Source organism: Gorilla gorilla, chromosome 19 (assembly GCF_029281585.2).
Source record: "Gorilla gorilla gorilla isolate KB3781 chromosome 19, NHGRI_mGorGor1-v2.1_pri, whole genome shotgun sequence".
Taxonomy (NCBI): Eukaryota; Metazoa; Chordata; class Mammalia; order Primates; family Hominidae; genus Gorilla; species Gorilla gorilla.
In genome coordinates, this window is record NC_073243.2 from 114587715 (window position 1) to 114659803 (window position 72089).

Below are 72089 nucleotides of genomic sequence, written 5' to 3' on the forward strand. Positions count from 1 at the left end.
AGTGTAGTTATTTCCATGTTTATAGAGATAGCATTGTAGACATTTGCATTGATATACAGATAGCTGTGTAGATATTTGCATCTTCATACACATAGCGGTGTAGATATTTCCAAGTTCATACAGATAGCGGTGTAGATATTTCCATGTTCATACAGATAGCAGTGTAGATATTTCCATGTTGATACAGAAAGCGGTGTAGATATTTCCATGTTCATACAGATAGCGGTGTAGATATTTCCATGTTCATACAGTTAGCGGTGTAGATATTTCCATGATCATACAGATGGCGGTATAGATATTTACATGTTCATACAGATGGCGGTGAAGATATTTCCATGTTCATACAGATGGCGGTATAGATATTTACATGTTCATACAGATGGCGGTATAGATATTTCCATGTTTGTACAGATGGCGGTGTAGATATTTCCATGTTCATAGAGATATCGGTGTAGATATTTTCATGTTTACACAGATGGCGGTGTAGATATTTCCATGTTTACACAGATAGCGGTTTGAACATTTCCATGTTTACACAGATAGCGGTGTGGATATTTCCATGTTTATGCAGATAGCGGTGTAGATATTTCCATGTTTGTACAGATAGCGGTGCAGTTATTTCCATGTTTATACAGATAGCGGTGTAGATATTTCCATCTTAATACAGATGGCGGTGTAGATATTTCCATGTTCATACAGATGGCGGTGTAGACATTTCGAAGTTCATAGAGATAGCGCTGTAGTTATTTCCATATTTATAGAGAAATCTTTGTAAATATTTCCATGTATTTGCAGATAGCTGTGTAGATATTTCCATGTTCATGAAGAAAGCGGTGTAGATATTTCCATGTTCATCCAGATGCCGTTGCACATATACCCATGTTCATACAGATGGTGGTGAAGACATTTCCATGTTCATACAGATGGCCGTGTAGTTATTTCCATGTTCATACAAATGGAGTTGTAGATATTCCATGTTCATAGAGATGGCGGTGTAGATATTTCCATGTTCATACAAATGGCAGTGTAGAAATTTCCATGTTCATAGAGATGGCGGTGTAGATATTTCCATGTTCATATAGTTAGCGGTGTAGATATTTCCATGTTCATACAGATGGCGGTGTAGATGTTTACATGTTCATGCAGATGGCGGTGTGGATATTTCCATGTTCATTTAGATGGTGGTGTAGATATATCCATGTTCATACAGATAGCGGTGTAGATATTTCCATGCTCATTCAGTTAGCGGTGTAGATATTTCCATGTTCATACAGATGGCGGTGTAGATATTTCCATGTTTATAGGGATGGCGGTGTAGATATTTTCATGTTTACAGAGATGGCGGTGTATTTATTTCCATGTCTACACAGATAGCGGTGTAGACATTTACATGTTTACACAGATAGCGGTGTGGATATTTCCATGTTTATGCAGATAGCCGTGTAGATATTTCCATGTTTATACAGATAGCGGTGCGGATATTTCCATGTTCATACAGATAGTTGGGCAGATATTTCCATGTTTATACAGATAGCGGTGTAGATATTTCCATCTTAATGCAGATGGCGGTGTAGATATGTCCATGTTTGTACAGATGGCAGTGTAGATATTTCCATCTTCATACAGATGGCGGTGTAGATATTTCGAAGTTTATAGGGATAGCGCTGTAATTATTTCCATATTTATAGAGAAATCTGTGTAGATATTTCCATGTATATGCAGATAGCTGTGTAGATATTTCCATGTTCATGCAGATAGCGGTGAAGATATTTCCATGTTCATCCAGATGCCGGTGCACATATACCCATGTTCATACAGATGGTGGTGAAGATATTTCCATGTTCATACAGATGGCGGTGTAGATATTTCCATGTTCATACCAATGGCGTTGTAGATATTTCCATGTTCACAGAGATGGCGGTGTAAATATTTGCATGTTCATACAAATGGCGGTGTAGATATTTCCATGTTCATAGAGATGGCGGAGTAGATATTTCCATGTTTATACAGATAGCAGTGTAGTTATTTCCATGTTTATAGAGATAGCAGTGTAGTTATTTCCATGTTTATAGAGATAGCAGTTTAGATATTTCCATTGATATACAGATAGCTCTGTAGATATTTGCATGTTCATACAGATAGCGGTGTAGATATTTCCATGTTCATACACATAGCAGTGTAGATATTTCCATGTTCATACAGATAGCGGTGTAGATATTTCCATGTTCATACAGATAGAGGTGTAGATATTTCCATGTTCATACAGATAGCGGTGTAGATATTTCCATGTTCATACAGTTAGCGGTGTAGATATTTCCATGTTCATACAGATGGCGGTGTAGATATTTACATGTTCATACATATGGCGGTGTAGATATTAACATGTTCATACAGATGGCGGTGTAGATATTTCCATGTTCATACAGATGGCGGTGTAGATATTTCCATGTTCATACAGATGGCGGTGTAGATATTTCCATGTTCATACAGATGGCGGTGTAGATATTTCCATGTTCATACACATAGCGGTGTAGATATTTCCATGTTCATACCAATAGCGGTGTAGATATTTCCATGTTCATACAGTTAGCGGTGTAGATATTTCCATGTTCATACAGATGGCGGTGTAGATATTTACATGTTCATAGAGATGGCAGTGTAGATATTTCCATGTTTGTATGGATGGCAGTGCAGATATTTCCATGTTTATACAGGTGGCGGTGTAGATATTTCCCTGTTTATACAGATAGAAGTGTAGTTATTTCCATGTTTATAGAGAGAGCAGTGTAGGTATTTCCATTGATATACAGATAGCTGTGTAGATATTTCCATGTTCATACAGATAGCGGTGTACATATTTCCATGTTCGTACAGATAGCGGTGTAGATATTTCCATGTTCGTACAGATAGCGGTGTAGATATTTCCATGTTCATACAGATAACGGTGTAGATATTTCCATGTTCATACAGATAGCGGTGTAGATATTTCCATGTTCATACAGTTAGCGGTGTAGATATTTCCATGTTCATACAGATGGCGGTGTAGATATTTACATGTTCATACAGATGGCGGTATAGATATTTCCATGTTCGTACAGATGGCGGTGTAGATATTTCCATGTTCATAAAGATATCGGTGTAGATATTTTCATGTTTACACAGATGGCGGTGTAGATATTTCCATGTTTACACAGATAGCGGTTTGAACATTTCCATGTTTACACAGATAGTGGTGTAGATATTTCCATGTTTATACAGATAGCGGTGCGGTTATTTCCATGTTTATACAGATAGCGGTGTAGATATTTCCATCTTAATACAGATGGCAGTGTAGATATTTCCATGTTCATACAGATGGCGGTGTAGACATTTCGAAGTTTATAGAGATAGCGCTGTAGTTATTTCCATATTTATAGAGAAATCTGCGTAGATATTTCCATGTATATGCAGATAGCTGTGTAGATATTTCCATGTTCATGCAGAAAGCGGTGTAGATATTTCCATGTTCATCCAGATGCCGGTGTAGTTATATCCATGGTCATACAGATAGCCGTGAAGATATTTCCATGTTCATACAGATGGCGATGTAGATATTTCCATGTTCTTACAAACGGCGTTGTAGATATTTCCATGTTCATAGAGATGGCGGTGTAGATATTTCCATGTTCATACAAATGGCGGTGTAGATATTTCCATGTTCATAGAGATGGCGGTGTAGATATTTCCATGTTTATACAGATAGCAGTGTAGTTATTTCCATGTTTATAGAGATAGCATTGTAGACATTTGCATTGATATACAGATAGCTGTGTAGATATTTGCATGTTCATACACATAGCGGTGTAGATATTTCCATGTTCATACAGATAGCGGTGTAGATATTTCCATGTTCATACAGATAGCAGTGTAGATATTTCCATGTTCATACAGAAAGCGGTGTAGATATTTCCATGTTCATACCAATAGCGGTGTAGATATTTCCATGTTCATACAGTTAGCGGTGTAGATATTTCCATGTTCATACAGATGGCGGCAAAGATATTTCCATGTTCATACAGATGGCGGTGTAGATATTTACATGTTCATACAGATGGCGGTATAAATATTTCCATGTTCGTACAGATGGCGGTGTAGGTATTTCCATGTTCATAGACATATCGGTGTAGATATTTTCATGTTTACACAGATAGCGATGTAGATATTTCGAAGTTTATAGGGATAGCGCTGTAGTTATTTCCATATTTATGGAGAAATCTGTGTAGATATTTCCATGTATATGTAGATAGCTGTGTAGATATTTCCATGTTCATGCAGATAGCGGTGAAGATATTTCCAAGTTCATCCAGATGCCGGTGCACATATATCCATGTTCATACAGATGGTGGTGAAGATATTTCCATGTTCATACAGATGGCGGTGTAGATATTTCCATATTCATACAAATGGCGTTGCAGATATTTCCATGTTCACAGAGATGGAGGTGTAGATATTTGCATGTTCATACAAATGGCGGTGTAGATATTTCCATGTTCATAGAGATGGCGGAGTAGACTTTTCCATGTTTATACTGAGAGCAGAGTAGTTATTTCCATGTTTATAGAGATAGCAGTGTAGTTATTTCCATGTTTATAGAGATAGCAGTTTAGATATTTCCATTGATATACAGATAGCTCTGTAGATATTTGCATGTTCATACAGATAGCGGTGTAGATATTTCCATGTTCATACAGATAGCGGTGTAGATATTTCCATGTTCATACACATAACGGTGTATATATTTCCATGTTCATACAGTTAGCTGTGTAGATATTTCCATGTTCATACAGATGGCGGTGTAGATATTTACATGTTCATACAGATGGTGGTATAGATATTTCCATGTTCATACAGATGGCGGTGTAGATATTTCCATGTTCATAGCGATATCGGTGTAGATATTTTCATGTTTACACAGATGGCGGTGTAGATATTTCCATGTTTACACAGAGAGCGGTTTGAACATTTCCATGTTTACACAGATAGCGGTGTGGATATTTCCATGTTTATGCAGATAGCGGTGGAGATATTTCCATGTTTATACAGATAGCTGTGCGGTTATTTCCATGTTTATACAGATAGCGGTGTAGATATTTCCATCTTAATACAGATGGCGGTGTAGATATTTCCATGTTCATACAGATGGCGGTGTAGACATTTCGAAGTTTATAGAGAGAGAGCTGTAGTTATTTCCATATTTATAGAGAAATCTGTGTAGGTATTTCCATGTATATGCAGATAGCTGTGTAGATATTTCCATGTTCATGCAGAAAGCGGTGTAGATATTTCCATGTTCATCCAGATGCCGGTGTAGATATATCCATGTTCATACAGATGGCCGTGAAGATATTTCCATGTTCATACAAACGGCGGTGTAGATATTTCCATGTTCATACAAATGGCGGTGTAGATAATTCCATGTTCATAGAGATGGCGGTGTAGATATTTCCATGTTCATACAAATGGCGGTGTAGATATTTCCATGTTCATAGAGATGGCAGTGTAGATATTTCCATGTTTATACAGATAGCAGTGTAGTTATTTAAATGTTTATAGAGATAGCAGTGTAGATATTTCCATTGATATACAGACAGCTGTGTAGATATTTGCATATTCATACAGATAGCGGTGTAGATATTTCTATGTTCATACAGATAGCGGTGTAGATATTTCCATGTTCATACAGATAGCGGTGTAGATACTAACATGTTCATACAGATAGCGGTGTAGATATTTCCATGTTCATACAGATAGCGGTGTAGATATTTCCATGTTCGTAGAATTAGCGGTGTAGATATTTCCATGTTCATACAGATGGCGGTGTAGATATTTACATGTTCATACAGTTGGCGGTGTAGATATTTCCATGTTCATACAGTTAGCAGTGTAGATATTTCCATGTTCATACAGATGGCGGTGTAGATAATTACATGTTCATACAGATGGTGTTGTAGATATTTCCATGTTCATACAGATGGCGGTGTAGATATTTCCATGTTCATAGAGATGGCGGTGTAGATATTTCCATGTTCATACAGTTAGCGGTGTAGATATTTCAATGTTCATACAGATGGAGGTGCAGATATTTACATGTTCATACTGATGGCAGTGTAGATATTTCCTTGTTCATACAGGTGGCGGTGTGGATATTTCCATGTTTATACAGATAGCAGTGTAGTTATTTCCGTGTTTATAGAGATAACAGTGTAGATAATTCCATTGATATACAGATAGCTGTGTAGATATTTGCATGTTCCTACAGATAGCGGTGTAGAATTTTCCTTGTTCGTACAGGTAGCGGTGTAGATATTTCCATGTTCATACAGATAGCAGTGTAGATATTTCCATGTTCATACAGATAACTGTGTAGATATTTCCATGTTCATACAGATAGCGGTGTAGATATTTCCATGTTCATACAGTTAGCGGTGTAGATATTTCCATGTTCATACAGATGGCGGTGTAGATATTTACATGTTCATACAGATGGCGGTATAGATGTATCCATGTTCGTACGGATGGCAGTGCAGATATTTCCATGTTCATACAGGTGGCGGTGTAGATATTTCCCTGTTTATACAGATAGCAGTGTAGTTATTTCCATGTTTATAGAGAGAGCAGTGTAGGTATTTCCATTGATATACAAACAGGTGTGTAGATATTTACATGTTCATACAGATAGCGGTGTACATATTTCCATGTTCGTACAGATAGCGGTGTAGATATTTCCATGTTCATACAGATAGCGGTGTAGATATTTCCATGTTCATACACATGGCGGTGTAGATATTTCCATGTTCATAGAGATGGCAGTGTAGATATTTCCAAGTTCATACAAATGGCGGTGTAGATATTTCCATGTTCATAGAGATGGTGGTGTAGATATTTCCATGTTTATACAGATAGCAGTGTAGTTATTTCCATGTTTATAGAGATAGAATTGTAGACATTTTCAATGATATACAGATAGCTGCGTAGATATTTGCATGTTCATACACATAGCGGTGTAGATATTTCCATGTTCATACAGATAGCGGTGTAGATATTTCCATGTTCATACAGATAGCAGTGTAGATATTTCCATGTTCATACAGATAGCGGTGCAGATATTTCCATGTTCATACCAATGGTGGTGTAGATATTTCCATGTTCATACAGTTAGCGGTGTAGATATTTCCATATTCATACAGATGGCGGTGTAGATATTTACATGTTCATACAGATGGCGGAGTAGATATTTCCATGTTCATACAGACAGCGGTGTAGATATTTCCATGTTCATTCAGTTAGCGGTGTAGATATTTCCATGTTCATACAGATGGCGGTGTAGATATTTCCATATTTATGCAGATATCGTTATAGATATTTCCATGTTCATACAGATGGTGATCTAGATATTTCCATGTTTATAGAGATGGCGGTCTAGATATTTCCTTGTTTATAGGGATGGCGGTGTAGATATTTTCATGTTTACAGACATGGCGGTGTAGATATTTCCATGTTTACACAGATGGCGGTGTGGATATTTCCATGTTTATGCAGATAGTGGTGGAGATATTTCCATGTTTATACAGAGAGCTGTGCGGTTATTTCCATGTTTATACAGATAGCGGTGTAGATATTAACATGTTCATTCAGATAGCGGTGTAGATATTTCCATGTTCATACAGATAGCGGTGTAGATATTTCCATGTTCGTAGAATTAGCGGTGTAGATATTTCCATGTTCATACAGATGGCGGTGTATATATTTCCATGTTCATAGAGATGGTGGTGTAGATATTTCCGTGTTCATACAAATGGCGGTGTAGATATTTCAATGTTCATAGAGATGGCGGTGTTGTTATATCCATGTTTATGCAGATAGCAGTATAGATATTTCCATGTTTATACAGATGGTGGTGTAGACATTTCCATGTTTATAGAGATGTCGGTCTAGATATTTCCATTGTTTATAGAGATAGTGGTGTAGTTATTTCAAAGTTTATAGAGACAGCATTGTAGATATTTCCATGTTTATACAGATAGCGGTGAAGTTATTTCCATGTTTATACAGATAGCGGTGTAGATATTTCCATGTTTATACAGATAGCGGTGTAGATATTTCCATTTTTATAGAGATAGTTGTGTAGATAATTCCAATTTTATACAGATAGCAGTGTAGATATTTCCAAGTTCATACAGATAGCAGTGTAGATATTTCCATGTTCGTACAGATAGCGGTGTAGATATTTCCATGTTCATACAGATAGCGGTGTAGATATTTCCATGTTCATACAGATAACGGTGTAGATATTTCCTTGTTCATACAGATAGCGGTGTAGATATTTCCATGTTCATACAGTTAGCGGTGTAGATATTTCCATGTTCCTACAGATGGTGGTGTATTTACATGTTCATACAGATGGCAGTATAGATATTTCCATGTTCGTACAGATGGTGGTGTAGATATTTCCATGTTCATACAGATGGCGGTGTTGATATTTCCATATTTATGCAGATATCGTTATAGATATTTCCATGTTCATACAGATGGTGATGTAGATATTTCCATGTTTATAGAGATGGCGGTCTAGATATTTCCTTGTTTATAGGGATGGAGGTGTAGATATTTTCATGTTTACAGAGATGGCGGTGTAGATATTTCCCTGTTTACACAGATAGCGGTGTGGAAATTTCCATGTTTATGCAGATAGCAGTGTAGATATTTCCATGTTTATACAGATAGCGGTGCGGATATTTCCATGTTTATACAGATAGTTGGGCAGATATTTCCATGTTTATACAGATAGCGGTGTAGATATTTCCATCTTAATACAGATGGCGGTGTAGATATGTCCATGTTGGTACAGATGGCCGTGTAGATATTTCCATGTTCATACAGATGGAGGTGTAGATATTTCGAAGTTTATAGAGATAGCGCTGTAGTTATTTCCATATTTATAGAGAAATCTGTGTGGATATTTCCATGTATATGCAGATAGCTGTGTAGATATTTCCATGTTCATGCAGAAAGCGGTGTAGATATTTCCATGTTCATCCAGATGCCGGTGTAGATATATCCATGTTCATACAGATGGCCGTGAAGATATTTCCAAGTTCATACAGATGGCGCTGTAGATATTTCCATGTTCATACAAATGGCGTTGAAGATATTTCCATGATCACAGAGATGGCGGTGTAGATATTTGCATGTTCATACAAATGGCGGTGTAGATATTTCCATGTTCATTGAGGTGGCGGTGTAGATATTTCCATGTTTATACAGATAGCAGTGTAGTTATTTCCATGTTAATAGAGATAGCAGTGTAGATATTTCCACGTTTATAGAGATAGCAGTTTAGATATTTCCATTGATATACAGATAGCTCTGTAGATATTTTCATGTTCATACACATAGCGGTGTAGATATTTCCATGTTCATACAAATAGCAGTGTAGATATTTCCATGTTCATGCAGATAGCAGTGTAGTTTTTCCATGTTCATACAGATAGCGGTGTAGATATTTCCATGTTCATACCAATAGCGGTGTAGATATTTCCATGTTCATACAGTTAGCGGTGTAGTTATTTCCATATTCATACAGATGGCGGTGTAGATATTTACATGTTCATACAGATGGCGGTGTAGATATTTCCATGTTCATACAGATGGCGGTGTAGATATTTCCATGTTCATACAGGTGGCGGTGAAGATATTTCCATGTTCAATCAGTTAGCGGTGTAGATATTTCCATGTTCATACAGCTGGCGTTGCAGATATTTACATGTTCATACAGATGGCGGTGTAGATATTTCAATGTTCGTACGGATGGCAGTATAGTTATTTCCATGTTTATACAGGTGGCGGTGTAGATATTTCCATGTTTATACAGATAGCAGTGTAGTTATTTCCATGTATATAGAGATAGCAGTGTAGATATTTCCGTGTTCATACAGATAGCTGTGTAGATATTTCCATGTTCATGCAGATGGCGGTGTAGATATTTCCATGCTCATCCAGATGCCGGTGTACATGTATCCATGTTCATACAGATGGCGGTGAAGATATTTCCCTGTTCATACAGATGGCGGTGTAGATATTTCCATGTTCATACACATGGCGGTGTAGATATTTCCATGTTCATAGAGATGGCGGTGTAGATGTTTCCATGTTCATTCAAATGGCGGTGTAGATATTTCAATGTTCATCGAGATGGCGGTGTAGATATTTCCATGTTTATACAGATAGCAGTGTAGTTATTTCCATGTTTATAGAGATAGCAGTGTAGATATTTACATTGATATACAGACAGATGTGTAGATATTTGCATATTCATACAGATAGCGGTGTAGATATTTCCATGTTCATACAGATAGCGGTGTAGATATTTCCATGTTCATACAGATAGCGGTGTAGATATTTCCATGTTCATACAGATAGCGGTGTAGATATTTCCATGTTCATACAGATAGCGGTGTAGATATTTCCATGTTCATACAGTTAGCGGTGTAGATATTTCCATGTTCCTACAGATGGCGGTGTAGATATTTCCATGTTCATACAGATGGCGTTGTAGATATTTCCATGTTCATACAGATGGCGGTGTAGATATTTCCATGTTCATACAGATGGCGGTGTAGATATTTCCATGTTCATACAGATGGCGGTGTAGATATTTCCATGTTCATACAGTTAGCGGTGTAGATATTTCAATGTTCATAGAGATGGCGGTGCAGATATTTACATGTTCATACAGATGGCGGTGTAGATATTTCCATGTTCGTACGGATGGCAGTGTAGATATTTCCATGTTCATACAGGTGGCGGTGTGGATATTTCCATGTTTATACAGATAGCAGTGCAGTTATTTCCATGTTTATAGAGATAGCAGTGTAGATATTTCCATTGATATACAGATAGCTGTGTAGATATTTGCATGTTCATACAGATAGCGGTGTAGAATTTTCCTTGTTCGTACAGATAGCGGTGTAGATATTTCCATGTTCATACAGATAGCAGTGTAGATATTTCCATGTTCATACAGATAACGGTGTAGATATTTCCATGTTCATACAGATAGCGGTGTAGATATTTCCATGTTCATACAGATGGCAGTGTAGATATTTACATGTTCATACAGATGGCGGTATAGATATATCCATGTTCGTACGGATGGCAGTGTAGATATTTCCATGTTCATACCGGTGGCGGTGTAGATATTTCCCTGTTTATACAGATAGCAGTGTAGTTATTTCCATGTTTATAGAGAGAGCAGTGTAGGTATTTCCATTGATATACAGATAGCGGTGTAGATATTTCCATGGTCATGCAGATAACGGTGTAGATGTTTCCATCTTCATACAGATAGCGGTGTAGATATTTCCATGTTCATACAGTTAGCGGTGTAGATATTTCCATGTTCATACAGATGGCGGTGTAGATATTTACATGTTCATACAGATGGCGGTATAGATATTTCCATGTTCGTACAGATTGCGGTGTAGATATTTCCATGTTCGTAGAGATATCGGTGTAGATATTTTCATGTTTACACAGATGGCGTGGATATTTCCATGTTTATGCAGATAGCGGTGTAGATATTTCCATGTTTATACAGATAGCGGTGCGGTTATTTCCATGTTTATACAGATAGCGGTGTAGATATTTCCATCTTAATACAGATGGCGGTGTAGATATTTCCATGTTCATACAGATGGTGGTGTAGACATTTCGAAGTTTATAGAGATAGTGTTGTAGCTTTTTCCATATTTATAGAGAAATCTGTGTAGATATTTCCATGTATATGCAGATAGCTGTGTAGATATTTCCATGTTCCTGCAGAAAGCGGTGTAGATATTTCCATGTTCATCCAGATGCCGGTGTAGATATATCCATGTTCATGCAGATGGCCGTGAAGCTATTTCCATGTTCATACAGATTGCGGGGTAGATATTTCCATGTTCATAGAAATGGCGGTGTAGATATTTCCATGTTCATAGAGATGGCGGTGTAGATATTTCCATGTTTATACAGATAGCAGTGTAGTTATTTCCATGTTTATAGAGATAGCACTGTAGTCATTTTCAATGATATACAGATAGCTGTGTAGATATTTGCATGTTCATACACATAGCGGTGTAGATATTTCCATGTTCATACAGAGAGCGGTGAAGATATTTCCATGTTCATGCAGATGGCGGTGTAGATATTTCCATGTTCATACAAATGGCGGTGTAGATATTTCAATGTTCATCGAGATGGCGGTGTAGATCTTTCCATGTTTATACAGATAGCAGTGTAGTTATTTCCATGTTTATAGAGATAGCAGTGTAGATATTTACATTGATATACAGACAGATGTGTAGATATTTGCATATTCATACAGATAGCGGTGTAGATATTTCCATGTTCATACAGATAGCGGTGTAGATATTTCCATGTTCATACAGATAGCGGTGTAGATATTTCCATGTTCATACAGATAGCGGTGTAGATATTTCCATGTTCGTACAGTTAGCGGTGTAGATATTTCCATGTTCCTACAGATGGCGGTGTAGATATTTCCATGTTCTTACAGATGGCGGTGTAGATATTTCCATGTTCGTACAGTTAGCGGTGTAGATATTTCCATGTTCATACAGATGGCGGTGTAGATATTTACATGTTCATACAGATGGCGTTGTAGATATTTCCATGTTCATACAGATGGCGGTGTAGATATTTCCATGTTCATACAGATGGCGGTGTAGATATTTCCATGTTCATACAGATGGCGGTGTAGATATTTCCATGTTCATACAGTTAGCGGTGTAGATATTTCAATGTTCATAGAGATGGCGGTGCAGATATTTACATGTTCATACAGATGGCGGTGTAGATATTTCCATGTTCGTACGGATGGCAGTGTAGATATTTCCATGTTCATACAGGTGGCGGTGTGGATATTTCCATGTTTATACAGATAGCAGTGCAGTTATTTCCATGTTTATAGAGATAGCATTGTAGATATTTCCATTGATATACAGATAGCTGTGTAGATATTTGCATGTTCATACAGATAGCGGTGTAGAATTTTCCTTGTTCGTACAGATAGCGGTGTAGATATTTCCATGTTCATACAGGTAGCAGTGTAGATATTTCCATGTTCATACAGATGGCGGTGTAGATATTTACATGTTCATACAGATGGCGGTATAGGTATATCCATGTTCGTACGGATGGCAGTGTAGATATTTCCATGTTCATACCGGTGGCGGTGTAGATATTTCCCTGTTTATACAGATAGCAGTGTAGTTATTTCCATGTTTATAGAGAGAGCAGTGTAGGTATTTCCATTGATATACAGATAGCTGTGTAGATATTTACATGTTCATACAGATAGCGGTGTACATATTTCCATGTTCGTACAGATAGCGGTGTAGATATTTCCATGTTCATACAGATAGCGGTGCAGATATTTCCATGGTCATACAGATAACGGTGTAGATGTTTCCATCTTCATACAGATAGCGGTGTAGATATTTCCATGTTCATACAGTTAGCGGTGTAGATATTTCCATGTTCATACAGATGGCGGTGTAGATATTTACATGTTCATACAGATGGCGGTATAGGTATTTCCATGTTCGTACAGATGGAGGTGTAGATATTTCCATGTTCGTAGAGATATCGGTGTAGATATTTTCATGTTTACACAGATGGCGGTGTAGATATTTCCATGTTTACACAGATAGCGTTGTAGACATTTCCATGTTTACACAGATAGCGTTGTGGATATTTCCATGTTTATGCAGATAGCGGTGTAGATATTTCCATGTTTATACAGATAGCGGTGCGGTTATTTCCATGCTTATACAGATAGCGGTGTAGATATTTCCATCTTAATACAGATGGCGGTGTAGATATTTCCATGTTCATTCAGATGGCGGTGTAGACATTTCGAAGTTTATAGAGATAGCGCTGTAGCTTTTTCCATATTTATAGAGAAATCTGTGTAGATATTTCCATGTATATGCAGATAGCTGTGTAGATATTTCCATGTTCCTGCAGAAAGCGGTGTAGATATTTCCATGTTCATCCAGATGCCGCTGTAGATATATCCATGTTCATGCAGATGGCCGTGAAGTTATTTCCATGTTCATACAGATGGCGGGGTAGATATTTCCATGTTCATACAAATGGCGGTGTAGATATTTCCATGTTCATAGAGATGGCGGTGTAGATATTTCCATGTTTATACAGATAGCAGTGTAGTTATTTCCATGTTTATAGAGATAGCACTGTAGACATTTTCAATGATATACAGATAGCTGTGTAGACATTTGCATGTTCATACACATAGCGGTGTAGATATTTCCATGTTCATACAGATAGCGGTGTAGATATTTCCATGTTCATACAGATAGCAGTGTAGATATTTCCATGTTCATACAGATAGCGGTGCAGATATTTCCATGTTCATACAAATAGTGGTGTACATATTTCCATGTTCATACAGATGGCGGTGTAGATATTTACATGTTCATACAGATGGCGGTGTAGATATTTCCATGTTCATACAGATAGCAGTGTAGATATTTCCATGTTCATACAGATAGCGGTGCAGATATTTCCATGTTCATACCAATAGTGGTGTAGATAGTTCCATGTTCATACAGATGGCGGTGTAGATATTTACATGTTCATACAGATGGCGGTGTAGATATTTCCATGTTCATACAGGTGGCGGTGTAGATATTTCCATGTTTATACAGATAGCAGAGTAGTTATTTCCATAATTATAGAGATAGCAGTGTAGATATTTCCACTGATATACAGATAGCTGTGTAGATATTTGCATGTTCATAGAGATAGCGGTGTAGATATTTCCATGTTCGTACAGATAGCGGTGTAGATATTTCCATGTTCATTCAGTTAGCGGTGTAGATATTTCCATGTTCATACAGATGGCCTTGCAGATATTTACATGTTCATACAGATGGCAGTGTAGATATTTCCATGTTGGTACGGATGGCAGTGTAGATATTTCCATGTTAATACAGGTGGCAGTGTAGATATTTCCATGTTTATACAGATAGCAGTGTAGTTATTTCCATGTTTATAGAGATAGCAGTGTAGATATTTCCATTGATATACAGATAGCTGTGTAGATATTTCCATGTTCGTACAGATAGCGGTGTAGATATTTCCATGTTCATACAGATAGCGGTGTAGATATTTCCATGTTCAGATAACGGTGTAGATATTTCCATGCTCATACAGATAGCGGTGTAGATATTTCCATGTTTTACAGTTAGCGGTGTAGATATTTCCATGTTCATACAGATGGCGGTGTAGATATTTACATGTTCATATAGATGGCGGTATAGATATTTCCATGTTCGTACAGATGGCGGTGTAGATATTTCCATGTTCATAGACATATTGGTGAAGGTATTTTCATGTTTACACCGATGGCGGTGTAGATATTTCCATGTTTACACAGATAGCGTTGTAGACATTTCCATGTTTACACAGATAGCGGTGTGGATATTTCCATGTTTATGCAGATAGCGGTGTAGATATTTCCATGTTCATACAGATAGCAGTGTAGATATTTCCATGTTCATACAGATAACGGTGTAGATATTTCCAAGTTCATACAGATAGCGGTGTAGATATTTCCATGTTCATACAGTTAGCGGTGTAGATATTTCCATGTTCATACAGATGGCGGTGTAGATATTTACACGTTCATACAGACGGCGGTATAGATATATCCATGTTCGTACGGATGGCAGTGTAGATATTTCCATGTTCATACCGGTGGCGGTGTAGATATTTCCCTGTTTATACAGATAGCAGTGTAGTTATTTCTATGTTTATAGAGAGAGCAGTGTAGGTATTTCCATTGATATACAGATAGCTGTGTAGATATTTACATGTTCATACAGATAGCGGTGTAGTTATTTGCATGTTCATACAGATAGCGGTGCAGATATTTCCATGTTCATACAGATGGCGGTGTAGATATTTCCCTGTTTATACAGATAGCAGTGTAGTTATTTCCATGTTTATAGAGAGAGCAGTGTAGGTATTTCCATTGATATACTGATAGTTGTGTAGATATTTACATGTTCATACAGATAGCGGTGTACATATTTCCATGTTCGTACAGATAGCGGTGTAGATATTTCCATGTTCATACAGATAGCGGTGTAGATATTTCCATGGTCATACAGATAACGGTGTAGATGTTTCCATCTTCATACAGATAGCGGTGTAGATATTTCCATGTTCATACAGTTAGCGGTATAGATATTTCCATGTTCGTACAGATGGCGGTGTAGATATTTCCATGTTCGTAGAGATATCGGTGTAGATATTTTCATGTTTACACAGATGGCGGTGTAGATATTTCCATGTTTACACAGATAGCGTTGTAGACATTTCCATGTTTACACAGATAGCGTTGTGGATATTTCCATGTTTATGCAGATAGCGGTGTAGATATTTCCATGTTTATACAGATAGCGGTGAGGTTATTTCCATGTTTATACAGATAGCGGTGTAGATATTTTCCATCTTAATACAGATGGCGGTGTAGATATTTCCATGTCCCTATAGATGGCGGTGTAGACATTTCGAAGTTTATAGAGATAGCGCTGTAGCGTTTTCCATATTTATAGAGAAATCTGTGTAGATATTTCCATGCTCCTCCAGATGCCGGTGTACATGTATCCATGTTCATACAGATGGCGGTGAAGATATTTCCATGTTCATACAGATGGCGGTGTAGATATTTCCATGTTCATACACATGGCTGTGTAGATATTTCCATGTTCATAGAGATGGCGGTGTAGATATTTCCATGTTCATACAAATGGCGGTGTAGATATTTCCATGTTCACAGAGATGGCGGTGTAGATATTTGCATGTTCATACAAATGGCGGTGTAGATATTTCCATGTTCATTGAGATTGCGGTGTAGATATTTCCATGTTTATTCAGATAGCAGTGTAGTTATTTCCATGTTTATAGTGATAGCAGTGTAGATATTTCCACGTTTATAGAGATAGCAGTTTAGATATTTCCATTGATATACAGATAGCTCTGTAGATATTTGCATGTTCATACACATAGCAGTGTAGATATTTCCATGTTCATACAAATAGCAGTGTAGATATTTCCATGTTCATGCAGATAGCAGTGTAGTTTTTCCATGTTCATACAGATAGCGGTGTAGATATTTCCATGTTCATACCAATAGCGGTGTAGATATTTCCATGTTCATACAGTTAGCGGTGTAGTTATTTCCATATTCATACAGATGGCGGTGTGGATATTTACATGTTCATACAGGTGGCGGTGAAGATATTTCCATGTTCAATCAGTTAGCGGTGTAGATATTTCCATGTTCATACAGCTGGCGTTGCAGATATTTACATGTTCATACAGATGGCGGTGTAGATATTTCCATGTTCGTACGGATGGCAGTATAGTTATTTCCATGTTTATACAGGTGGCGGTGTAGATATTTCCATGTTTATACAGATAGCAGTGTAGTTATTTCCATGTATATAGAGATAGCAGTGTAGATATTTCCATGTTCATACAGATAGCTGTGTAGATATTTCCATGTTCATGCAGATAGCGGTGTAGATATTTCCATGCTCCTCCAGATGCCGGTGTACATGTATCCATGTTCATACAGATGGCGGTGAAGATATTTCCATGTTCATACAGATGGCGGTGTAGATATTTCCATGTTCATACACATGGCTGTGTAGATATTTCCATGTTCATAGAGATGGCGGTGTAGATATTTCCATGTTCATACAAATGGCGGTGTAGATATTTCAATGTTCATCGAGATGGCGGTGTAGATATTTCCATGTTTATACAGATAACAGTGTAGTTATTTCCATGTTTATAGAGATAGTGTAGATATTTACATTGATATACAGACAGCTGTGTAGATATTTGCATATTCATACAGATAGCGGTGTAGATATTTCCATGTTCATACAGATAGCGGTGTAGATATTTCCGTGTTCATACAGATAGCGCTGTAGATATTTCCTTGTTCATACAGATAGCGGTGTAGATATTTCCATGTTCATACAGATAGCGGTGTAGATATTTCCATGTTCGTACCGTTAGCGGTGTAGATATTTCCATGTTCATACAGATGGCGATGTAGATATTTACATGTTCATACAGATGGCGGTGTAGATATTTCCATGTTCGTACAGTTAGCCGTGTAGATATTTCCATGTTCATACAGATGGCGGTGTAGATATTTACATGTTCATACAGATGGCGTTGTAGATATTTCCATGTTCATACAGATGGCGGTGTAGATATTTCCATGTTCATACAGATGGCGGTGTAGATATTTCCATGTTCATACAGATGGCGGTGTAGATATTTCCATGTCCATACAGTTAGCAGTGTAGATATTTCAATGTTCATACAGATGGCGGTGCAGATATTTACATGTTCATACAGATGGCGGTGTAGATATTTCCATGTTCGTACGGATGGCAGTGTAGATATTTCCATGTTCATACAGGTGGCGGTGTGGATATTTCCATGTTTATACAGATAGCAGTGTAGTTATTTCCATGTTTATAGAGATAGCAGTGTAGATATTTCCATTGATATACAGATAGCTGTGTAGATATTTGCATGTTCATACAGATAGCGGTGTAGAATTTTCCTTGTTCGTACAGATAGCGGTGTAGATATTTCCATGTTCATACAGATAGTAGTGTAGATATTTCTATGTTCATACAGATAACGGTGTTGATATTTCCATGTTCATACAGATAGCGGTGTAGATATTTCCATGTTCATACAGTTAGCGGTGTAGATATTTCCATGTTCATACAGATGGCGGTGTAGATATTTACATGTTCATACAGATGGCGGTATAGATATATCCATGTTCGTACGGATGGCAGTGTAGATATTTCCATGTTCATACCGGTGGCGGTGTAGATATTTCCCTGTTTATACAGATAGCAGTGTAGTTATTTCCATGTTTATAGAGAGAGCAGTGTAGGTATTTCCATTGATATACAGATAGCTGTGTATATATTTACATGTTCATACAGATAGCGGTGTACATATTTCCATGTTCGTACAGATAGCGGTGTAGATATTTCCATGTTCATACAGATAGCGGTGTAGATATTTCCATGGTCATACAGATAACGGTGTAGATGTTTCCATCTTCATACAGATAGCGGTGTAGATATTTCCATGTTCAAACAGTTAGCGGTGTAGATATTTCCATGTTCATACAGATGGCGGTGTAGATATTTACATGTTCATACAGATGGCGGTATAGATATTTCCATGTTCGTACAGATGGCGGTGTAGATATTTCCATGTTCGTAGAGATATCGGTGTAGATATTTTCATTTTTACACAGATGGCGGTGTAGATATTTCCATGTTTACACAGATAGCGTTGTAGACATTTCCATGTTTACACAGATAGCGTTGTGGATATTTCCATGTTTATGCAGATAGCGGTGCAGATATTTCCATGTTTATACAGATAGCGGTGTAGATATTTCCATGTTTATACAGATAGCGGTGTAGATATTTCCATCTTAATACAGATGGCGGTGTAGATATTCCCATGTTCATGCAGATGGCGGTGTAGACATTTCGAAGTTTATAGAGATAGCGCTGTAGCTTTTTCCATATTTATAGAGAAATCTGTGTAGATATTTCCATGTATATGCAGATAGCTGTGTAGATATTTCCATGTTCCTGCAGAAAGCGGTGTAGATATTTCCATGTTCATCCAGATGCCGGTGTAGATATATCCATGTTCATGCAGATGGCCGTGAAGCTATTTCCATGTTCATACAGATTGCGGGGTAGATATTTCCATGTTCATACAAATGGCGGTGTAGGTATTTCCATGTTCATAGAGATGGCGGTGTAGATATTTCCATGTTTATACAGATAGCAGTGTAGTTATTTCCATGTTTATAGAGATAGCACTGTAGACATTTTCAATGATATACAGATAGCTGTGTAGATATTTGCATGTTCATACACATAGCGGTGTAGATATTTCCATGTTCATAGAGATGGCGGTGTAGATATTTCCATGTTTATGCAGATAGCGGTATAGATATTTCCATGTTCATACAGATGGTGGTGTAGATATTTCCATGTTTATAGAGATGGCGGTCTAGATATTTCCATGTTTACAGAGATAGTGGTGTAGTTATTTCCAAGTTTATAGAGACAGCGTTGTATATATTTCCATGTTTATACAGAGTGGTGAAGATATTTCCATGTTTATACAGATAGTGGTGTAGATATTTCCATGTTTATACAGATAGCAGTGTAGATATTTCCACGTTTATAGAGATGGCGGTGTAGATATTTCCATGTTCATACAGATAGCGGTGTGGGTATTTCCATGTTTATACAGATAGTTGGGCAGATATTTCCATGTTTATACAGATAGCGGTGTAGATATTTCCATCTTAATACAGATGGCAGTGTAGATATGTCCATGTTTGTACAGATGGCAGTGTAGATATTTCCATCTTCATACAGATGGCGGTGTAGATATTTCGATGTTTATAGAGATAGCGCTGTAGTTATTTCCATATTTATAGAGAAATCTGTGTAGATATTTCCATGTATATTCAGATAGCTGTGTAGATATTTCCATGTTCATGCAGAAAGCCGTGTAGGTATTTCCATGTTCATCCAGATGCCGGTGCACATATATCCATGTTCATACAGATGGTGGTGAAGATATTTCCATGTTCATAAAGATGGCGGTGTAGATATTTCCATGTTCATACAAATGGCGTTGAAGATATTTCCATGTTCACAGAGATGGCGGTGTAGATATTTGCATATTCATACAAATGGCGGTGTAGATATTTCCATGTTCATAGAGATGGCGGTGTAGATATTTCCATGTTTATACAGATAGTAGTGTAGTTATTTCCATGTTTATAGAGATAGCAGTGTAGATATTTCCACGTTTATAGAGATAGCAGTTTAGATATTTCCATTGATATACAGATAGCTCTGTAGATATTTGCATGTTCATACAGATAGCGGTGTAGATATTTCCATGTTCATACAGATAGCGGTGTAGATATTTCCATGTTCATGCAGATAGCAGTGTAGTTTTTCCATGTTCATACAGATATCGGTGTAGATATTTCCATGTTCATACCAATAGCGGTGTAGATATTTCCATGTTCATACAGTTAGCGGTGTAGTTATTTCCATATTCATACAGATGGCGGTGTAGATATTTACATGTTCATACAGATGGCGGTGTAGATATTTCCATGTTCATACAGATGGCGCTGTAGATATTTCCATGTTCATACAGGTGGCGGTGAAGATATTTCCATGTTCAATCAGTTAGCGGTGTAGATATTTCCATGTTCATACAGCTGGCGTTGCAGATATTTACATGTTCATACAGATGGCGGTGTAGATATTTCCATGTTCGTACGGATGGCAGTATAGTTATTTCCATGTTTATACAGGTGGCGGTGTAGATATTTCCATGTTTATACAGATACCAGTGTAGTTATTTCCATGTATATAGAGATAGCAGTGTAGATATTTCCATGTTCATACAGATAGCTGTGTAGATATTTCCATGTTCATGCAGATAGCGGTGTAGATATTTCCATGCTCCTCCAGATGCCGGTGTACATGTATCCATGTTCATACAGATGGCGGTGAAGATATTTCCATGTTCATACAGATGGCGGTGTAGATATTTCCATGTTCATACACATGGCTGTGTAGATATTTCCATGTTCATAGAGATGGCGGTGTAGATATTTCCATGTTCATACAAATGGCGGTGTAGATATTTCAATGTTCATCGAGATGGCGGTGTAGATATTTCCATGTTTATACAGATAACAGTGTAGTTATTTCCATGTTTATAGAGATAGTGTAGATATTTACATTGATATACAGACAGCTGTGTAGATATTTGCATATTCATACAGATAGCGGTGTAGATATTTCCATGTTCATACAGATAGCGGTGTAGATATTTCCGTGTTCATACAGATAGCGCTGTAGATATTTCCTTGTTCATACAGATAGCGGTGTAGATATTTCCATGTTCATACAGATAGCGGTGTAGATATTTCCATGTTCGTACCGTTAGCGGTGTAGATATTTCCATGTTCATACAGATGGCGATGTAGATATTTACATGTTCATACAGATGGCGGTGTAGATATTTCCATGTTCGTACAGTTAGCCGTGTAGATATTTCCATGTTCATACAGATGGCGGTGTAGATATTTACATGTTCATACAGATGGCGTTGTAGATATTTCCATGTTCATACAGATGGCGGTGTAGATATTTCCATGTTCATACAGATGGCGGTGTAGATATTTCCATGTTCATACAGATGGCGGTGTAGATATTTCCATGTCCATACAGTTAGCAGTGTAGATATTTCAATGTTCATACAGATGGCGGTGCAGATATTTACATGTTCATACAGATGGCGGTGTAGATATTTCCATGTTCGTACGGATGGCAGTGTAGATATTTCCATGTTCATACAGGTGGCGGTGTGGATATTTCCATGTTTATACAGATAGCAGTGTAGTTATTTCCATGTTTATAGAGATAGCAGTGTAGATATTTCCATTGATATACAGATAGCTGTGTAGATATTTGCATGTTCATACAGATAGCGGTGTAGAATTTTCCTTGTTCGTACAGATAGCGGTGTAGATATTTCCATGTTCATACAGATAGTAGTGTAGATATTTCTATGTTCATACAGATAACGGTGTTGATATTTCCATGTTCATACAGATAGCGGTGTAGATATTTCCATGTTCATACAGTTAGCGGTGTAGATATTTCCATGTTCATACAGATGGCGGTGTAGATATTTACATGTTCATACAGATGGCGGTATAGATATATCCATGTTCGTACGGATGGCAGTGTAGATATTTCCATGTTCATACCGGTGGCGGTGTAGATATTTCCCTGTTTATACAGATAGCAGTGTAGTTATTTCCATGTTTATAGAGAGAGCAGTGTAGGTATTTCCATTGATATACAGATAGCTGTGTATATATTTACATGTTCATACAGATAGCGGTGTACATATTTCCATGTTCGTACAGATAGCGGTGTAGATATTTCCATGTTCATACAGATAGCGGTGTAGATATTTCCATGGTCATACAGATAACGGTGTAGATGTTTCCATCTTCATACAGATAGCGGTGTAGATATTTCCATGTTCAAACAGTTAGCGGTGTAGATATTTCCATGTTCATACAGATGGCGGTGTAGATATTTACATGTTCATACAGATGGCGGTATAGATATTTCCATGTTCGTACAGATGGCGGTGTAGATATTTCCATGTTCGTAGAGATATCGGTGTAGATATTTTCATTTTTACACAGATGGCGGTGTAGATATTTCCATGTTTACACAGATAGCGTTGTAGACATTTCCATGTTTACACAGATAGCGTTGTGGATATTTCCATGTTTATGCAGATAGCGGTGCAGATATTTCCATGTTTATACAGATAGCGGTGTAGATATTTCCATGTTTATACAGATAGCGGTGTAGATATTTCCATCTTAATACAGATGGCGGTGTAGATATTCCCATGTTCATACAGATGGCGGTGTAGACATTTCGAAGTTTATAGAGATAGCGCTGTAGCTTTTTCCATATTTATAGAGAAATCTGTGTAGATATTTACATGTATATGCAGATAGCTGTGTAGATATTTCCATGTTCCTGCAGAAAGCGGTGTAGATATTTCCATGTTCATCCAGATGCCGGTGTAGATATATCCATGTTCATGCAGATGGCCGTGAAGCTATTTCCATGTTCATACAGATTGCGGGGTAGATATTTCCATGTTCATACAAATGGCGGTGTAGGTATTTCCATGTTCATAGAGATGGCGGTGTAGATATTTCCATGTTTATACAGATAGCAGTGTAGTTATTTCCATGTTTATAGAGATAGCACTGTAGACATTTTCAATGATATACAGATAGCTGTGTAGATATTTGCATGTTCATACACATAGCGGTGTAGATATTTCCATGTTCATAGAGATGGCGGTGTAGATATTTCCATGTTTATGCAGATAGCGGTATAGATATTTCCATGTTCATACAGATGGTGGTGTAGATATTTCCATGTTTATAGAGATGGCGGTCTAGATATTTCCATGTTTACAGAGATAGTGGTGTAGTTATTTCCAAGTTTATAGAGACAGCGCTGTATATATTTCCATGTTTATACAGAGTGGTGAAGATATTTCCATGTTTATACAGATAGTGGTGTAGATATTTCCATGTTTATACAGATAGCAGTGTAGATATTTCCACGTTTATAGAGATGGCGGTGTAGATATTTCCATGTTCATACAGATAGCGGTGTGGGTATTTCCATGTTTATACAGATAGTTGGGCAGATATTTCCATGTTTATACAGATAGCGGTGTAGATATTTCCATCTTAATACAGATGGCAGTGTAGATATGTCCATGTTTGTACAGATGGCAGTGTAGATATTTCCATCTTCATACAGATGGCGGTGTAGATATTTCGATGTTTATAGAGATAGCGCTGTAGTTATTTCCATATTTATAGAGAAATCTGTGTAGATATTTCCATGTATATTCAGATAGCTGTGTAGATATTTCCATGTTCATGCAGAAAGCCGTGTAGGTATTTCCATGTTCATCCAGATGCCGGTGCACATATATCCATGTTCATACAGATGGTGGTGAAGATATTTCCATGTTCATAAAGATGGCGGTGTAGATATTTCCATGTTCATACAAATGGCGTTGAAGGTATTTCCATGTTCACAGAGATGGCGGTGTAGATATTTGCATATTCATACAAATGGCGGTGTAGATATTTCCATGTTCATAGAGATGGCGGTGTAGATATTTCCATGTTTATACAGATAGTAGTGTAGTTATTTCCATGTTTATAGAGATAGCAGTGTAGATATTTCCACGTTTATAGAGATAGCAGTTTAGATATTTCCATTGATATACAGATAGCTCTGTAGATATTTGCATGTTCATACAGATAGCGGTGTAGATATTTCCATGTTCATACAGATAGCGGTGTAGATATTTCCATGTTCATGCAGATAGCAGTGTAGTTTTTCCATGTTCATACAGATATCGGTGTAGATATTTCCATGTTCATACCAATAGCGGTGTAGATATTTCCATGTTCATACAGTTAGCGGTGTAGTTATTTCCATATTCATACAGATGGCGGTGTAGATATTTACATGTTCATACAGATGGCGGTGTAGATATTTCCATGTTCATACAGATGGCGCTGTAGATATTTCCATGTTCATACAGGTGGCGGTGAAGATATTTCCATGTTCAATCAGTTAGCGGTGTAGATATTTCCATGTTCATACAGCTGGCGTTGCAGATATTTACATGTTCATCCAGATGGCGGTGTAGATATTTCCATGTTCGTACGGATGGCAGTATAGTTATTTCCATGTTTATACAGGTGGCGGTGTAGATATTTCCATGTTTATACAGATAGCAGTGTAGTTATTTCCATTTATATAGAGATAGCAGTGTAGATATTTCCATGTTCGTGCAGATAGCGGTGTAGATATTTCCATGCTCATCCAGATGCCGGTGTACATGTATCCATGTTCATACAGATGGCGGTGAAGATATTTCCATGTTCATACAGATGGCGGTGTAGATATTTCCATGTTCATACACATGGCGGTGTAGATATTTCCATGTTCATAGAGATGGCGGTGTAGATATTTCCATGTTCATACAATTGGCGGTGTAGATATTTCAATGTTCATCGAGATGGCGGCATAGATATTTCCATGTTTATACAGATAGCAGTGTAGTTATTTCCATCTTTATAGAGATAGCAGTGTAGATATTTACATTGATATACAGACAGCTGTGTAGATATTTGCATATTCATACAGATAGCGGTGTAGATATTTCCATGTTCATACAGATAGCGGTGTAGATATTTCCATGTTCATACAGATAGCGGTGTAGATATTTCCATGTTCATACAGATAGCGGTGTAGATATTTCCATGTTCATACAGATAGCGGTGTAGATATTTCCATGTTCGTACAGTTAGCTGTGTAGATATTTCCATGTTCATACAGATGGCGGTGTAGATATTTACATGTTCATACAGATGGCGTTGTAGATATTTCCATGTTCATACAGATGGCGGTGTAGATATTTCCGTGTTCATACACATGGCGGTGTAGATATTTCCATGTTCATACAGATGGCGGTGTAGATATTTCCATGTTCATACAGTTGGCGGTGTAGATATTTCAATGTTGATAGAGATGGCGGTGCAGATATTTACATGTTCATACAGATGGCGGTGTAGATATTTCCATGTTCGTACGGATGGCAGTGTAGATATTTCCATGTTCATACAGGTGGCGGTGTGGATATTTCCATGTTTATACAGATAGCAGTGTAGTTATTTCCATGTTTATAGAGATAGCAGTGTAGATACTTCCATTGATATACAGATAGCTGTGTAGATATTTGCATGTTCATACAGATAGCGGTGTAGAATTTTCCTTGTTCGTACAGATAGCGGTGTAGATATTTCCATGTTCATACAGATAGCAGTGTAGATATTTCCATGTTCATACAGATAACGGTGTAGATATTTCCATGTTCATACAGATAGCGGTGTAGATATTTCCATGTTCATACAGTTAGCGGTGTAGATATTTCCATGTTCATACAGATGGCGGTGTAGATATTTACATGTTCATACAGATGGCGGTATAGATATATCCATGTTCGTACGGATGGCAGTGTATATATTTCCATGTTCATACCGGTGGCGGTGTAGATATTTCCCTGTTTATACAGATAGCAGTGTAGTTATTTCCATGTTTATAGAGAGAGCAGTGTAGGTATTTCCATTGATATACAGATAGCTGTGTAGACATTTACATGTTCATACAGATAGCGGTGTACATATTTCCATGTTTGTACAGATAGCGGTGTAGATATTTCCATGTTCATACAGATAGCGGTGTAGATATTTCCATGGTCATACAGATAACGGTGTAGATGTTTCCATCTTCATTCAGATAGCGGTGTAGATATTTCCATGTTCATACAGTTAGCGGTGTAGATATTTCCATGTTCATACAGATGGCGGTGTAGATATTTACATGTTCATACAGATGGCGGTATAGATATTTCCATGTTCATACAGATGGCGGTGTAGATATTTCCATGTTCGTAGAGATATCGGTGTAGATATTTTCATGTTTACACAGATGGCGGTGTAGATATTTCCATGTTTACACAGATAGCGTTGTAGACATTTCCATGTTTACACAGATAGCGTTGTGGATATTTCCATGTTTATGCAGATAGCGGTGTAGATATTTCCATGTTTATACAGATAGCGGTGCGGTTATTTCCATGTTTATACAGATAGCGGTGTAGATATTTCCATCTTAATACAGATGGCGGTGTAGATATTTCCATGTTCATACAGATAGCAGTGCAGATATTTCCATGTTCATACAGATAACGGTGTAGATATTTCCATGTTCATACAGATAGCGGTGTAGATATTTCCATGTTCATACAGTTAGCGGTGTAGATATTTCCATGTTCATACAGATGGCGGTGTAGATATTTACATGTTCATACAGATGGCGGTATAGATATATCCATGTTCGTACGGATGGCAGTGTAGGTATTTCCATGTTCATACAGATGGCGGTGTAGACATTTCGAAGTTTATAGAGATAGCACTGTAGTTATTTCCATATTTACAGAGAAATCTGTGAAAACATTTTCATGTATATTCAGATAGCTGTGTAGATATATCCATGTTCATGCAGATAGCGATGTAGATATTTCCATGTTCATCCAGATGCCGGTGTACATATATCCATGTTCATACAGATGGCGGTGAAGATATTTCCATGTTCATACAAATGGCGGTGTAGATATTTCCATGTTCATAGAGATGGCGGTGTAGATATTTCCATGTTCATACAAATGGCGGTGTAGATATTTCCATGTTCATAGAGATGGCGGTGTAGATATTTCCAGGTTTATACAGATAGCAGTGTAGTTATTTCCATGTTTTTAGAGATAGCAGTGTAGATATTTACATTGATATACAGACAGCTGTGTAGATATTTGCATGTTCATGCAGATAGCGGTGTAGATATTTCCATGTTCCTACAGATAGCGGTGTAGATATTTCCATGTTCATACAGATAGCGGTGTAGATATTTCCGTGTTCATACAGATAGTAGTGTAGATATTTCCATGTTCATACAGTTAACGGTGTAGATATTTCCATGTTCATACAGATGGCGGTGTTGATATTTACATGTTCGTACAGATGGCGGTGTAGATATTTCCATGTTTACACAGATAGCGTTGTAGACATTTCCATTTTTACACAGATAGCGGTGTGGATATTTCCATGTTTATGCAGATAACGGTGTAGATACTTCCATGTTTATACAGATAGCGGTGCGGTTATTTCCATGTTTATACTGATATCGGTGTTGATATTTCCATCTTAATACAGATGGCAGTGTAGATATTTCCATGTTCATACAGATGGCGGTGTAGACATTACGAAGTTTATAGAGATGGCGCTGTAGTTATTTCCATATTTATAGAGAAATCTGTGTAGATATTACCATGTATATGCAGATAGCTGTGTAGATATTTCCATGTTCATGCAGAAAGCGGTGTAGACATTTCCATGTTCATCCAGATGCCGGTGTAGATATTTCAATGTTCATACAAATGGCAGTGTGGATATTTCCATGTTCATAGAGATGGCGGTGTAGATATTTCCATGTTCATACAAATGGCGGTGTAGATATTTCCATGTTCATAGAGATGGCGGTGTAGATATTTCCATGTTTATACAGACAGCATTGTAGTTATTTCCATGTTTATAGAGATAGCATTCTAGACATTTTCATTGATATACAGATAGCTGTGTAGATATTTGCATGTTCATACACATAGCGGTGTAGATATTTCCATGTTCATACCAATATCGGTGTAGATATTTCCATGTTCATACAGCTAGCGGTGTAGATATTTCCATGTTCATACAGATGGCGGTGTAGATATTTACATGTTCATACAGATGGCGGTGTAGATATTTCCATGTTCATACAGATGGCATTGCAGATATATACATGTTCATACAGATGGCGGTGTAGATATTTACATGTTCATTCAGTTAGCGGTGTAGATATTTCCATGTTCATACAGATGGCATTGCAGATATTTACATGTTCATACAGATGGCGGTGTAGATATTTCCATGTTCGTATGGATGGCAGTGTAGATATTTCCATGTTCATACAGGTGGTGGTGTAGATATTTCCATGTTTATACAGAGAGCAGTGTAGTTATTTCCATGTTTATGGAGATAGCAGTGTAGATATATCCATTGATATACAGATAGCTTTGTAGATATTTGCATGTTCATACAGATAGCGGTGTAGATATTTCCATGTTCGTACAGATAGCGGTGTAGATATTTCCATGTTCATAGAGATAACTGTGTAGATATTTCCAAGTTCATACAGTTAGCGGTGTAGATATTTCCATGTTCATACAGATGTCGGTGTAGATATTTACATGTTCATACACATGGCGGTATAGATATTTCCACGTTCGTATAGATGGCGGTGTAGATATTTCCATGTTCATAGAGATGGCGGTGTAGATATTTCCATATTTATGCAGATATCGGTATAGATATTTCCATGTTCATACAGATGATGGTGTAGATATTTCCATGTTTAAAGAGATGGCGGTGTAGATATTTCCATGTTTATAGGGATGTCGGTGTAGATATTTTCATGTTTACACAGATGGTGGTGTAGATATTTCCATGTTTACACAGATAGCGGTGTGGATATTTCCATGTTTATGCAGATAGCATTGTAGATATTTCCATGTTTACACAGATAACGGTGCGGGTATTTCCATGTTTATACAGATAGTTGGGCAGATATTTCCATGTTTATACAGATAGCGGTGTAGATATTTCCATGTTCATACAGATGGCATTGCAGATATATACATGTTCATACAGATGGCGATGTAGATATTTACATGTTCATACAGATGGCGGTATAGATATTTCCATGTTCGTACAGATGGCGGTGTAGATATTTCCATGTTCATACAGATGGCGGTGTAGATATTTCCATGTTTATACAGATAGCGGTGTGGATATTTCCATGTTCATCCATAGGGCTGTGTATATATATCCATGTTCATACAGATAGCGGTGTAGATATTTCCATGTTCATACAGATAGCGGTGTAGATATTTCCATGTTCATACCAATAGCGGTGTAGATATTTCCATGCTCATACAGTTAGCGGTGTAGATATTTCCATGTTCATACAGATGGCGGTGTAGATATTTACATGTTTATACAGATGGCGGTGTACATATTTCCATGTTCGTACGGATGGCAGTGTAGATATTTCCATGTTCATACAGGTGGCGGTGTAGATATTTCCATGTTTATACAGATACCAGTGTAGTTATTTCCATGTTAATAGAGATAGCAGTGTGGATATTTCCATTGATATATAGATAGCTGTGTAGATAATTGCATGCTCCTACAGATAGTGGTACAGATATTTCCATGTTCGTACAGATAGCGGTGTAGATATTTCCATGTTCCTACAGATAGCGGTGTAGATATTTCCACGTTTATAGAGATGGCGGTGTAGATATTTCCATGTTCATACAGATGGCGGTGTAGATATTTCCATGTTCATAGAGATGGCGGTGTAGATATTTCTGTGTTCATACAAATGGCGGTGTAGATATTTCCATGTTCATCGAGATGGCGGTGTAGATATTTCCATGTTCATAGTGATTGCGGTGTAGATATTTCCATGTTTATACAGATAGCAGTGTAGATGTTTCCAATGATATACAGACAGATTTGTAGATATTTGCATGTTCATACAGATAGCGGTGTAGATATTTCCATGTTCATACAGAGAGCGGTGTAGATATTTCCATGTTCATACAGATAGCGGTGTAGATATTTCCATGTTCATACAGATGGCGCTGTAGATATCTCCACGTTCATACAGATAGCGGTGTAGATATTTCCATGTTCATACAGTTAGCGGTGTAGATATTTCCATGTTCATACAGATGGCGGTGTAGATATTTCCATGTTCATACAGATGGCGGTGTAGATATTTCCATGTTCATAGAGATTGTGGTGTAGATATTTCCATGTTTATGCAGATAGCGGTATAGATATTTCCATGTTTATACAGATGGTGGTGTAGATAATTCCATGTTTATAGATATGGGGGACTAGATATTTCTATGTTTATAGGGATTGTAGTGTAGTTATTTCCAAGATTATACAGACAGCGTTGTAGATATTTCCATGTTTATACAGATAGTGGTGTAGATATTTCCATGTTGATAGAGATAGTGGTGTAGATAATTCCAATTTTTAACAGAGAGCAGTGTAGATATTTGCAACTTCATACAGATAGCGGTGTAGATATTTCCAGTTTTATAGAGATGGCGGTATAGATATTTCCATGTTCATACAGATGGCGGTGTAGATATTTCCATGTTTATAGAGATGGCAGTGTAGATATTTTCATGTTTACACAGATGGCGGTGTAGATATTTCCATGTTCATATAGATGGCGGTGTAGATATTTCGAAGTTTATAGAGATAGCGCTGTAGATATTTCCATATTTACAGAGAAATCTGTGAAAATATTTCCATGTATATTCAGATAGCTGTGTAGATATTTCCATGTTTATACAGATAGCAGTGTAGTTATTTCCATGTATATAGAGATAGCAGTGTAGATATTTCCGTGTTCATACAGATAGCTTTGTAGATATTTCCATGTTCATGCAGATAGCGGTGTAGATATTTCCATGATCATCCAGATGCCGGTGTACATATATCCATGTTCATACAGATGGTGGTGAAGATATTTCCATGTTCATACAGATGGCGGTGTAGATATTTCCATGTTCATACACATGGCGGTGTAGATATTTCCATGTTCATAGAGATGGCGGTGTAGATATTTCCATGTTCATACAAATGGCGGTGTAGATATTTCAATGTTCATTGAGATGGCGGTGTAGATATTTCCATGTTTATACAGATAGCAGTGTAGTTATTTCCATGTTTATAGAGATAGCAGTGTAGATATTTCCATTGATATACAGACAGCTGTGTAGATATTTGCATATTCATACAGATAGCGGTGTAGATATTTCCATGTTCATACAGATAGCGGTGTAGATATTTCCATGTTCATACAGATAGCGATGCAGATATTTCCATGTTCATACAGATAGCGGTGTAGATATTTCCATGTTCATACAGATGGCGGTGTAGATATTTCCATGTTTGTACAGTTAGCGGTGTAGATATTTCCATGTTCATACAGATGGCGGTGTAGATATTTACATGTTCATACAGATGGCGGTGTAGATATTTCCATGTTCATACAGATGTCGGTGTAGATATTTCCATGTTCATACAGTTAGCGGTGTAGATATTTCAATGTTCATACAGATGGCGGTGCAGATATTTACATGTTCATACAGATGGCGGTGTAGATATTTCCATGTTCGTACGGATGGCAGTGTAGATATTTCCATGTTCATACAGGTGGCGGTGTGGATATTTCCATGTTTATACAGATAGCAGTGTAGTTATTTCCATGTTTATAGAGATAGCAGTTTAGATATTTTCATTGATATACAGATAGCTGTGTAGATATTTGCATGTTCATACAGATAGCGGTGTAGAATTTTCCTTGTTCGTACAGATAGCGGTGTAGATATTTCCATGTTCATACAGATAGCAGTGCAGATATTTCCATGTTCATACAGATAACGGTGTAGATATTTCCATGTTCATACAGATAGCGGTGTAGATATTTCCATGTTCATACAGTTAGCGGTGTAGATATTTACATGTTCATACAGATGGCGGTATAGATATATCCATGTTCGTACGGATGGCAGTGTAGGTATTTCCATGTTCATACAGGTGGCGGTGTAGATATTTCCGTGTTTATACAGATAGCAGTGTAGTTATTTCCATGTTTATAGAGAGAGCAGTGTAGGTATTTCCATTGATATACAGATAGCTGTGTAGATATTTACATGTTCATACAGATAGCGGTGTACATATTTCCATGTTCGTACAGATAGCGGTGTAGATATTTCCATGTTCATTCAGATAGCGGTGTAGATATTTCCATGGTCATACAGATAACGGTGTAGATGTTTCCATCTTCATACAGAGAGCGGTGTAGATATTTCCATTTTCATACAGTTAGCGGTGTAGATATTTCCATGTTCATACAGATGGCGGTGTAGATATTTACATGTTCATACAGATGGTGGTATAGATATTTCCATGTTCGTACAGATGGCGGTGTAGATATTTCCATGTTCGTAGAGATATCGGTGTAGATATTTTCATGTTTACACAGATGGCGGTGTAGATATTTCCATGTTTACACAGATAGCGTTGTAGACATTTCCATGTTTACACAGATAGCGTTGTGGATACTTCCATGTTTATGCAGATAGCGGTGTAGATATTTCCATGTTTATACAGATAGCGGTGCGGTTATTTCCATGTTTATACAGATAGCGGTGTAGATATTTCCATCTTAATACAGATGGCGGTGTAGATATTTCCATGTTCATGCAGATGGCGGTGTAGACATTTCGAAGTTTATAGAGATAGCGCTGCAGTTATTTCCATATTTATAGAGAAATCTGTGTAGATATTACCATGTATATGCAGATAGCTGTGTAGATATTTCATGTTCATGCAGAAAGCGGTGTAGATATTTCCATGTTCATCCAGATGCCGGTGTAGATATGTCCATGTTCATGCAGATGGCCGTGAAGATATTTCCATGTTCATACAGATGGCGGGGTAGATATTTCCATGTTTATACAAATGGCGGTGTAGATATTTCCATGTTCATAGAGATGGCGGTGTAGATATTTCCATGTTTATACAGATAGCAGTGTAGTTATTTCCATGTTTATAGAGATAGCACTGTAGACATTTTCAATGATATACTGAAAGCTGTGTAGATATTTGCATGTTTATACACATACCGGTGTAGTTATTTCCATGTTCTTACAGATAGCGGTGTAGATATTTCCATGTTCATACAGATAGTAGTGTAGATATTTCCATGTTCATACAGATAGCGGTGCAGATATTTCCATGTTCATACCAATAGTGGTGTAGATATTTCCATGTTCATACAGTTAGCGGTGTAGATATTTCCATGCTCATACAGATAGCGGTGTAGATATTTACATGTTCATACAGATGGCGGTGTTGATATTTCCATGTTCATACAGATAGCGGTGTAGATATTTCCATGTTCATTCAGTTAGCGGTGTAGATATTTCCATGTTCATACAGATGGCGTTGCAGATATTTACATGTTCATACCGATGGCAGTGTAGATATTTCCATGTTCGTACGGATAGCAGTGTAGATATTTCCATGTTCATACAGGTGGCGGTGTAGATATTTCCATGTTTATACAGATAGCAGTGTAGTTATTTCCATGTTTATAGAGATAGCAGTGTAGATATTTCCACTGATATACAGATAGCTGTGTAGATATTTGCATGTTCATACAGATAGCGGTGTAGATATTTCCATGTTCGTACAGATAGCGGTGTAGATATTTCCATGTTCATACAGATAGCGGTGTAGATATTTCCATGTTCATACAGATAACGGTGTAGATATTTCCATGTTCATACAGATAGCGGTGTACATATTTCCATGTTCATACAGTTAGCGGTGTAGATATTTCCATGTTCATCCAGATGCCGGTGTAGATATATCCATGTTCATACAGATGGCCGTCAAGATATTTCCATGTTCATACAGATGGCGGTGAAGATATTTCCATGTTCATACAAATGGCGGTGTAGATATTTCCATGTTCATAGAGATGGCGGTGTAGATATTTCCATGTTCATACAAATGGCGGTGTAGATATTTCCATGTTCATAGAGATGGCGGTGTAGATATTTCCAGGTTTATACAGATAGCAGTGTAGTTATTTCCATGTTTTTAGAGATAGCAGTGTAGATATTTACATTGATATACAGACAGCTGTGTAGATATTTGCATGTTCATGCAGATAGCGGTGTAGATATTTCCATGTTCCTACAGATAGCGGTGTAGATATTTCCATGTTCATACAGATAGCGGTGTAGATATTTCCGTGTTCATACAGATAGTAGTGTAGATATTTCCAGGTTCATACAGTTAACGGTGTAGATATTTCCATGTTCATACAGATGGCGGTGTTGATATTTACATGTTCGTACAGATGGCGGTGTAGATATTTCCATGTTTACACAGATAGCGTTGTAGACATTTCCATTTTTACACAGATAGCGGTGTGGATATTTCCATGTTTATGCAGATAACGGTGTAGATACTTCCATGTTTATACAGATAGCGGTGCGGTTATTTCCATGTTTATACTGATATCGGTGTTGATATTTCCATCTTAATACAGATGGCAGTGTATATATTTCCATGTTCATACAGATGGCGGTGTAGACATTACGAAGTTTATAGAGATAGCGCTGTCGTTATTTCCATATTTATAGAGAAATCTGTGTAGATATTACCATGTATATGCAGATAGCTGTGTAGATATTTCCATGTTCATGCAGAAAGCGGTGTAGACATTTCCATGTTCATCCAGATGCCGGTGTAGATATTTCAATGTTCATACAAATGGCAGTGTGGATATTTCCATGTTCATAGAGATGGCGGTGTAGATATTTCCATGTTCATACAAATGGCGGTGTAGATATTTCCATGTTCATAGAGATGGCGGTGTAGATATTTCCATGTTTATACAGACAGCATTGTAGTTATTTCCATGTTTATAGAGATAGCATTCTAGACATTTTCATTGATATACAGATAGCTGTGTAGATATTTGCATGTTCATACACATAGCGGTGTAGATATTTCCATGTTCATACCAATATCGGTGTAGATATTTCCATGTTCATACAGCTAGCGGTGTAGATATTTCCATGTTCATACAGATGGCGGTGTAGATATTTACATGTTCATACAGATGGCGGTGTAGATATTTCCATGTTCATACAGATGGCATTGCAGATATATACATGTTCATACAGATGGCGGTGTAGATATTTACATGTTCATTCAGTTAGCGGTGTAGATATTTCCATGTTCATACAGATGGCATTGCAGATATTTACATGTTCATACAGATGGCGGTGTAGATATTTCCATGTTCGTATGGATGGCAGTGTAGATATTTCCATGTTCATACAGGTGGTGGTGTAGATATTTCCATGTTTATACAGAGAGCAGTGTAGTTATTTCCATGTTTATGGAGATAGCAGTGTAGATATATCCATTGATATACAGATAGCTTTGTAGATATTTGCATGTTCATACAGATAGCGGTGTAGATATTTCCATGTTCGTACAGATAGCGGTGTAGATATTTCCATGTTCATAGAGATAACTGTGTAGATATTTCCAAGTTCATACAGTTAGCGGTGTAGATATTTCCATGTTCATACAGATGTCGGTGTAGATATTTACATGTTCATACACATGGCGGTATAGATATTTCCACGTTCGTATAGATGGCGGTGTAGATATTTCCATGTTCATAGAGATGGCGGTGTAGATATTTCCATATTTATGCAGATATCGGTATAGATATTTCCATGTTCATACAGATGATGGTGTAGATATTTCCATGTTTAAAGAGATGGCGGTCTAGATATTTCCATGTTTATAGGGATGTCGGTGTAGATATTTTCATGTTTACACAGATGGTGGTGTAGATATTTCCATGTTTACACAGATAGCGGTGTGGATATTTCCATGTTTATGCAGATAGCATTGTAGATATTTCCATGTTTACACAGATAACGGTGCGGGTATTTCCATGTTTATACAGATAGTTGGGCAGATATTTCCATGTTTATACAGATAGCGGTGTAGATATTTCCATGTTCATACAGATGGCATTGCAGATATATACATGTTCATACAGATGGCGATGTAGATATTTACATGTTCATACAGATGGCGGTATAGATATTTCCATGTTCGTACAGATGGCGGTGTAGATATTTCCATGTTCATACAGATGGCGGTGTAGATATTTCCATGTTTATACAGATAGCGGTGTGGATATTTCCATGTTCATCCATAGGGCTGTGTATATATATCCATGTTCATACAGATAGCGGTGTAGATATTTCCATGTTCATACAGATAGCGGTGTAGATATTTCCATGTTCATACCAATAGCGGTGTAGATATTTCCATGCTCATACAGTTAGCGGTGTAGATATTTCCATGTTCATACAGATGGCGGTGTAGATATTTACATGTTTATACAGATGGCGGTGTACATATTTCCATGTTCGTACGGATGGCAGTGTAGATATTTCCATGTTCATACAGGTGGCGGTGTAGATATTTCCATGTTTATACAGATACCAGTGTAGTTATTTCCATGTTAATAGAGATAGCAGTGTGGATATTTCCATTGATATATAGATAGCTGTGTAGATAATTGCATGCTCCTACAGATAGTGGTACAGATATTTCCATGTTCGTACAGATAGCGGTGTAGATATTTCCATGTTCCTACAGATAGCGGTGTAGATATTTCCACGTTTATAGAGATGGCGGTGTAGATATTTCCATGTTCATACAGATGGCGGTGTAGATATTTCCATGTTCATAGAGATGGCGGTGTAGATATTTCTGTGTTCATACAAATGGCGGTGTAGATATTTCCATGTTCATCGAGATGGCGGTGTAGATATTTCCATGTTCATAGTGATTGCGGTGTAGATATTTCCATGTTTATACAGATAGCAGTGTAGATGTTTCCAATGATATACAGACAGATTTGTAGATATTTGCATGTTCATACAGATAGCGGTGTAGATATTTCCATGTTCATACAGAGAGCGGTGTAGATATTTCCATGTTCATACAGATAGCGGTGTAGATATTTCCATGTTCATACAGATGGCGCTGTAGATATCTCCACGTTCATACAGATAGCGGTGTAGATATTTCCATGTTCATACAGTTAGCGGTGTAGATATTTCCATGTTCATACAGATGGCGGTGTAGATATTTCCATGTTCATACAGATGGCGGTGTAGATATTTCCATGTTCATAGAGATTGTGGTGTAGATATTTCCATGTTTATGCAGATAGCGGTATAGATATTTCCATGTTTATACAGATGGTGGTGTAGATAATTCCATGTTTATAGATATGGGGGACTAGATATTTCTATGTTTATAGGGATTGTAGTGTAGTTATTTCCAAGATTATACAGACAGCGTTGTAGATATTTCCATGTTTATACAGATAGTGGTGTAGATATTTCCATGTTGATAGAGATAGTGGTGTAGATAATTCCAATTTTTAACAGAGAGCAGTGTAGATATTTGCAACTTCATACAGATAGCGGTGTAGATATTTCCAGTTTTATAGAGATGGCGGTATAGATATTTCCATGTTCATACAGATGGCGGTGTAGATATTTCCATGTTTATAGAGATGGCAGTGTAGATATTTTCATGTTTACACAGATGGCGGTGTAGATATTTCCATGTTCATATAGATGGCGGTGTAGATATTTCGAAGTTTATAGAGATAGCGCTGTAGATATTTCCATATTTACAGAGAAATCTGTGAAAATATTTCCATGTATATTCAGATAGCTGTGTAGATATTTCCATGTTTATACAGATAGCAGTGTAGTTATTTCCATGTATATAGAGATAGCAGTGTAGATATTTCCGTGTTCATACAGATAGCTTTGTAGATATTTCCATGTTCATGCAGATAGCGGTGTAGATATTTCCATGATCATCCAGATGCCGGTGTACATATATCCATGTTCATACAGATGGTGGTGAAGATATTTCCATGTTCATACAGATGGCGGTGTAGATATTTCCATGTTCATACACATGGCGGTGTAGATATTTCCATGTTCATAGAGATGGCGGTGTAGATATTTCCATGTTCATACAAATGGCGGTGTAGATATTTCAATGTTCATTGAGATGGCGGTGTAGATATTTCCATGTTTATACAGATAGCAGTGTAGTTATTTCCATGTTTATAGAGATAGCAGTGTAGATATTTCCATTGATATACAGACAGCTGTGTAGATATTTGCATATTCATACAGATAGCGGTGTAGATATTTCCATGTTCATACAGATAGCGGTGTAGATATTTCCATGTTCATACAGATAGCGATGCAGATATTTCCATGTTCATACAGATAGCGGTGTAGATATTTCCATGTTCATACAGATGGCGGTGTAGATATTTCCATGTTTGTACAGTTAGCGGTGTAGATATTTCCATGTTCATACAGATGGCGGTGTAGATATTTACATGTTCATACAGATGGCGGTGTAGATATTTCCATGTTCATACAGATGTCGGTGTAGATATTTCCATGTTCATACAGTTAGCGGTGTAGATATTTCAATGTTCATACAGATGGCGGTGCAGATATTTACATGTTCATACAGATGGCGGTGTAGATATTTCCATGTTCGTACGGATGGCAGTGTAGATATTTCCATGTTCATACAGGTGGCGGTGTGGATATTTCCATGTTTATACAGATAGCAGTGTAGTTATTTCCATGTTTATAGAGATAGCAGTTTAGATATTTTCATTGATATACAGATAGCTGTGTAGATATTTGCATGTTCATACAGATAGCGGTGTAGAATTTTCCTTGTTCGTACAGATAGCGGTGTAGATATTTCCATGTTCATACAGATAGCAGTGCAGATATTTCCATGTTCATACAGATAACGGTGTAGATATTTCCATGTTCATACAGATAGCGGTGTAGATATTTCCATGTTCATACAGTTAGCGGTGTAGATATTTACATGTTCATACAGATGGCGGTATAGATATATCCATGTTCGTACGGATGGCAGTGTAGGTATTTCCATGTTCATACAGGTGGCGGTGTAGATATTTCCGTGTTTATACAGATAGCAGTGTAGTTATTTCCATGTTTATAGAGAGAGCAGTGTAGGTATTTCCATTGATATACAGATAGCTGTGTAGATATTTACATGTTCATACAGATAGCGGTGTACATATTTCCATGTTCGTACAGATAGCGGTGTAGATATTTCCATGTTCATTCAGATAGCGGTGTAGATATTTCCATGGTCATACAGATAACGGTGTAGATGTTTCCATCTTCATACAGAGAGCGGTGTAGATATTTCCATTTTCATACAGTTAGCGGTGTAGATATTTCCATGTTCATACAGATGGCGGTGTAGATATTTACATGTTCATACAGATGGTGGTATAGATATTTCCATGTTCGTACAGATGGCGGTGTAGATATTTCCATGTTCGTAGAGATATCGGTGTAGATATTTTCATGTTTACACAGATGGCGGTGTAGATATTTCCATGTTTACACAGATAGCGTTGTAGACATTTCCATGTTTACACAGATAGCGTTGTGGATACTTCCATGTTTATGCAGATAGCGGTGTAGATATTTCCATGTTTATACAGATAGCGGTGCGGTTATTTCCATGTTTATACAGATAGCGGTGTAGATATTTCCATCTTAATACAGATGGCGGTGTAGATATTTCCATGTTCATGCAGATGGCGGTGTAGACATTTCGAAGTTTATAGAGATAGCGCTGCAGTTATTTCCATATTTATAGAGAAATCTGTGTAGATATTACCATGTATATGCAGATAGCTGTGTAGATATTTCATGTTCATGCAGAAAGCGGTGTAGATATTTCCATGTTCATCCAGATGCCGGTGTAGATATGTCCATGTTCATGCAGATGGCCGTGAAGATATTTCCATGTTCATACAGATGGCGGGGTAGATATTTCCATGTTTATACAAATGGCGGTGTAGATATTTCCATGTTCATAGAGATGGCGGTGTAGATATTTCCATGTTTATACAGATAGCAGTGTAGTTATTTCCATGTTTATAGAGATAGCACTGTAGACATTTTCAATGATATACTGAAAGCTGTGTAGATATTTGCATGTTTATACACATACCGGTGTAGTTATTTCCATGTTCTTACAGATAGCGGTGTAGATATTTCCATGTTCATACAGATAGTAGTGTAGATATTTCCATGTTCATACAGATAGCGGTGCAGATATTTCCATGTTCATACCAATAGTGGTGTAGATATTTCCATGTTCATACAGTTAGCGGTGTAGATATTTCCATGCTCATACAGATAGCGGTGTAGATATTTACATGTTCATACAGATGGCGGTGTTGATATTTCCATGTTCATACAGATAGCGGTGTAGATATTTCCATGTTCATTCAGTTAGCGGTGTAGATATTTCCATGTTCATACAGATGGCGTTGCAGATATTTACATGTTCATACCGATGGCAGTGTAGATATTTCCATGTTCGTACGGATAGCAGTGTAGATATTTCCATGTTCATACAGGTGGCGGTGTAGATATTTCCATGTTTATACAGATAGCAGTGTAGTTATTTCCATGTTTATAGAGATAGCAGTGTAGATATTTCCACTGATATACAGATAGCTGTGTAGATATTTGCATGTTCATACAGATAGCGGTGTAGATATTTCCATGTTCGTACAGATAGCGGTGTAGATATTTCCATGTTCATACAGATAGCGGTGTAGATATTTCCATGTTCATACAGATAACGGTGTAGATATTTCCATGTTCATACAGATAGCGGTGTACATATTTCCATGTTCATACAGTTAGCGGTGTAGATATTTCCATGTTCATCCAGATGCCGGTGTAGATATATCCATGTTCATACAGATGGCCGTCAAGATATTTCCATGTTCATACAGATGGCGGTGAAGATATTTCCATGTTCATACAAATGGCGGTGTAGATATTTCCATGTTCATAGAGATGGCGGTGTAGATATTTCCATGTTCATACAAATGGCGGTGTAGATATTTCCATGTTCATAGAGATGGCGGTGTAGATATTTCCAGGTTTATACAGATAGCAGTGTAGTTATTTCCATGTTTTTAGAGATAGCAGTGTAGATATTTACATTGATATACAGACAGCTGTGTAGATATTTGCATGTTCATGCAGATAGCGGTGTAGATATTTCCATGTTCCTACAGATAGCGGTGTAGATATTTCCATGTTCATACAGATAGCGGTGTAGATATTTCCGTGTTCATACAGATAGTAGTGTAGATATTTCCAGGTTCATACAGTTAACGGTGTAGATATTTCCATGTTCATACAGATGGCGGTGTTGATATTTACATGTTCGTACAGATGGCGGTGTAGATATTTCCATGTTTACACAGATAGCGTTGTAGACATTTCCATTTTTACACAGATAGCGGTGTGGATATTTCCATGTTTATGCAGATAACGGTGTAGATACTTCCATGTTTATACAGATAGCGGTGCGGTTATTTCCATGTTTATACTGATATCGGTGTTGATATTTCCATCTTAATACAGATGGCAGTGTATATATTTCCATGTTCATACAGATGGCGGTGTAGACATTACGAAGTTTATAGAGATAGCGCTGTCGTTATTTCCATATTTATAGAGAAATCTGTGTAGATATTACCATGTATATGCAGATAGCTGTGTAGATATTTCCATGTTCATGCAGAAAGCGGTGTAGACATTTCCATGTTCATCCAGATGCCGGTGTAGATATTTCAATGTTCATACAAATGGCAGTGTGGATATTTCCATGTTCATAGAGATGGCGGTGTAGATATTTCCATGTTCATACAAATGGCGGTGTAGATATTTCCATGTTCATAGAGATGGCGGTGTAGATATTTCCATGTTTATACAGACAGCATTGTAGTTATTTCCATGTTTATAGAGATAGCATTCTAGACATTTTCATTGATATACAGATAGCTGTGTAGATATTTGCATGTTCATACACATAGCGGTGTAGATATTTCCATGTTCATACCAATATCGGTGTAGATATTTCCATGTTCATACAGCTAGCGGTGTAGATATTTCCATGTTCATACAGATGGCGGTGTAGATATTTACATGTTCATACAGATGGCGGTGTAGATATTTCCATGTTCATACAGATGGCATTGCAGATATATACATGTTCATACAGATGGCGGTGTAGATATTTACATGTTCATTCAGTTAGCGGTGTAGATATTTCCATGTTCATACGGATGGCATTGCAGATATTTACATGTTCATACAGATGGCGGTGTAGATATTTCCATGTTCGTATGGATGGCAGTGTAGATATTTCCATGTTCATACAGGTGGTGGTGTAGATATTTCCATGTTTATACAGAGAGCAGTGTAGTTATTTCCATGTTTATGGAGATAGCAGTGTAGATATATCCATTGATATACAGATAGCTTTGTAGATATTTGCATGTTCATACAGATAGCGGTGTAGATATTTCCATGTTCGTACAGATAGCGGTGTAGATATTTCCATGTTCATAGAGATAACTGTGTAGATATTTCCAAGTTCATACAGTTAGCGGTGTAGATATTTCCATGATCACACAGATGTCGGTGTAGATATTTACATGTTCATACACATGGCGGTATAGATATTTCCACGTTCGTATAGATGGCGGTGTAGATATTTCCATGTTCATAGAGATGGCGGTGTAGATATTTCCATATTTATGCAGATATCGTTATAGATATTTCCATGTTCATACAGATGATGGTGTAGATATTTCCATGTTTATAGAGATGGCGGTCTAGATATTTCCATGTTTATAGGGATGTCGGTGTAGATATTTTCATGTTTACACAGATGGTGGTGTAGATATTTCCATGTTTACACAGATAGCGGTGTGGATATTTCCATGTTTATGCAGATAGCATTGTAGATATTTCCATGTTTACACAGATAACGGTGCGGGTATTTCCATGTTTATACAGATAGTTGGGCAGATATTTCCATGTTTATACAGATAGCGGTGTAGATATTTCCATGTTCATACAGATGGCATTGCAGATATATACATGTTCATACAGATGGCGATGTAGATATTTACATGTTCATACAGATGGCGGTATAGATATTTCCATGTTCGTACAGATGGCGGTGTAGATATTTCCATGTTCATACAGATGGCGGTGTAGATATTTCCATGTTTATACAGATACCAGTGTAGTTATTTCCATGTTAATAGAGATAGCAGTGTGGATATTTCCATTGATATATAGATAGCTGTGTAGATAATTGCATGCTCCTACAGATAGTGGTACAGATATTTCCATGTTCGTACAGATAGCGGTGTAGATATTTCCATGTTCCTACAGATAGCGGTGTAGATATTTCCACGTTTATAGAGATGGCGGTGTAGATATTTCCATGTTCATACAGATGGCGGTGTAGATATTTCCATGTTCATAGAGATGGCGGTGTAGATATTTCCGTGTTCATACAAATGGCGGTGTAGATATTTCCATGTTCATCGAGATGGCGGTGTAGATATTTCCATGTTCATAGTGATTGCGGTGTAGATATTTCCATGTTTATACAGATAGCAGTGTAGATGTTTCCAATGATATACAGACAGATTTGTAGATATTTGCATGTTCATACAGATAGCGGTGTACATATTTCCATGTTCATACAGAGAGCGGTGTAGATATTTCCATGTTCATACAGATAGCGGTGTAGATATTTCCATGTTCATACAGATGGCGCTGTAGATATCTCCACGTTCATACAGATAGCGGTGTAGATATTTCCATGTTCATACAGTTAGCGGTGTAGATATTTCCATGTTCATACAGATGGCGGTGTAGATATTTCCATGTTCATACAGATGGCGGTGTAGATATTTCCATGTTCATAGAGATTGTGGTGTAGATATTTCCATGTTTATGCAGATAGCGGTATAGATATTTCCATGTTTATACAGATGGTGGTGTAGATAATTCCATGTTTATAGATATGGGGGACTAGATATTTCTATGTTTATAGGGATTGTAGTGTAGTTATTTCCAAGATTATACAGACAGCGTTGTAGATATTTCCATGTTTATACAGATAGTGGTGTAGATATTTCCATGTTGATAGAGATAGTGGTGTAGATAATTCCAATTTTTAACAGAGAGCAGTGTAGATATTTGCAACTTCATACAGATAGCGGTGTAGATATTTCCAGTTTTATAGAGATGGCGGTATAGATATTTCCATGTTCATACAGATGGCGGTGTAGATATTTCCATGTTTATAGAGATGGCAGTGTAGATATTTTCATGTTTACACAGATGGCGGTGTAGATATTTCCATGTTCATATAGATGGCGGTGTAGATATTTCGAAGTTTATAGAGATAGCGCTGTAGTTATTTCCATATTTACAGAGAAATCTGTGAAAATATTTCCATGTATATTCAGATAGCTGTGTAGATATTTCCATGTTTATACAGATAGCAGTGTAGTTATTTCCATGTATATAGAGATTGCAGTGTAGATATTTCCGTGTTCATACAGATAGCTTTGTAGATATTTCCATGTTCATGCAGATAGCGGTGTAGATATTTCCATGATCATCCAGATGCCGGTGTACATATATCCATGTTCATACAGATGGTGGTGAAGATATTTCCATGTTCATACAGATGGCGGTGTAGATATTTCCATGTTCATACACATGGCGGTGTAGATATTTCCATGTTCATAGAGATGGCGGTGTAGATATTTCCATGTTCATACAAATGGCGGTGTAGATATTTCAATGTTCATTGAGATGGCGGTGTAGATATTTCCATGTTTATACAGATAGCAGTGTAGTTATTTCCATGTTTATAGAGATAGCAGTGTAGATATTTCCATTGATATACAGACAGCTGTGTAGATATTTGCATATTCATACAGATAGCGGTGTAGATATTTCCATGTTCATACAGATAGCGGTGTAGATATTTCCATGTTCATACAGATAGCGATGCAGATATTTCCATGTTCATACAGATAGCGGTGTAGATATTTCCATGTTCATACAGATGGCGGTGTAGATATTTCCATGTTTGTACAGTTAGCGGTGTAGATATTTCCATGTTCATACAGATGGCGGTGTAGATATTTACATGTTCATACAGATGGCGGTGTAGATATTTCCATGTTCATACAGATGTCGGTGTAGATATTTCCATGTTCATACAGTTAGCGGTGTAGATATTTCAATGTTCATACAGATGGCGGTGCAGATATTTACATGTTCATACAGATGGCGGTGTAGATATTTCCATGTTCGTACGGATGGCAGTGTAGATATTTCCATGTTCATACAGGTGGCGGTGTGGATATTTCCATGTTTATACAGATAGCAGTGTAGTTATTTCCATGTTTATAGAGATAGCAGTTTAGATATTTTCATTGATATACAGATAGCTGTGTAGATATTTGCATGTTCATACAGATAGCGGTGTAGAATTTTCCTTGTTCGTACAGATAGCGGTGTAGATATTTCCATGTTCATACAGATAGCAGTGCAGATATTTCCATGTTCATACAGATAACGGTGTAGATATTTCCATGTTCATACAGATAGCGGTGTAGATATTTCCATGTTCATACAGTTAGCGGTGTAGATATTTCCATGTTCATACAGATGGCGGTGTAGATATTTACATGTTCATACAGATGGCGGTATAGATATATCCATGTTCGTACGGATGGCAGTGTAGGTATTTCCATGTTCATACAGGTGGCGGTGTAGATATTTCCGTGTTTATACAGATAGCAGTGTAGTTATTTCCATGTTTATAGAGAGAGCAGTGTAGGTATTTCCATTGATATACAGATAGCTGTGTAGATATTTACATGTTCATACAGATAGCGGTGTACATATTTCCATGTTCATACAGTTAGCGGTGTAGATATTTCCATGTTCATACAGATGGCAGTGTAGATATTTACATGTTCATACAGATGGCGGTATAGATATTTCCATGTTCGTACAGATGGCGGTGTAGATATTTCCATGTTCATAGAGATGGCGGTGTAGATATTTCCATATTTATGCAGATATCGGTATAGATATTTCCATGTTCATACAATGGTGGTGTAGATATTTCCATGTTTATAGAGATGGCGGTATAGATATTTCCTTGTTTATAGGAATGGCGGTGTAAATATTTTCATGTTTACACAGATGGCGGTGTAGATATTTGCATGTTTACACAGATAGCGGTGTGGATATTTCCATGTTTATGCAGATAGCAGTGTAGATAATTCCATGTTTATACAGATAGCGGTGCGGATATTTCCATGTTTGTACAGATAGTTGGGCAGATATTTCCATGTTTATACAGATAGCGGTGTAGATATTTCCATCTTAATACAGATGGCGGTGTAGATATGTCCATGTTTGTACAGATGGCGGTGAAGATATTTCCATCTTCATACAGATGGCGGTGTAGATATTTCGAAGTTTATAGAGATAGCACTGTAGTTATTTCCATATTTACAGAGAAATCTGTGAAAACATTTTCATGTATATTCAGATAGCTGTGTAGATATTTCCATGTTCATGCAGATAGCGATGTAGATATTTCCATGTTCATCCAGATGCTGGTGTACATATATCCATGTTCATACAGATGGCGGTGAAGATATTTCCATGTTCATACAAATGGCGGTGTAGATATTTCCATGTTCATAGAGATGGCGGTGTAGATATTTCCATCTTCATACAAATGGCGGTGTAGATATTTCCATGTTCATAGAGATGGCGGTGTAGATATTTCCAGGTTTATACAGATAGCAGTGTAGTTATTTCCATGTTTATAGAGATAGCAGTGTAGATATTTCCATTGATATACAGACAGCTGTGTAGATATTTGCATGTTCATGCAGATAGCGGTGTAGATATTTCCATGTTCATACAGATAGCGGTGTAGATATTTCCATGTTCCTACAGATAGCGGTGTAGATATTTCCGTGTTCATACAGTTAACGGTGTAGATATTTCCATGTTCATACAGATGGCGGTGTTGATATTTACATGTTCGTACAGATGGCGGTGTAGATATTTCCATGTTTACACAGATAGCGTTGTAGACATTTCCATGTTTACACAGATAGCGGTGTGGATATTTCCATGTTTATGCAGATAAAGGTGTAGATACTTCCATGTTTATACAGATAGCGGTGCGGTTATTTCCATGTTTATACTGATAGCGGTGTAGATATTTCCATCTTAATACAGATGGCAGTGTAGATATTTCCATGTTCATACAGATGGCGGTGTAGACATTAAGAAGTTTATAGAGATAGCGCTGTCGTTATTTCCATATTTATAGAGAAATCTGTGTAGATATTACCATGTATATGCAGATAGCTGTGTAGATATTTCCATGTTCATGCAGAAAGCGGTGTAGATATTTCCATGTTCATCCAGATGCCGGTGTAGATATTTCCATGTTCATACAAAGGGCAGTGTAGATATTTCCATGTTCATAGAGATGGCGGTGTAGATATTTCCATGTTCATACAAATGGCGGTATAGATATTTCCATGTTCATAGAGATGGCGTTGTAGATATTTCCATGTTTATACAGACAGCAGTGTAGTTATTTCCATGTTTATAGAGATAGCATTCTAGACATTTTCATTGATATACAGATAGCTGTGTAGATATTTGCATGTTCATACACATAGCGGTGTAGATATTTCCATGTTCATACCAATAGCGGTGTAGATATTTCCATGTTCATACAGCTAGCGGTGTAGATATTTCCATGTTCATACAGATGGCGGTGTAGATATTTCCATGTTCATACAGATAGCGGTGTAGATATTTCCATGTTCATTCAGTTAGCGGTGTAGATATTTCCATGTTCATATAGATGGCATTGGAGATATTTACATGTTCATACAGATGGCGGTGTAGATATTTCCATGTTCGTATGGATGGCAGTGTAGATATTTCCATGTTCATACAGGTGGTGGTGTAGATATTTCCATGTTTATACAGATAGCAGTGTAGTTATTTCCATGTTTATAGAGATAGCAGTGTAGATATTTCCATTGATATACAGATAGCTTTGTAGATATTTGCATGTTCATACAGATAGCGGTGTAGATATTTCCATGTTCATACAGATAGCGGTGTAGATATTTCCATGTTCATACAGATAACGGTGTAGATATTTCCATGTTCATACAGATAGCGGTGTAGATATTTCCAAGTTCATACAGTTAGCGGTGTAGATATTTCCATGTTCATACAGATGGCGGTGTAGATATTTACATGTCCATACACATGGCGGTATAGATATTTCCACGTTCATACAGATGGCGGTGTAGATATTTCCATGTTCATAGAGATGGCGGTGTAGATATTTCCATATTTAGGCAGATATCAGTATAGATATTTCCATGTTTATACAGATGGTGGTGTAGATATTTCCATGTTTATAGAGATGGCGGTCTAGATATTTCCATGTTTATAGGGATGGCGCTGTAGATATTTTCATGTTTACACAGATGGTGGAGTAGATATTTCCATGTTTACACAGATAGCGGTGTGGATATTTCCATGTTTATGCAGATAGCATTGTAGTTATTTCCATGTTTACACAGATAGCGGTGCGGATATTTCCATGTTTATACAGATAGTTGGGCAGGTATTTCCATGTTTATACAGATAGCGGTGTAGATATTTCCATCTTAATACAGATGGCGTTGTAGATATGTCCATGTTTGTACAGATGGCGGTGTAGATATTTCCATGTTCATACAGATGGCGGTGTAGATATTTCGAAGTTTATAAAGATAGCGCTGTAGTTGTTTCCATATTTACAGAGAAATCTGTGAAAATATTTTCATGTATATTCAGATAGCTGCGTAGATATTTCCATGTTCATGCAGATAGCGGTGTAGATATTTCCATGTTCATCCAGATGCCAGTGTACATATATCCATGTTCATACAGATGGCGGTGAAGATATTTCCATGTTCATACAGATGGCGGTGTAGATATTTCCATGTTCATACAAATGGCGGTGTAGATATTTCCATGTTCATAGAGATGGCGGTGTAGATATTTCCATGTTCATACAAAAGGCGGTGTAGATATTTCCATGTTCATCGAGATGGCGGTGTAGATATTTCCATGTTCATAGAGATAGCAGTGTAGTTATTTCCATGTTTATAGAGATAGCAGTGTAGATATTTCCATTGATATACAGACAGCTGTGTAGATATTTGCATGTTCATGCAGATAGCGGTGTAGATATTTCCATGTTCATACAGATAGCGGTGTAGATAATTCCATGTTCATACAGACAGCTGTGTAGATATTTCCATGTTCATACAGATGGCGGTGTAGATATTTCCATGTTCATATAGATGGCGGTGTAGATATTTCCATGTTCATACAGATGGCGGTGTAGATATTTCCATGTTCATACAGATGTCGGTGCAGATATTTCCATGTTCATACTGATAGCCGTGTAGATATTTCCATGTTCATACAGTTAGCGGTGTAGATATTTCAATGTTCATACAGATGGCGGTGCAGATATTTACATGTTCAGACAGATGGCGGTGTAGATATTTCCATGTTCGTACGGATGGCAGTGTAGATATTTCCATGTTCATACAGGTGGCGGTGTGGATATTTCCATGTTTATACAGATAGCAGTATAGTTATTTCCATGTTTATTGAGAGAGCAGTGTAGATATTTCCATTGATATACAGATAGCTGTGTAGATATTTGCATGTACATACAGATAGCGGTGTAGATATTTCCATGTTCGTACAGATAGCAGTGTAGATATTTCCATGTTCATACAGATAGCGGTGTAGATATTTCCATGTTCATACAGATAACGGTGTAGATATTTCCATGTTAATACAGATAGCGGTGTAAATATTTCCATGTTCATACAGATGGCGGTGTAGATATTTACATGTTCATACAGATGGCGGTATAGATATTTCCATGTTCGTACAGATGGCGGTGTAGATATTTCCATGTTCATAGAGATGGCGGTGTAGATATTTCCATGTTTATGCAGATAGCGGTATAGATATTTCCATGTTTATACAGATGTTGGTGTAGATATTTCTATGTTTATAGAGATGGCGGTCTTGATATTTCCATGTTTACAGAGATAGTGGTGTAGTTATTTCCAAGTTTGTAGAGACAGCGTTGTAGATATTTCCATGTTTATACAGATAGCGGTGAAGATATTTCCATGTTTATACAGATAGCGGTGTAGATAGGTCCATGTTTATACAGATAGAAGTGTAGATATTTCCATATTTATAGAGATAGTGGCGTAGATAATTTCACTTTTATACAGCGAGCAGTGTAGATATTTCCAAGTTCATACAGATAGCGGTGTAGATATTTCCACGTTTATAGAGATGGCGGTGTAGATATTTCCATGTTCATACAGAAGGCGGTGTAGTTATTTCCATGTTTATAGGGATGGCGGTGTAGAAATTTTCATGTTTACACAGATGGCGGTGTAGATATTTCCATGTTTACACAGATAGCGGTGTAGACATTTCCATGTTTACACAGATAGCGGTGTGGATATTTCCATGTTTATGCAGATATCAGTGTAGATATTTCCATGTTTATACAGATAGCGGTGCGGATATTTCCATGTTTATACAGACAGTTGGGCAGATATTTCCATGTTTATACAGATAGCGGTGTAGATATTTCCATCTTAATACAGATGACGGTGTAGATATGTCCATGTTTGTACAGTTGGCGGTGTAGATATTTCCATGTTCATACAGATGGCGGTGTAGATATTTCGAAGTTTATAGAGATAGCGCTGTACATATTTCCATATTTATAGAGAAATCTGCGTAGATATTTCCATGTATATTCAGATAGCTGTGTAGATATTTCTATGTTCATGCAGATAGCGGTGTAGATATTTCCAAGTTCATCCAGATGCCGGTGTACATATATCCATGTTCATACAGATGGCGGTGAAGATATTTCCATGTTCATAGAGATGGCGGTGTAGATATTTCCATGTTCATACAAATGGTGGTGTAGATATTTCCATGTTCATTGAGATGGCGGTGTAGATATTTCCATGTTCATACAAATGGCAGTGTAGATATTTCCATGTTCATAGAGATGACGGTGTAGATATTTCCATGTTTATACAGATAGCAGTGTAGTTATTTCCATGTTTACAGAGATAGCAGTGTAGATATTTCCATTGATATACAGATAGCTGTGTAGATATTTCCATGTTCATACAGATAGCGGAGCAGATATTTCCATGTTCATACAGATAGCGGTGTCGTTACTTCCATGTTCATACAGATAGCGGTGTAGATATTTCCATGTTCATACAGATAGCGGAGTAGATATTTCCATGTTCATACAGATAGCGGTGTAGTTACTTCCATGTTCATACAGATAGCGGTGTAGATATTTCCATGTTCATACAGTTAGCGGTGTTGATATTTCCATGTTCATACAGATGGCGGTGTAGATATTTACATGTTCATACAGATGGCGGTGCAGATATTTCCATGTTCGTACAGATAGCCGTGTAGATATTTCCATGTTCATACAGTTAGCATGTAGATATTTCCATATTCATACAGATGGTTGTGTAGATATATACATGTTAATACAGATGGCGGTGTAGATATTTCCATGTTCATACAGTTAGCGGTGTAGATATTTCCATGTTCATACAGATGGTGGTGTAGATATTTACATGTTCATACAGATGGCGGTGTAGATATTTCCATGTTCATACAGATGGCAGTGTAGATATTTCCCTGTTCATACAGATGGCGGTGCAGATATTTCCATGTTCATACAGATGGCGGTGTAGACATTTCCATGCTCATACAGTGAGCGGTGTAGATATTTCAATGTTCATACAGATGGCGGTGCAGATATTTACATGTTCATACAGATGGCGGTGTAGATATTTCCATGTTCGTACGGATGGCAGTGTAGATATTTCCATGTTCATACAGGTGGCGGTGTGGATATTTCCATGTTTATACAGATAGCAGTGTAGTTATTTCCATGTTTAGAGAGATAACTGTGTAGATATTTCCATTGATATACAGATAGCTGTGTAGATATTTCCATGTTCATACAGATAGCGGAGTAGATATTTCCATGTTCATACAGATAGCGGTGTAGTTATTTCCATGTTCCTACAGATAGCGGTGTAGATATTTCCATGTTCATACAGGTGGCGGTGTAGATATTTCCCTGTTTATACAGATAGCTGTGTAGTTATTTCCATGTTTATAGAGAGAGCAGTGTAGGTATTTCCATTGATATACTGATAGCTGTGTAGATATTTACATGTTCATACAGATAGCGGTGTACATATTTCCATGTTCGTACAGATAGCGGTGTAGATATTTCCATTTTCATAAAGATAGCGGTGTAGATATTTCCATGGTCATACAGAAAACGGTGTAGGTGTTTCCATCTTCATACAGATAGCGGTGTAGATATTTCCATGTTCATAGTTAGCGGTGTAGATATTTCCATGTTCATACAGATGGCGGTGTAGATATTTACATGTTCATAAAGATGGCGGTATAGATATTTCCATGTTCGTACAGATGGCAGTGTAGATATTTCCATGTTCGTAGAGATATCGGTGTAGATATTTTCATGTTTACACAGATGGCGGTATAGATATTTCCATGTTCGTACAGATGGCGGTGTAGATATTTCCATGTTCATAGAGATGGCGGTGTAGATATTTCCATGTTTATGCAGATAGCGGTATAGATATTTCCATGTTTATACAGATGTTGGTGTAGATATTTCTATGTTTATAGAGATGGCGGTCTAGATATTTCCATGTTTACAGAGATAGTGTTGTAGTTATTTCCAAGTTTATAGAGACAGCGTTGTAGATATTTCCATGTTTATACAGATAGCGGTGAAGATATTTCCATGTTTATACAGATAGTGGTGTAGATAGGTCCATGTTTATACAGATAGCAGTGTAGATATTTCCATATTTATAGAGATAGTGGCGTAGATAATTTCACTTTTATACAGATAGCAGTGTAGATATTTCCAAGTTCATACAGATAGCGGTGTAGATATTTCCACGTTTATAGAGATGGCGGTGTAGATATTTCCATGTTCATACAGAAGGCGGTGTAGATATTTCCATGTTTATAGGGATGGCGGTGTAGACATTTTCATGTTTACACAGATGGCGGTGAAGATATTTCCATGTTTATAGGGATGGCGGTGTAGACATTTTCATGTTTACACAGATGGCGGTGTAGATATTTCCATGTTTACACAGATAGCGGTGTTGACATTTCCATGTTTACACAGATAGCGGTGTGGATATTTCCATGTTTATGCAGATATCAGTGTAGATATTTCCATGTTTATACAGATAGCGGTGCAGATATTTCCATGTTTATACAGATAGTTGGGCAGATATTTCCATGTTTATACAGATAGCGGTGTAGATATTTCCATCTTAATACAGATGACGGTGTAGATATGTCCATGTTTGTACAGTTGGCGGTGTAGATATTTCCATGTTCATACAGATGGCGGTGTAGATATTTCGAAGTTTATAGAGATAGCGCTGTAGATATTTCCATATTTATAGAGAAATCTGCGTAGATATTTCCATGTATATTCAGATAGCTGTGAAGATATTTCTATGTTCATGCAGATAGCGGTGTAGATATTTCCAAGTTCATCCAGATGCCGGTGTACATATATCCATGTTCATACAGATGGCGGTGAAGATATTTCCATGTTCATACAGATGGCGGTGTAGATATTTCCATTCTCATACAAATGGCGGTGTAGATATTTCCATGTTCATAGAGATGGCGGTGTAGATATTTCCATGTTCATACAAATGTCAGTGTAGATATTTCCATGTTCATAGAGATGACGGTGTAGATATTTCCATGTTTATACAGATAGCAGTGTAGTTATTTCCATGTTTAGAGAGATAGCAGTGTAGATATTTCCATTGATATACAGATAGCTGTGTAGATATTTCCATGTTCATACAGATAGCGGAGTAGATATTTCCATGTTCATACAGATAGCGGTGTAGTTACTTCCATGTTCATACAGATAGCGGTGTAGATATTTCCATGTTCATACAGATGGCGGTGCAGTTATTTCCATGTTCGTACAGATAGCCGTGTAGGTATTTCCATGTTCATACAGTTAGCGGTGTAGATATTTCCATATTCATACAGATGGTGGTGTAGTTATATACATGTTCATACAGATGGCGGTGTAGATATTTCCATGTTCATACAGTTAGCGGTGTAGATATTTCCATGTTCATACAGATGGTGGTGTAGATATTTACATGTTCATACAGATGGCGGTGTAGATATTTCCATGTTCATACAGATGGCCGTGTAGATATTTCCATGTTCATACAGATGGCGGTGCAGATATTTCCAAGTTCATACAGATGGCGGTGTAGACATTTCCATGCTCATACAGTTAGCGGTGTAGATATTTCAATGTTCATACAGATGGCGGTGCAGATATTTACATGTTCAGACAGATGGCGGTGTAGATATTTCCATGTTCGTACGGATGGCAGTGTAGATATTTCCATGTTCATACAGGTGGCGGTGTGGATATTTCCATGTTTATACAGATAGCAGTGTAGTTATTTCCATGTTTAGAGAGATAGCAGTGTAGATATTTCCATTGATATACAGATAGCTGTGTAGATATTTCCATGTTCATACAGATAGCGGAGTAGATATTTCCATGTTCATACAGATAGCGGTGTAGTTATTTCTATGTTCATACAGATAGCGGTGTAGATATTTCCATGTTCATACAGGTGGCGTTGTAGATATTTCCCTCTTTATACAGATAACAGTGTAGTTATTTCCATGTTTATAGAGAGAGCAGTGTAGGTATTTCCACTGATATACTGATAGCTGTGTAGATATTTACATGTTCATACAGATAGCGGTGCACATATTTCCATGTTCGTACAGATAGCGGTGTAGATATTTCCATTTTCATACAGATAGCGGTGTAGATATTTCCATGGTCATACAGATAACGGTGTAGATGTTTCCATCTTCATACAGATAGCGGTGTAGATATTTCCATGTTCATACAGTTAGCGGTGTAGATATTTCCATGTTCATACAGATGGCGGTGTAGATATTTACATGTTCATACAGATGGCGGTATAGATATTTCCATGTTCGTAAAGATGGCGGTGTAGATATTTCCATGTTCGTAGAGATATCGGTGTAGATATTTTCATGTTTACACAGATGGCGGTGTAGATATTTCCATGTTTACACAGATAGCGTTGTAGACATTTCCATGTTTACACAGATAGCGTTGTGGATATTTCCATGTTTATGCAGATAGCGGTGTAGATATTTCCATGTTTATACAGATAGCAGTGCGGTTATTTCCATGTTTATACAGATAGCGGTGTAGATATTTCCATCTTAATACAGATGGCGGTGTAGATATTTACATGTTCATACAGATGGCGGTGTAGATATTTCCATGTTCATACAGATGGCAGTGTAGATATTTCCATGTTCATACAGATAGCGGTGTAGATATTTCCATGTTCATTCAGTTAGCGGTGTAGATATTTCCATGTTCATACAGATGGCGTTGCAGATATTTACATTTTCATACAGATGGCAGTGTAGATATTTCCATGTTCATACGGATGGCAGTGTAGATATTTCCATGTTCATACAGGTGGCGGTGTAGATATTTCCATGTTTATACAGATAGCAGAGTAGTTATTTCCATGTTTATAGAGATAGCAGTGTAGATATTTCCATTGATATACAGATAGCTGTGTAGATATTTGCATGTTCATACAGATAGCGGTGTAGATATTTCCATGTTCATACAGATAGCGGTGTAGATATTTCCATGTTCATTCAGTTAGCGGTGTAGATATTTCCATGTTCATACAGATGGCGTTGCAGATATTTACATGTTCATACACATGGCAGTGTAGATATTTCCATGTTCATACGGATGGCAGTGTAGATATTTCCATGTTAATACAGGTAGCGGTGTAGATATTTCCATGTTTATACAGATAGCAGTGTAGTTATTTCCATGTTTATAGAGATAGCAGTGTAGATATTTCCATTGATATACAGGTAGCTGTGTAGATATTTCCATGTTCGTAAAGATAGCGGTGTAGATATTTCCATTTTCATACAGATAGCGGTGTAGATATTTCCATGTTCATACAGATAACGGTGTAGATATTTCCATGTTCATACAGATAGCGGTGTAGATATTTACATGTTCATACAGTTAGCGGTGTAGATATTTCCATGTTCATACAGATGGCGGTGTAGATATTTACATGTTCATACAGATGGCGGTGTAGACATTTCGAAGTTTATAGAGATAGCGCTGTAGTTATTTCCATATTTATAGAGAAATCTGTGTAGATATTTCCATATATATGCAGATAGCTGTGTAGATTATTCCATGTTCATGCAGAAAGCGGAGTAGATATTTCCATGTTCATCCAGATGCCGGTGTAGATATATCCATGTTCATACAGATGGCCGTGAAGATATTTCATGTTCATACAGATGGCGGTGTAGATATATCCATGTTCTACAAATGGCGGTGTAGATATTTCCATGTTCATAGAGATCGCGGTGCAGATATTTCCATGTTCATACAAATGGCATTGTAGATATTTCCATGTTCATAGAGATGGCGGTGTAGATATTTTCATGTTTATACAGATAGCAGTGTAGTTATTTCCATGTTAATAGAGATAGCATTGTAGACATTCACATTGTTATACAGATAGCTGTGTAGATATTTGCATGTTCATACACATAGCGGTGTAGATATTTCCATGTTCATACAGATAGCGGTGTAGATATTTCCATGTTCATACAGATAGCAGTGTAGTTTTTCCATGTTCATACAGATAGCGGTGTAGATATTTCCATGTTCATACCAATAGCGGTGTAGATATTTCCATGTTCATACAGTTAGTGGTGTAGTTATTTCCATGTTCATACAGATGGCGGTGTAGATATTTACATGTTCATACAGATGGCGGTGTAGATATTTCCATGTTCATACAGATGGCGTTGTAGATATTTCCATGTTCATACAGGTGGCGGTGAAGATATTTCCATGTTCATTCAGTTAGCGGTGTAGATATTTCCATGTTCATACAGCTGGCGTTGCAGATATTTACATGTTCATACAGATGGCGGTGTAGATATTTCCATGTTCGTACGGATGGCAGTATAGATATTTCCATGTTCATACAGGTGGCGGTGTAGATATTTCCATGTTTATACAGATAGCAGTGTAGTTATTTCCATGTATATAGAGATAGCGGTGTAGAAATTTCCGTGTTCATACAGATAGCTGTGTAGATATTTCCATGTTCATGCAGATAGTGGTGTAGATTTTTCCATGCTCATTCAGATGCCGGTGTACATATATCCATGTTCATACAGATGGCGGTGAAGATATTTCCATGTTCATACAGATGGCGGTGTAGATATTTCTATGTTCATACACAAGGCGGTGTAGATATTTCCATGTTCATAGAGATGGCGGTGTAGATGTTTCCATGTTCATACAAATGGCGGTGTAGATATTTCCATGTTCATAGAGATGGCGGTGTAGATATTTCCATGTTTATACAGACAGCAGTGTAGTTATTTCCATGTTTATAGAGATAGCATTCTAGACTTTTTCACTGATATACAGATAGCTGTGTAGATATTTGCATGTTCATACACATAGCGGTGTAGATATTTCCATGTTCATACCAATAGCGGTGTAGATATTTCCATGTTCATACAGCTAGCGGTGTAGATATTTCCATGTTCATACGGATAGCGGTGTAGATATTTCCATGTTCATACCAATAGCGGTGTAGATATTTACATGTTCATACAGATGGCGGTGTAGATATTTCCATGTTCAAACAGATGGTGGTGTAGATATTTTCATGTTCATACAGATAGCGGTGTAGATATTTCCATGTTCATACAGATAGCGGTGTAGATATTTCCATGTTCATTCAGTTAGCGGTGTAGATATTTCCATGTTCATACAGATAGCATTGCAGATATTTACATGTTCATACAGATGGCGGTGTAGATATTTCCATGTTCGTATGGATGGCAGTGTAGATATTTCCATGTTCATACAGGTGGTGGTGTAGATATTTCCATGTTTATACAGATAGCAGTGTAGTTATTTCCATGTTTATAGAGATAGCAGTGTAGATATTTCCATTGATATACAGATAGCTTTGTAGATATTTGCATGTTCATACAGATAGCGGTGTAGATATTTCCATGTTCGTACAGATAGCGGTGTAGATATCTCCATGTTCGTATAGATGGCGGTGTAGATATTTCCATGTTCATACAGATAACGGTGTAGTTATTTCCATTTTCATACAGATAGCGGTGTAGATAATTCCAAGTTCATACAGTTAGTGGTGTAGATATTTCCATGTTCATACAGACGGCGGTGTAGATATTTACATGTTCATACAGATGGCGGTATAGATATTTCCACGTTCGTACAGATGGCGGTGTAGATATTTCCATGTTCATAGAGATGGCGGTGTAGATATTTCCATATTTTTGCAGATATCGGTATAGATATTTCCATGTTCATACAGATGGTGGTGTAGACATTTCCATGTTTATAGAGATGGCGGTCTAGATATTTCCATGTTTATAGAGATAGTGGTGTAGTTATTTCCAAGTTTATAGAGACAGCGTTGTAGATATTTCCATGTTTATACAGATAGCGGTGAAGATATTTCCATGTTTATACTGATAGCGGTGTAGATATTTCCATGTTTAAACAGATAGCAGTGTAGATATTTCCATGTTTATAGAGATAGTGGTGTAGATAATTTCAATTTTATACCGAGAGCAGTGTAGATATTTCCAAGTTCATACAGATAGCGGTGTAGATATTTCCACGTTTATAGAGATGGTGGTGTAGATATTTCCATGTTCATACAGATGGCGGTGTAGATATTTCCATGTTCATACAAAAGGTGGTGTAGATATTTCCATGTTCATAGAGATGGCGGTGTAGATATTTCCATGTTCATACAAATGGCGGTGTAGATATTTCCACGTTCACAGAGATGGCAGTGTAGATATTTCCATGTTTATACAGATAGCAGTGTAGTTATTTCCATGTTTATAGAGATAGCAGTGTAGATATTTCCATTGATATACAGATAGCTGTGTAGATATTTGCATGTTCATACAGATAGCGGTGTAGATATTTCCATGTTCATACAGAAAGCGGTGTAGATATTTCCATGCTCATACAGATAGCGGTGTGGATATTTCCATGTTCATACAGATAGCGGTGTAGATATTTCCATGTTCATACAGTTAGCTTTGTAGATATTTCCATGTTCATACGGATGGCCGTGTAGATATTTACATGTTCATACAGATGGCAATGTATATATTTCCATGTTCATACAGATGGCGGTGTAGATATTTCCATGTTCATACAGAAAGTGGTGTAGACATTTCCATGTTCCTACAGATAGCGGTGTAGATATTTCCATGTTCATACCAATAGCAGGTGTAGATATTTCCATGTTCACACAGTTAGCGGTGTAGATATTTCCATGTTCATACAGATGGCGGTGTAGATATTTACATGTTTATACAGATGGCGGTGTACATATTTCCATGTTCGTACGGATGGCAGTGTAGATATTTCCATGTTCATACAGGTGGCGGTGTAGATATTTCCATGTTTATACAGATACCAGTGTAGTTATTTCCATGTTAATAGAGATAGCAGTGTGGATATTTCCATTGATATACAGATAGCTGTGTAGATACTTGCATGTTCCTACAGATAGTGGTATAGATATTTCCATGTTCGTACAGATAGCGGTGTAGATATTTCCATGTTCCTACAGATAGCGGTGTAGATATTTCCACGTTTGTAGAGATGGCGGTGTAGATATTTCCATGTTCATACAGATTGCGGTGTAGATATTTCCATGTTCATAGAGATGGCGGTGTAGATATTTCCATGTTCATACAAATGGCGGTGTAGATATTTCCATGTTCATCGAGATGGCGGTGTAGATATTTCCATGTTCATAGTGATTGCGGTGTAGATATTTCCATGTTTATACAGATAGCAGTGTAGATGTTTCCAATGATATACAGACAGATTTGTAGATATTTGCATGTTCATACAGATAGCAGTGTAGATATTTCCATGTTCATACAGAGAGCGGTGTAGATATTTCCATGTTCATACAGATAGCGGTGTAGATATTTCCATGTTCATACAGATGGCGATGTAGATATCTCCACGATCATACAGATAGCGGTGTAGATATTTCCATGTTCATACAGTTAGCGGTGTAGATATTTCCATGTTCATACAGATGGCGGTGTAGATATTTACATGATCATACTGATGGCGGTGTAGATATTTCCATGTTCGTACAGGTGGCAGTGTAGATATTTCCATGTTCATAGAGATTGCGGTGTAGATATTTCCATGTTTATGCAGATAGCGGTATAGATATTTCCATGTTGATAGAGATAGTGGTGTAGATAATTCCAATTTTAAACAGAGAGCAGTGTAGATATTTGCAACTTCATACAGATAGCGGTGTAGATATTTCCAGGTTTATAGAGATGGCGGTATAGATATTTCCATGTTCATACAGATGGCGGTGTAGATATTTCCATGTTTATAGAGATGGCAGTGTAGATATTTTCATGTTTACACAGATGGCGGTGTAGATATTTCCATGTTCATACAGTTGGCGGTGTAGATATTTCGAAGTTTATAGAGATAGCGCTGTAGTTATTTCCATATTTACAGAGAAATCTGTGAAAATATTTCCATGTATATTCAGATAGCTGTGTAGATATTTCCATGTTCATGCAGATAGCTGTGTAGATATTTCCATGTTCATCCAGATGCCGGTGTACATATATCCATGTTCATATAGATGGCGGTGAAGATATTTCCATGTTCATACAGATGGCGGTGTAGATATTTCCATGTTCATACAAATGGCGGTGTAGATATTTCCATGTTCATAGAGATGGCAGTGTAGATATTTCCATGTTCATACAAGTGGCGGTGTAGATATTTCCTTTTTCATCGTGATGGCGGTGTAGATATTTCCATGTTTATACAGATAGCAGTGTAGTTATTTCCATGTTTATAGAGATAGCAGTGTAGATATTTCCATTGATATACAGATAGCTGTGTAGAGATTTGCGTGTTCGTACAGATAGCAGTGTAAATATTTCCATGTTCATACAGATAGCAGTGTAGATATTTCCATGTTCATACAGATAACGGTGTAGATATTTCCATGTTCATACAGATGGCGGTGTAGATATTTCCATGTTCATACAGTTAGCGGTGTAGATATTTCCATGTTCATACAGATGGCGGTGTAGCTATTTACAAGTTCATACAGATGGCGGTATAGATATTTCCATGTTCATACGGATGGCAGTGTAGCTATTTCCATGTTCCTACAGGTGGCGGTGTAGATATTTCCCTGTTTATACAGATAGCAGTGTAGTTATTTCCATGTTTATAGAGAGAGCAGTGTAGATATTTCCATTGATATACAGATAGTTGTGTAGATATTTGCATGTTCATACAGATAGCGGTGTAGATATTTCCAGTTTCATACAGATAACGGTGTAGGTATTTCCATGTTCATACAGATAGCGGTGTAGATATTTCCATGTTCATACAGTTAGCGGTGTAGATATTTCCATGTTCATACAGATGGCGGTGTAGATAATTACATGTTCATACAGATGGCGGTATAGATATTTCCATGTTCGTACAGATGGCGGTGTAGATATTTCCATGTTCATAGAGATATCGGTCTAGATATTTTCATGTTTACACAGATGACGGTGTAGATATTTCCATGTTTACAGAGATAGCGGTTTGAACATTTCCATGTTTACACAGATAGCGGTGTGGATATTTTCATGTTTATGCAGATAGCGTTGTAGATATTTCCATGTTTATACAGATAGCGGTGCGGTTATTTCCATGTTTACACAGATAGCGGTGTAGATATTTCCATCTTAATACAGATGGCAGTGTAGACATTTCGAAGTTTATAGAGATAGCGCTGTAGTTATTTCCATATTTATAGAGAAATCTGTGTAGATATTTCCATGTATATGCAGATAGCTGTGTAGATATTTCCATGTTCATGCAGAAAGCGGTGTAGATATTTCCATGTTCATCCAGATGCCGGTGTAGATATTTCCATGTTCATACAAATGGCGGTGTAGATATTTCCATGTTCATAGAGATGGCGGTGTAGATATTTCCATGTTTATACAGATAGCAGTGTAGTTATTTCCATGTTTATAGAGATAGCATTGTAGACATTTGCATTGATATACAGATAGCTGTGTAGATATTTGCATGTTCATACACATAGCGGTGTAGATATTTCCATGTTCATACAGATAGCGGTGTAGATATATCCATGTTCATAAAGATAGCAGTGTAGATATTTCCAGGTTCATACAGATAGCGGTGTAGATATTTCCATGTTCATACCAATAGCGGTGTAGATATTTCCATGTTCATACAGTTAGCGGTGTAGATATTTCCATGTTCATACAGATGGCGGTGTAGATGTTTACATGTTCATGCAGATGGCGGTGTGGATATTTCCATGTTCATACAGATGGTGGTGTAGATATTTCCATGTTCATACAGATGGCGGTGTAGATATTTCCATGTTCATACCAATGGCGTTGTAGATATTTCCATGTTCACAGAGATGGCGGTGTAGATATTTGCATGTTCATACAAATGGCGGTGTAGATTTTCCATGTTCATAGAGATGGCGGAGTAGATATTTCCATGTTTATACAGATAGCAGTGTAGTTATTTCCATGTTTATAGAGATAGCAGAGTAGTTATTTCCGTGTTTATAGAGATAGCAGTTTAGATATTTCCATTGATATACAGATAGCTCTGTAGATATTTGCATATTCATACAGATAGCGGTGTAGATATTTCCATGTTCATACACATAGCGGTGTAGATATTTCCATGTTCATACAGATAGCGGTGTAGATATTTCCATGTTCATACAGATAGCGGTGTAGATATTTCCATGTTCATACAGATAGCGGTGTAGATATTTCCATGTTCATACAGTTAGCGGTGTAGATATTTCCATGTTCATGCAGATGGCGGTGTAGATATTTCCATGTTCATACCAATGGCGTTGTAGATATTTCCATGTTCACAGAGATGGCGGTGTAGATATTTCCATGTTCATACAAATGGCGGTGTAGATATTTCCATGTTCATAGAGATGGCGGAGTAGATATTTCCATGTTTATACAGATAGCAGTGTAGTTATTTCCATGTTTATAGAGATAGCAGTGTAGTTATTTCCATGTTTATAGAGATAGCAGTTTAGATATTTCCATTTATATACAGATAGCTCTGTAGATATTTGCATGTTCATACAGATAGCGGTGTAGATATTTCCATGTTCATAGACATAGCGGTGTAGATATTTCCATGTTCATACAGATAGCGGTGTAGATATTTCCATGTTCATACAGATAGCGGTGTAGATATTTCCATGTTCATACAGATAGCGGTGTAGATATTTCCATGTTCATACAGTTAGCGGTGTAGATATTTCCATGTTCATGCAGATGGCGGTGTAGATATTTCCATGTTCATACCAATGGCGTTGTAGATATTTCCATGTTCACAGAGATGGCGGTGTAGATATTTGCATGTTCATACAAATGGCGGTGTAGATATTTCCATGTTCATAGAGATGGCGGAGTAGATATTTCCATGTTTATACAGATAGCAGTGTAGTTATTTCCATGTTTATAGAGATAGCAGTGTAGTTATTTCCATGTTTATAGAGATAGCAGTTTAGATATTTCCATTGATATACAGATAGCTCTGTAGATATTTGCATGTTCATACAGATAGCGGTGTAGATATTTCCATGTTCATACACATAGCGGTGTAGATATTGCCATGTTCATACAGATAGCGGTGTAGATATTTCCATGTTCATACAGATAGCGGTGTAGATATTTCCATGTTCATACAGATAGCGGTGTAGATATTTCCATGTTCATACAGTTAGCGGTGTAGATATTTCCATGTTCATACAGATGGCGGTGTAGATATTTACATGTTCATACACATGGCGGTGTAGATATTTCCATGTTCATACAGATGGCGGTGTAGATATTTCCATGTTCATACAGATGGCGGTGTAGATATTTCCATGTTCATACAGATAGCGGTGTAGATATTTCCATGTTCATACCAATAGCGGTGTAGATATTTCCATGTTCATACAGTTAGCGGTGTAGATATTTCCATGTTCATACAGATGTCGGTGTAGATATTTACATGTTCATAGAGATGGCAGTGTAGATATTTCCATGTTTGTACGGATGGCAGTGCAGATATTTCCATGTTCATACAGGTGGCGGTGTAGGTATTTCCCTGTTTATACAGATAGAAGTGTAGTTATTTCCATGTTTATAGAGAGAGCAGTGTAGGTATTTCCATTTATATACAGATAGCTGTGTAGATATTTCCATGTTCATACAGATAGCGGTGTACATATTTCCATGTTCGTACAGATAGCAGTGTAGATATTTCCATGTTCGTACAGATAGCGGTGTAGATATTTCCATGTTCATACAGATAACGGTGTAAATATTTCCATGTTCATGCAGATAGTGGTGTAGATATTTCCATGTCCATACAGTTAGCGGTGTAGATATTTCCATGTTCATACAGATGGCGGTGTAGATATTTACATGTTCATACAGATGGCGGTATAGATATTTCCATGTTCGTACAGATGGCGGTGTAGATATTTCCATGTTCATAGAGATATCGGTGTAGATATTTTCATGTTTACACAGATGGCGGTGTAGATATTTCCATGTTTACACAGATAGCGGTTTGAACATTTCCATGTTTACACAGATAGTGTTGTAGATATTTCCATGTTTATACAGATAGCGGTGCGGTTATTTCCATGTTTATACAGATAGCGGTGTAGATATTTCCATCTTAATACAGATGGCGGTGTAGATATTTCCATGTTCATACAGATGGCGGTGTAGACATTTCGAAGTTTATAGAGATAGCGCTGTAGTTATTTCCATATTTATAGAGAAATCTGCGTAGATATTTCCATGTATATGCAGATAGCTGTGTAGATATTTCCATGTTCATGCAGAAAGCGGTGTAGATATTTCCATGTTCATCCAGATGCCGGTGTAGTTATATCCATGTTCATACAGATGGCCGTGAAGATATTTCCATGTTCATACAGATGGCGGTGTAGATATTTCCATGTTCTCACAAACGGCGGTGTAGATATTTCCATGTTCATAGAGATGGCGGTGTAGATATTTCCATGTTCATACAAATGGCGGTGTAGATATCTCCATGTTCATAGAGATGGCGGTGTAGATATTTCCATGTTTATACAGATAGCAGTGTAGTTATTTCCATGTTTATAGAGATAGCATTGTAGACATTTGCATTGATATAAAGATAGCTGTGTAGATATTTGCATGTTCATACACATAGCGGTGTAGATATTTCCATGTTCATACAGATAGCGGTGTAGATATTCCCATGTTCATACAGATAGCAGTGTAGATATTTCCATGTTCATACAGAAAGCGGTGTAGATATTTCCATGTTCATACCAATAGCGGTGTAGATATTTCCATGTTCATACAGTTAGCAGTGTAGATATTTCCATGTTCATACAGATGGCGGTGAAGATATTTCCATGTTCATACAGATGGCGGTGTAGATATTTACATGTTCATACAGATGGCGGTATAGATATTTCCATTTTCGTACAGATGGCGGTGTAGATATTTCCATGTTCATAGAGATATCGGTGTAGATATTTTCATGTTTACACAGATGGCGGTTTAGATATTTCCATGTTTACACAGATAGCGGTGTAGACATTTCCATGTTTACACAGATAGCGGTGTGGATATTTCCATGTTTATGCAGATAGCCGTGTAGATATTTCCATGTTTATACAGATAGCGGTACGGATATTTCCATGTTTATACAGATAGTTGGGCAGATATTTCCATGTTTATACAGATAGCAGTGTAGATATTTCCATCTTAATACAGATGGCGGTGTAGATATATCCATGTTTGTACAGATGGCAGTGTAGATATTTCCATCTTCATACAGATGGCGGTGTAGATATTTCGAAGTTTATAGGGATAGCGCTGTAGTTATTTCCATATTTATGGAGAAATCTGTGTAGATATTTCCATGTATATGCAGATAGCTGTGTAGATATTTCCATGTTCATGCAGATAGCGGTGAAGATATTTCCAAGTTCATCCAGATGCCGGTGCACATATATCCATGTTCATACAGATGGTGGTGAAGATATTTCCATGTTCATACAGATGGCGGTGTAGATATTTCCATGTTCATACAAATGGCGTTGTAGATATTTCCATGTTCACAGAGATGGCGGTGTAGATATTTGCATGTTCATACAAATGGCGGTGTAGATATTTCCATGTTCATAGAGATGGCGGAGTAGACTTTTCCATGTTTATACAGATAGCAGAGTAGTTATTTCCATGTTTATAGAGATAGCAGTGTAGTTATTTCCATGTTTATAGAGATAGCAGTTTAGATATTTCCATTGATATACAGATAGCTCTGTAGATATTTGCATGTTCATACAGATAGCGGTGTAGATATTTCCATGTTCATACAGATAGCGGTGTAGATATTTCCATGTTCATAAAGATAACGGTGTAGATATTTCCATATTCATACAGTTAGCGGTGTAGATATTTCCATGTTCATACAGATGGCGGTGTAGATATTTACATGTTCATACAGATGGCGGTATAGATATTTCCATGTTCATACAGATGGCGGTGTAGATATTTCCATGTTCATAGCGATATCGGTGTAGATATTTTCATGTTTACACAGATGGCGGTGTAGATATTTCCATGTTTACACAGATAGCGGTTTGAACATTCCCATGTTTACACAGATAGCGGTGTGGATATTTCCATGTTTATGCAGATAGCGGTGGAGATATTTCCATGTTTATACAGATAGCGGTGCGGTTATTTCCATGTTTATACAGATAGCAGTGTAGATATTTCCATCTTAATACAGATGGCGGTGTAGATATTTCCATGTTCATACAGATGGCGGTGTAGACATTTCGAAGTTTATAGAGATAAAGCTGTAGTTATTTCCATATTTATAGAGAAATCTGTGTAGATATTTCCATGTATATGCAGATAGCTGTGTAGATATTTTCATGTTCATGCAGAAAGCGGTGTAGATATTTCCATGTTCATCCAGATGCCGGTGTAGATATATCCATGTTCATACAGATGGCCGTGAAGATATTTCCATGTTCATACAGACGGCGGTGTAGATATTTCCATGTTCATACAAATGGCGGTGTAGATATTTCCATGTTCATTGAGATGGCGGTGTAGATATTTCCATGTTCATACAAATGGCGGTGTAGATATTTCCATGTTCATAGAGATGGCGGTGTAGATATTTCCATGTTTATACAGATAGCAGTGTAGTTATTTCCATGTTTATAGAGATAGCAGTGTAGATATTTCCATTGATATACAGACAGCTGTGTAGATATTTGCATATTCATACAGATAGCGGTGTAGATATTTCCATGTTCATACAGATAGCGGTGTAGATATTTCCATGTTCATACAGATAGCGGTGTAGATATTAACATGTTCATACAGATAGCGGTGTAGATATTTCCATGTTCATACAGATAGCGGTGTAGATATTTCCATGTTCGTAGAGTTAGCGGTGTAGATATTTCCATATTCATTCAGATGGCGGTGTAGATATTTACATGTTCATACAGTTGGCGGTGTAGATATTTCCATGTTCATACAGTTAGCGGTGTAGATATTTCCATGTTCATACAGATGGCGGTGTAGATAATTACATGTTCATACAGATGGCGTTGTAGATATTTCCATGTTCATACAGATGGCGGTGTAGATATTTCCATGTTCATACAGATGGCGGTGTAGATATTTCCATGTTCATACAGATGGCGGTGTAGATATTTCCATGTTCATACAGTTAGCGGTGTAGATATTTCAATGTTCATACAGATGGAGGTGCAGATATTTACATGTTCATACGGATGGCAGTGTAGATATTTCCATGTTCATACAGGTGGCGGTGTGGATATTTCCATGTTTATACAGATAGCAGTGTTGTTATTTCCGTGTTTATAGAGATAGCAGTGTAGATAATTCCATTGATATACAGATAGCTGTGTAGATATTTGCATGTTCATACAGATAGCGGTGTAGAATTTTCCTTCTTCGTACAGATAGCGGTGTAGATATTTCCATGTTCATACAGATAGCAGTGTAGATATTTCCATGTTCATACAGATAACTGTGTAGATATTTCCATGTTCATACAGATAGCGGTGTAGATATTTCCATGTTCATACAGTTAGCAGTGTAGATATTTCCATGTTCATACAGATGGCGGTGTAGATATTTACATGTTCATACAGATGGCGGTATAGATGTATCCATGTTCGTACGGATGGCAGTGCAGATATTTCCATGTTCATACAGGTGGCGGTGTAGATATTTCCCTGTTTATACAGATAGCAGTGTAGTTATTTCCATGTTTATAGAGAGAGCAGTGTAGGTATTTCCATTGATATACAGATAGGTGAGTAGATATTTACATGTTCATACAGATAGCGGTGTACATATTTCCATGTTCGTACAGATAGCGGTGTAGATATTTCCAGGTTCATACAGATAGCGGTGTAGATATTTCCGTGTTCATACACATGGCGGTGTAGATATTTCCATGTTCATACAGATGGCGGTGTAGATAATTACATGTTCATACAGATAGCGGTGTAGATATTTCCATGTTCATACAGATAGCAGTGTAGATATTTCCATGTTCATACAGATAGCGGTGAAGATATTTCCATGTTCATACCAATAGTGGTGTAGATATTTCCATGTTCATACAGTTAGCAGTGTAGATATTTCCATATTCATACAGATGACGGTGTAGATATTTACATGTTCATACAGATGGCGGTGTAGATATTTCCATGTTCATACAGATGGCGGTGTAGATATTTCCATGTTCATACAGATAGCGGTGAAGATATTTCCATGTTCATTCAGTTAGCGGTGTAGATATTTCCATGTTCATACAGATGGCGTTGCAGATATTTACATGTTCATACAGATGGTAGTGTAGATATTTCCATGTTCTTAGGGATAGCAGTGTAGATATTTCCATGTTCATACAGGTGGCGGTGTAGATATTTCCATGTTTATACAGATAGCAGTGTAGTTATTTCCATGTTTATAGAGATAGCAGTGTAGATATTTCCATTGATATACAGATAGCTGTGTAGATATTTGCATGTTCATACAGATAGCGGTGTAGATATTTCCATGTTCGTACAGATAGCGGTGTAGATATTTCCATGTTCATACAGATAGCGGTGTAGATATTTCCATGTTCATACAGATAACGGTGTAGATATTTCCATGTTCATACAGATAGCGGTGTAGATATTTCCATGTTCATACAGTTAGCGGTGTAGATATTTCAATGTTCATACAGATGGCGGTGTAGATATTTCCATGTTCATACAGATGGCGGTGTAGATATTTCCATGTTCGTACAGATGGCGGTGTAGATATTTCCATGTTCATAGAGATGGCGGTGTAGATATTTCCGTATTTATGCAGATATCGTTATACAAATTTCCATGTTCATACAGATGGTGATGGAGATATTTCCATGTTTATAGAGATGGCGGTCTAGATATTTCCTTGTTTATAGGGATGGCGGTGTAGATATTTTCATGTTTACAGAGATGGCGGTGTAGATATTTCCATGTTCATACAGTTGGCGGTGTAGATATTTCCATGTTCATACAAACGGCGGTGAAGATATTTCCATGTTCATAGAGATGGCGGTGTAGATATTTCCATGTTTATACAGATAGCAGTGTAGTTATTTCCATGTTTATAGAGATAGCATTGTAGACATTTTCATTGATATACAGATAGCTGTGTAGATATTTGCATGTTCATACACAAAGCGGTGTAGATATTTCCATGTTCATACAGATAGCGGTGTAGATATTTCCATGTTCATACAGATAGCACTGTAGATATTTCCATGTTCATACAGATAGCTGTGTAGATATTTCCATGTTCATACCAATAGCGGTGTAGATATTTCCATGTTCATACAGTTAGCGGTGTAGATATTTCCATGTTCATACAGATGGCGGTGTAGATACTTACATGTTCATACAGATGGCGGTGTAGATATTTCCATGTTCATACAGATGGCGGTGTAGATATTTCCATGTTCATACAGATGGCAGTGTAGATATTTCCATGTTCATACAGATTGCGGTGTTGATATTTCCATGTTCATATTGTTAGCGGTGTAGGTATTTCTATGTTCATACAGATGGCGGTGCATGTATTTACATATTCATACAGATGGCGGTGTAGATATGTCCATGTTCGTACGGATGGCAGTGTAGATATTTCCATGTTCATACATGTGGCGGTGTGAATATTTCCATGTTTATACAGATAGCAGTGTAGTTATTTCCATGTTTATAGAGATAGCAGTGTAGATTTTCCATTGATATACAGATAGCTGTGTAGATATTTGCATGTTCATACAGATAGCGGTGTAGATATTTCCATGTTCGTACAGA